The sequence below is a fragment of the Oncorhynchus kisutch genome, linkage group LG25 (assembly GCF_002021735.2).
Source record: "Oncorhynchus kisutch isolate 150728-3 linkage group LG25, Okis_V2, whole genome shotgun sequence".
Classification (NCBI taxonomy): Eukaryota; Metazoa; Chordata; class Actinopteri; order Salmoniformes; family Salmonidae; genus Oncorhynchus; species Oncorhynchus kisutch.
In genome coordinates this window covers 21,715,596-21,786,213 of record NC_034198.2, presented here as the reverse complement: position 1 = coordinate 21,786,213, position 70,618 = coordinate 21,715,596, and the positions used below count along the sequence as shown (strand labels likewise).

General features: G+C 42.9%; 6 protein-coding genes across 9 annotated transcripts in view; 4 read left to right on the top strand and 2 right to left on the bottom strand.

The window, feature by feature from the left end:
• The window catches only part of LOC109869883 (extracellular serine/threonine protein kinase FAM20C-like), a 74,960-nt gene extending 46,799 nt beyond the window's left edge, over positions 1-28,161 (top strand). Inside the window, exons 4-9 of the mRNA XM_020460166.2 lie at positions 16,213-16,305; positions 21,700-21,815; positions 22,011-22,191; positions 22,600-22,709; positions 23,030-23,171; positions 24,071-28,161. Of these exons, the coding sequence (XP_020315755.1) occupies positions 16,213-16,305; positions 21,700-21,815; positions 22,011-22,191; positions 22,600-22,709; positions 23,030-23,171; positions 24,071-24,335 (907 nt within the window). The 3' untranslated portion in view covers positions 24,336-28,161. The remainder of the gene's footprint in view (positions 1-16,212; positions 16,306-21,699; positions 21,816-22,010; positions 22,192-22,599; positions 22,710-23,029; positions 23,172-24,070) is intronic.
• Positions 28,162-30,091: 1,930 nt separating this feature from the next.
• On the top strand, positions 30,092-34,128 carry LOC109870535 (forkhead box protein L1). Its single transcript, XM_020461077.2, has 4 exons — positions 30,092-30,545; positions 31,560-31,661; positions 31,777-31,843; positions 32,298-34,128. Exons 1-4 carry the CDS (start codon positions 30,400-30,402, stop codon positions 32,772-32,774), a joined length of 792 nt encoding a protein of 263 aa, XP_020316666.1. The 5' UTR covers positions 30,092-30,399; the 3' UTR covers positions 32,775-34,128.
• A 5,315-nt stretch (positions 34,129-39,443) lies between these two features.
• Positions 39,444-59,836, bottom strand: tom1l2b (target of myb1 like 2 membrane trafficking protein b). Of its 4 annotated transcripts, XM_020460394.2 has the most exons (14): positions 59,643-59,836; positions 58,940-59,024; positions 58,073-58,301; positions 56,177-56,311; positions 55,881-56,078; positions 55,637-55,753; positions 55,195-55,328; positions 54,976-55,024; positions 52,815-52,986; positions 52,486-52,609; positions 52,231-52,309; positions 43,246-43,305; positions 42,761-42,797; positions 39,444-42,677 (listed from the first exon to the last, which is right to left on the bottom strand). In XM_020460394.2, the coding sequence occupies exons 1-14, from the start codon at positions 59,782-59,784 to the stop codon at positions 42,535-42,537; spliced, it is 1,704 nt and encodes a 567-aa protein (XP_020315983.2). In that variant the 5' UTR covers positions 59,785-59,836; the 3' UTR covers positions 39,444-42,534. The 4 variants fall into 4 exon arrangements, with proteins under 4 accessions (XP_020315983.2, XP_020315984.1, XP_020315985.1 ...); XM_020460395.2 differs by lacking the exon at positions 43,246-43,305 and having other exon boundaries at positions 59,643-59,759; XM_020460396.2 differs by lacking the exons at positions 39,444-42,677; positions 42,761-42,797; positions 43,246-43,305 and adding an exon at positions 51,370-51,694 and having other exon boundaries at positions 59,643-59,759.
• LOC109870071 (zinc finger BED domain-containing protein 1-like) lies at positions 47,962-50,947 on the top strand. The gene is made up of 2 exons (XM_020460393.2): positions 47,962-48,188; positions 48,341-50,947. The coding sequence occupies exons 1-2, from the start codon at positions 48,054-48,056 to the stop codon at positions 50,003-50,005; spliced, it is 1,800 nt and encodes a 599-aa protein (XP_020315982.1). The 5' UTR covers positions 47,962-48,053; the 3' UTR covers positions 50,006-50,947.
• Positions 59,837-61,905: 2,069 nt separating the features above from the next.
• On the bottom strand, positions 61,906-64,486 carry LOC109870073 (ATP synthase mitochondrial F1 complex assembly factor 2-like). The gene is made up of 8 exons (XM_020460397.2): positions 63,973-64,486; positions 63,789-63,833; positions 63,506-63,654; positions 63,229-63,326; positions 63,025-63,105; positions 62,747-62,859; positions 62,342-62,457; positions 61,906-62,224 (listed from the first exon to the last, which is right to left on the bottom strand). Exons 1-8 carry the CDS (start codon positions 64,091-64,093, stop codon positions 62,087-62,089), a joined length of 861 nt encoding a protein of 286 aa, XP_020315986.1. The 5' UTR covers positions 64,094-64,486; the 3' UTR covers positions 61,906-62,086.
• Positions 64,487-64,527: 41 nt separating this feature from the next.
• LOC109870074 (glucose-induced degradation protein 4 homolog) lies at positions 64,528-68,275 on the top strand. Its single transcript, XM_020460399.2, has 6 exons — positions 64,528-64,938; positions 65,287-65,346; positions 65,468-65,575; positions 66,098-66,199; positions 66,313-66,443; positions 66,822-68,275. The coding sequence occupies exons 1-6, from the start codon at positions 64,750-64,752 to the stop codon at positions 66,883-66,885; spliced, it is 654 nt and encodes a 217-aa protein (XP_020315988.1). The 5' UTR covers positions 64,528-64,749; the 3' UTR covers positions 66,886-68,275.
• The last annotated feature ends 2,343 nt before the right edge of the window (positions 68,276-70,618 follow it).

Below are 70,618 nucleotides of genomic sequence, written 5' to 3'. Positions count from 1 at the left end.
TAATTGCTGTAAAGGGAAACATTCATTTAACTTCTGGATTGTGTAGGCGATGGGTTTATGTGGTTAAGTTATGATTATTATCTTAGCTACGCCAGAAGAACATGCAACTACAAAGTAGTCTTTGCTGTTTATAGTTTGATGCAATAAGTATGCATAAGTAGCTGATTCTTCCCCTATACTTATTTATTGTTCATGCATCAACAAGTAAGTACATAAAATTATAACTTATATTTTATTATGCCAAAAGTAGCAGACTAAACTCCACTCCGTGGTGAAGGAAGTTTCTGATGAACTCCACCAATGGAGTGGAGCAGAGACCAGGCTTTGTGGACTATAGCCCCGACTACATCGATTCGCCCAAGATCAATACAATTCCAAACCATTTCAATTCTGAAATGCCTACCTTGTACCTATGTTTGGCCTCTTAGTTCTGTGCCTTTCTTTGTTTGTTTGAATCCATACATTTCAATAAATGCTGTTGCTCTAAGATGGCAACAGTGCAAATGCGCATGTGCTAATTGGATCTCAACAAGGAAATAGTCGGTGGTTGTACAGTATTTGATTAATATTTTATTGAAAAGGTATTGATTTCAGCAACAACAACAAAAAAGGCACACAACTACAGAGGACAAACCTAGGTACAAGGTTAGCATTTTAGAATGATCATTTTTTAAGTATTGACCTTGGGCTAATCAGTGTAGTCGACGCTAAATTCCACAAAGCCTGGTCTCTGCTCCAGTGGAGTTTAGTTCACTATGTCAAAAGTAGACTCGTCGGAGTAGAGAAAATTGATTTAGTAGGTAGATTTACGTTTAAACCAGCGTAGAGCCATGGCCCCTGTGTTATTGTACTGTAGGGTTGACAGTAGAACTAGCACTCTTCAAAGCTCTCAATCAGACAGAGGGCTCGTCTACTGATTAGGGAGGGAGGGCGGGCGGGCAGGCAGGAGGGATGGCGGGCAGGCAGGGAGGGAGACAGAGGGAGAGGTAGTGAGGAAAGTGAAGGCCTGGTCACTTGGTGGGTGTCCATTAAGAACAGATAATAGCCTATAGTTTCACAGAGATCCCTCTAACAACCTTTTGTCAGTGTAGAACCACTTTCTGAATGCTAGAGTTTCAAAAAGAGGGATTTAGCTAGTCTATGCAAAAAAGAGCACCAAGTAATTTGAGAGTGAATTCTTTTGAGAAGCGTATAGCCTACAACTATGTTTTAGATTTGCTATTGAATTTCGAAAAAGGACCATTCAAGATAATAAGATGGATTCTGATCATCAAGTGCTTGTTTTGGCAGCAATGCTCTTCAAAATGAATCACCTTCTGAATGAGCTCATGGGACAAAGACCAGAGACCATTCCATTCAACTTAACTTCCAAATGTGGTTTGGGTACATACTGTAGCTAATACAGTCAAGATAAACAACACCACCTTCAGAGGCATGGTCGGACCCCCCCAGAGAATTACTACAACCCAAACCTCAGAGGGCAATTCTAATTATAAACAACAATAGCAGTGGGGGTTGTCCTTATCCTGCATTGCAGTAACTGGGATAACAATAGTCAATTCCAATTATGTGAAAAGGGTGATTATGTTATTGTCACAGAAGCAAACTGAACATTTAAGTAGATGCATGGATGCTTGGTGATTGTTGACATCAATCTTGGAGCTCTGAACACAAGCATTTCACTGCGCCCGCTATAACATCTGCTAAATATGTGAATGACCAATACAATTTTATTTTATTTGAAAATCAACCTGATCTTCAGCAAGAAAAAATTAACCTTTGGCATTGTGATAGGTTGAAGCAGGTGTTATGGAAGTGTGGATCAATTAATCAATACAGTATAGAAGGTCTAACTAGAACAGCACCAGTAGCTATTCTACCTTCACTATTCTACATTAACTATTCTATGTTCACAATTCTACCATCGCAAATCTACCTTTGCTATTCTACCTTTCTCTATTTTACCTGTGCTATTCTACCTTTGCTATTCTATCTTTGCTATTCTACCTTTGCTATTCTACCTTTGCTATTCTACCTGTGCTATTCTACCTTTGCTATTCTACCTTAACTACCTTCACAAATCTACCTTTCGCTATTCTACCTTTCGCTATTTTACCTGTGCTATTCTACCTTTGCTATTCTACCTTTGGTATTCTTCATTTGCTATTCTACCTTTGGTATTCTTCATTTGCTATTCTACCTTTGGTATTCTTCATTTGCTATTCTACCTTCGCTCGCAATCTGATGTCAAGCTCCATGTTCAATACAATGGAGACTCAGTCACATTTGCTCCGCTGGGCTCTCCTTAAAAAAAAACTCTTTAGCTCTTGGAGACTAGAGTAGCTTGCAGGACATTATTTATTCGATATTCGAAGAGGGATGCATGCTCCTTTTTGCTGAATGTTAAATACATCAGCCAGAGAAAGAAGCGGTAGGTTAATAACATCAGGGGAGATATTATGAAAGGTATATGAGTCAGCCTACCGATTATACAAATAGGCTCTATTATATTTCAAAATTAAATTTGCTCGCCTATACTTGTAACTTTGTAGGTCACGTGCTGCACCAGAATCACATGTTCTCTTCTGCTTTACCATGGTTTGAACGATGTGCATAATTTCAGTCCATATAATACAGTATATTTTTATTTTATTTAACCTTTATTTAACACGGCAAGTCAGTTAAAGACACATTCTTATTTACAGTGACGGCCTACCACGGCCAAACCCTAACCCGGACGGTGCTGGGCCAATTGTGCACCGCCCTATGGGACTCCCAATCACGGCCGGTTGTGATACAGCCTGGAATCAAACCAGGGTCTGTAGTGATGCCTCTAACACTGATATGCAGTGCCTTAGACCACTGCGTCACAGTACAGTCATATAGTTCACACAAAGATTAGCCTACTGGAGCTAGATTAATTTATTCACCCAAGAGAGCACATAGCTAGCAACATCTATGGGCTTTCATGTTTTTCTGCCATGCGTAATGTGCAGTAGATAATCAAATAGGCTATGTATTGGATAACAGCAAAATAATGTGGCCTTTTTTAGGCTTTGGGTCATTAATGTATTTAATGTATGGCTCATCAGGCTCAGATAGCATCTGGTTTGAATGTTCATGCTGATCAAAGCTTCAATCAAATCCAGATATTTATATGCTTTACAATTCTTTTGAATGACACTTCCAGGAAATACTGGGTTACCATAGGAAAAGTGATTTATTCTCGGGATGTAACCTTTGTAAAATACCTGGAAAATATTCAACCTTAGCCAGCATCCCCGTGGAATGCTTTCGACACCTTGTAGAGTCCATGCCCTGACAAATTGAGGCTGTTTTGACAGCAAAGGGGGGGGGCAACTCAATATTAGGAAGTCGATGTTTAGTATACTCTGTGTATAGATGAAATCACTACTTTGAGTGTATTATTCCATATGGCTGAAATTCAATTAAAACCGATGTTTCACACCTTTATTAATTAAAAGCAGTCTTATCTCTTGAAAAATAAATGCCCTGTCATTGAGGATAACCTGGTTAAACCTGTCATTGAGGATAACCTGGTTAAACCTGTCATTGAGGATAACCTCGTTAAATAATGTATTGAACGTAGATAACTCTGCATCAGAATAGAGTTGAAGCCCAGGTGCTGTGGACTAGAAATCATCTCCCTGAAAACAGGCCGTAAAAGGATTATTATTCCCTGATGATGAGATGAAATAGAAACCTACAATTTAATACAACAGTCCTTTTTATTTGAAGGCAGTGGTACAACAATGTGTGGATTCCACACTTCACTCTGCGACATCATTTATTCACGCGCGTCATTCCTTAAAATGACAGGAATACCTACACCTTCATGTTTCACGCCTTTTATAATGAATTAGTTTTTTTTTTATGAGCACCTCATTCTGCATCCCCTGTGGGGTTAGTTATATAATATGCTTTAGGTGTTAGAACTAGCACCATCGAGCCCTCCATATCTCTTTACCAGCCCCACAGAGGAGCCTCATCTCTGGGCTGAGAGACACTCCACACTCTGCCTCTTTACGTCACAGGGTTGGATGTTATTAGCCTTTTTTTAAATGCTTAGTTGCGTTCTCAAGCCCAGTTTTTTTTTTATTAATCAAATACATTTGAATTAAATGGAAGCCCTTTATAATTTCCTGGCGGCTTTGATGATGAAGCACTGGAAATGGAGTGAGAGGAGTTATTATGAATTTCGGGGGAAATATTGCAGGCTTCAGTAAAAGTCTTATGTTGGACGGTTTGCTGATGTTGAGGTTTGAAATACACAGGACTGAAAGCTATAAATAATATGCAGTTATACTGTAGATGCCATCACTGAACAGGACAGCATAGACCGGAGCTCTGTCTGCATATTGAGAGAGAGAAGAGATGGCATGTATTCTAGTGCTGTTGCTGCTTATAGTGCATCTCTCAATTTGAGCCAATTAATCCTGCAGCACCAGGAAATGTGATTTCTATTTATTTATGTGGATTATAATGAATGGACATTTTTGTAGGAGTTGATACACTTTTCGTTAGGACAAATCAGGTCTCAGATTTCAAAGTGGAAATTACAAACTTGAGAAGTCTTTTTAAAACTAAAATACACAACAAGTTTAAATTTTCTGTGTTTTCAGGAAAGTTCTCAGCAATAAAATAGTGATCAAATGAAGACCCTACATCTGTAGATACTGTTGCCTCTTTAGGGAGATGGGAGGTGGGTGGCATGATGAGCTGCTATGCCAGTTCACTGTTGTCCCTGGCTGTGATGTGATTTGGGGATCTGAAAGGTTGAGGATGGAGATGGAGATTGAGGAAGGCTGTCAGCGGCAGCTCTAGTGAGCGGTAAATCTGTCCCAGATTATGTATCGATGATTGATCCCTCTTTATGGCCTGTTGATGTAGCTGCCTGCCTTGGTATTTACAGGATGTCATTACAACAGGGCCTGGTAGGGGAGGTAGAGGAGGATTGTAGTGAAGGATATTAGGATATGCCTGTCAGTTTATCTACTGTGTGTGTGTGTGTGTGTGTGTGTGTGTGTGTGTGTATGTGTGTGTGTGTGTGTGTGTGTGTGTAGGATTACAGATCTCATCCTGTATTGCTTTGCAGGTGCAGGATATGTCAGTCCCTTAGCTGTCTCTTGCTGTCATCTTGAAAGCCTCTCAATAACACAATAACACTGACATGCAGTTCTGAGTTCTCCTGTGTTCGCCTTGCAGAGGAAAAACACATTTCATGGTGTCTTGCCACACACATTTACCCTCTAATAACTGTTTCAAACAGGGATTTCCATGTAGGTCTTTTATATAAACGCAGGCCTTTTGAAATGGCTGCAATGTAGCTGACTGAATGTTTATTCTAAGGAGTTTGGTGGTTTAAAGGGAGGGATATTTCCATCTATTATCCCCCAAGCAAGGTCTAAGAATCTCCAATAGCCCCCAGACTAGTAGTTATTAGTTTTTAACCCGTTGTTTAAATTTGGGGCGGCAGGGTAGCCTAGTGGTTAGAGCGTTGGACTAGTAACCGGAAGGTTGTGAGTTCAAACCCCCGAGCTGACAAGGTACAAATCTGTCGTTCTGCCCCTGAACAGGCAGTTAACCCACTGTTCCCAGGCCGTCATTGAAAATAAGAATGTGTTCTTAACTGACTTGCCTGGTTAAATAAAGGTTAAAAAATAAAATAAAATAAAAAAAATTGCTTAGGAAGTAGACACACAAAAGCACTCCCTGGTGTTTTAGAAGGGAGCTGGGTCAAAAGGTAATGCAGAGAGCTGCCCTGTCAGTCTTCTCGTGTTGACTCTCCTGTCATCTCCAGTCTCTGTACTGTGTGAGAGTGAAACAAACATACCTCCGCTGGGCCTTGAGAAAACAGCTGTTTCCAAAGCCACAAGCCACGCTCTTCCTTTCAGCCTCTCTCCCTCTCCATACAGTACCCTCCACAGCCACACATAGCCTCTCCTCAGCCAGCCGCTTCCTTGTAGCCTCTTCCTCTCTCTTCAACCAGCCTCTTCCTTTCAGACTCTTCCTCTCTCCACAGCCAGTCTTCCTTTCAGCCTCTTCCTCTCTCTTCAACCAGCCTCTTCCTTTCAGCCTCTTCCCTCCCTCCACAGCCAGTCTTCCTTTCAGCCTCTTCCTCTCTCTTCAACCAGCCTCTTCCTTTCAGCATCTTCTTCTCTCCACAGCCAGTCTTCCTTTCAGCCTCTTCCTCTCTCCACAGCCAGTCTTCCTTTCAGCCTCTTCCTCTCTCTTCAACCAGCCTCTTCCTTTCAGCCTCTTCCCTCCCTCCACAGCCAGTCTTCCTTTCAGCCTCTTCCTCTCTCTTCAACCAGCCTCTTCCTTTCAGCCTCTTCCTCTCTCTTCAACCAGCCTCTTCCTTTCAGCCTCTTCCTCTCTCCTCAACCAGCCTCTTCCTTTCAGCCTCTTCCTCAACCAGCCTCTTCCTTTCAGCCTCTTCCCTCCCTCCACAGCCAGTCTTCCTTTCAGACTCTTCCTCTCTCTTCAACCAGCCTCTTCCTTTCAGCCTCTTCCTCTCTCCTCAACCAGCCTCTTCCTTTCAGCCTCTTCCTCTATCCTCAACCAGCCTCTTCCTTTCAGCCTCTTCCTCTCTCCTCAACCAGCCTCTTCCTTTCAGCCTCTTCTTCTCTCCTCAACCAGCCTCTTCCTTTCAGCCTCTTCCTCTCTCCTCAACCAGCCTCTTCCTTTCAGCCTCTTCCTCTCTCCACAGGCATTCTTCCTTTCAGCCTCTTCCTCTCTCCACAGCCAGACTTCCTTTCAGCCTCTTCTTCTCTCCTCAACCAGCCTCTTCCTTTCAGCCTCTTCTTCTCTCCAAAGCCAGTCTTCCTTTCAGCCTCTTCTTCTCTCCACAGCCAGTCTTCCTTTCAGCCTCTTCTTCTCTCCAAAGCCAGTCTTCCTTTCAGCCTCTTCGTCTCTCCACAGCCAGTCTTCCTTTCAGCCTCTTCTTCTCTCAACAGCCAGTCTTCCTTTCAGCCTCTTCTTCTCTCCTGTAACAATTGTCTTCGGGTGAAAGAGAGGAGGACCAAAATGCAGCGTGATGATTATCCATATTTAATAGTAAACTTAAACAATGAACAAAAACAACAAACCAACAAAAAATGAACAAAGATGAAACAGTCCCGTAACGTGAACACTGGAACACTGGAAACAGGAACAATCACCCACAAAATACCCACAGAATATGGCTGCCTAAATATGGTTCCCAATCAGAGACAACGATAGACAGCTGACTCTAATTGAGAACCAATCTAGGCAACCATAGACATACAAAAACACCTAGATAGGGTAACACCCCCATAAACATACAAAACCCCTAGATAAGACGAAAACACATACATCACCCATGTCACACCCTGACCTAACCAAAATAACAAAGAAAACAAAGAATACTAAGTTCAGGGTTTGACATCTCCACAGCCAGTCTTCCTTTCAGCCTCTTCCTCTTTCCACAGCCTTTAACCATTCTCCCTCTCAGCTGTGGGATCTGAGGCATCAGGGGGGAACTGAGGAGCGCTGGAGGGTCTTTACTGCTCTTAGAGAGACAGACACACACACACACATCTGGACCACTGTGTAGGAGTTGTTAAAAAAGGCCACGGGTGTGTGCTCTGGCTAACAGTCCCTCAGTGGAATTTTTACTGCCTAGCTGAGTACCTGTCCACACACTGCCTCTCCCTCACATAAACAAGACAGGGCAGACTGGAGCGCACTCAAGGCCACAGCCTCCTCCTCTTCTTCTCTTCTTCTCTTCACTACTCTACTCCTCTCATTCTGACCCAGTCAGTACATACACACACTGCTCGCTACGCCACCATTGTCTGTCTGAGCATTAAATCAGTATGAGACACACCAGCCCGCGGAGCAGGACACTATACAGTGGTCATGTACACTAGATAAACTCTCCCATTTCAACTCTGTTTTCAAATGTGGTTTTGGGGAAAGATCCACTTAGAAATGAGCGTTTCCAACGCAGCAGCATGATTATGTTTGCATTATATTTTTAGTCATTGCTCTCATAAAAACTATACGCTGCTTTTGTAGACAGATAAGTCACCATCAGCCATTAGGGAGGACCTTTCCAATGACCCTCCCTCAGATGTGTGTTGCCTTTCTCCTGTGATCAGCTCTGAGGTCAGGCCTGGCGCTCCAGTGGCCACCTCCTCACCTGTAGGCTCAAAGTCCCTGTGGTCTCTCTACTGTAGTGCTGTTTGTCTGTCCACAGTGGGCTCAATGTATGTCTGGTCATACAGCTCAACACCTCCCCCAAGAGCTAGAGAGGTTATAGAAATGTATTGTGTAGAACAGATGTGATTCTCTGACATATACAATAGGGACTTACTCTACGCATGCCATGTTCTATCTGCAGCATTGTGAATATGTAGCCTTACTAAACAGGCCCCAGAAGGACACCATGTTCTATCTGCAGCATTGTGAATATGTAGCCTTACTAAACAGGCCCCAGAAGGACACCATGTTCTATCTGCAGCATTGTGAATATGTAGCCTTACTAAACAGGCACCAGAAGGACACCATGTTCTATCTGCAGCATTGTGAATATGTAGCCTTACTAAACAGGCACCAGAAGGACACCATGTTCTATCTGCAGCATTGTGAATATGTAGCCTTACTAAAAAGGCCCCAGAAGGACACCATGTTCTATCTGCAGCATTGTGAATATGTAGCCTTACTAAAAAGGCCCCAGAAGGACACCATGTTCTATCTGCAGCATTGTGAATATGTAGCCTTACTAAACAGGCCCCAGAAGGACACCATGTTCTATCTGCAGCATTGTGAATATGTAGCCTTACTAAACAGGCCCCAGAAGGACACCATGTTCTATCTGCAGCATTGTGAATATGTAGCCTTACTAAACAGGCCCCAGAAGGACACCATGTTCTATCTGCAGCATTGTGAATATGTAGCCTTACTAAACAGGCACCAGAAGGACACCATGTTCTATCTGCAGCATTGTGAATATGTAGCCTTACTAAACAGGCACCAGAAGGACACCATGTTCTATCTGCAGCATTGTGAATATGTAGCCTTACTAAACAGGCACCAGAAGGACACCATGTTCTATCTGCAGCATTGTGAATATGTAGCCTTACTAAAAAGGCCCCAGAAGGACACCATGTTCTATCTGCAGCATTGTGAATATGTAGCCTTACTAAACAGGCCCCAGAAGGACACCATGTTCTATCTGCAGCATTGTGAATATGTAGCCTTACTAAACAGGCCCCAGAAGGACACCATGTTCTATCTGCAGCATTGTGAATATGTAGCCTTACTAAACAGGCCCCAGAAGGACACCATGTTCTATCTGCAGCATTGTGAATATGTAGCCTTACTAAACAGGCACCAGAAGGACACCATGTTCTATCTGCAGCATTGTGAATATGTAGCCTTACTAAACAGGCACCAGAAGGACACCATGTTCTATCTGCAGCATTGTGAATATGTAGCCTTACTAAACAGGCACCAGAAGGACACCATGTGTCCTGCAGTCAGCTCCTCATCTTGTGTGTCTGTTTGACAGATGATAGATGACACATAGTGGACTCAGCCTTTACATGCTCCTCTAGGGAGAAGTGATGCCCTTGTCCTTTTACTCTTTAAGTCCTTTACACAGTTGTTCTGCCACATCTCATCTACGGTTTACTGGAGCCCACAGTAAGTATACACTTATGGTTGCCAAAATGACTTTGGGACAATGTGACTTCTCTGCCACTTGTCTGTTCTTTGTTGTTCTGTCAGTGAGAGAGGTAAGGTATGAGATGTAGTGTAGTGTACAGTAATGGTTTTCCTGTTGCGTACTGCTACTATTCTCACACTCCAGTGTTTGCAGACAAGCTGCAGACCTATTGGCTGCTTTGTCCCCCCAAGCCGCCATGCTGCCAAGAAGCTGTCTAACCCTGGAGTGTAAACTATGTGTTTACCCCCTCCTTCAGGGTCATACACAACTGTGTGTGTGTGTGTGTGTGTGTGTGTGTGTGTGTGTGTGTGTGTGTGTGTGTGTGTGTGTGTGTGTGTGTGTGTGTGTGTGTGTGTGTGTGTGTGTGTGTGTGTGTGTGTGTGTGTGTGTGTGTGTGTGTGTGTGTGTGGCTCCAGCTGTACTGTATGTAAAGACAGAACTCAGCAGCAGAGTGACCAATAAACTTTGATTTGATTTGACAATCCCCTCCTCCCTCTCTCGTTCTCCCTCTCTCGTTCTCCCTCTCTCTCTATCTTTCTCTTCAGGCCGAGGTGTAATACCATGCTCCAGATGGATAGCTTTATTGGCATTTGAATTAGATGTGTATCATAGTAATTACCCTTCCTGCCTCTGGGCGAGCCACTCATTGACAAAACCGTGTCAACACCGGATCATCTCTGGCCCCGGAGTAGACAATAAGAGGGGAGGAACACACACTTACACACACATCATGCATGCACACTCACACACACACACGCATGGGCACATACACACAGTGTCAGGGGGGACACAGCAAGACAGGGTCTTACACAGCCACTGGACCATAAGTTCTGTTGTACAGAAATGGAATCTAAGCTTTTGTTCTGTCTCACACGGAAAATAATGTATTAGGAATGTGTGAGGTATGATTGTGGATTTCCAGGAGCCTGAATGACCTTGAATCACAAGACTGAATGTTTGCCTAAAGAAAAGGTGTTGAAGGCCAGTAGGCCTACTGTGCTCGTACAGTAACTTGTTTCTACTAATTCCTGAGATGTATTAGATATTCTGTAATGTAGTAAATCTATCATTAGGATCATAACCAAACACCCTACGTAGACCTAAACACAGTAGCTTTTTCACCGTTGCTATTCTCATCAGGCAAAAACAGTCTGTTTTCAATTTAACAGTCCCTGTAGAGTCTTCTTGGAAGGAGAAGATATCATCTGCAGGCTGACTGGCCTTTGAGGATCGAGGGAGAGAGATAGAGGGAGAGAGATCGAGGGAGAGAGATAGAGGGGGAGAGAAAGAGAGAGAACTGAGTAAAGAAGGGAGGAAGGAGGGGAAAGGAAGTGTTAGTAGAGAGTTAGGAATGCGTTGTGGAGTGTTCCAGGGTTCCTGGTGAGTTATTTAATGGTCGGTGCATATGTTAGCCTCACAGCTGGGGAGAAACAATCACACACAGCTGAGGGCTAGAGAGAGAGAGAGAGAGAGAGGGAGAGAGAGAGAGAGAGAGAGAGAGAGAGGAGAGAGAGAGAGAGAGAGAGAGAGAGAGGAGAGAGAGAGGGAGAGAGAGAGAGAGGAGAGAGAGAGAGGAGAGAGAGAGAGAGAGAGAGAGAGAGAGAGAGGAGAGAGAGAGAGGAGAGAGAGAGGGAGAGAGAGAGAGAGAGAGAGAGAGGAGAGAGAGAGAGAGAGAGGGAGAGAGAGAGAGAGAGAGAGAGAGAGAGAGAGACAAAGAGAAGTGCTTGAGGGAGGAAGAGAGAGAGCAGAGCGCCAAGATAAGAATCTGTTTCCAATCCTCCTCTCCTCAGCTGATGAGATACGGCCTGCAGAGTAGGTATGGATGTGGAGGGGGCTGCAGAGTAGGTATGGATGTGGAGGGGGCTGCGGAGTAGGTATGGATGTGGAGGGGGCTGCAGAGTAGGTATGGATGTGGAGGGGGCTGCAGAGTAGGTATGGATGTGGAGGGGCCTGCAGAGTAGGTATGGATGTGGAGGGGGCTGCAGAGTAGGTATGGATGTGGAGGGGGCTGCAGAGTAGGTATGGATGTGGAGGGGGCTGCAGAGTAGGTATGGATGTGGAGGGGGCTGCAGAGTAGGTATGGATGTGGAGGGGGCTGCAGAGTAGGTATGGATGTGGAGGGGGCTGCAGAGTAGGTATGGATGTGGAGGGGGCTGCAGAGTAGGTATGGATGTGGAGGGGGCTGCAGAGTAGGTATGGATGTGGAGGGGGCTGCAGAGTAGGTATGGATGTGGAGGGGGCTGCAGAGTAGGTATGGATGTGGAGGGGCCTGCAGAGTAGGTATGGATGTGGAGGGGGCTGCAGAGTAGGTATGGATGTGGAGGGGGCTGCAGAGTAGGTATGGATGTGGAGGGGGCTGCAGAGTAGGTATGGATGTGGAGGGGGCTGCAGAGTAGGTATGGATGTGGAGGGGGCTGCAGAGTAGGTATGGATGTGGAGGGGGCTGCAGAGTAGGTATGGATGTGGAGGGGGCTGCAGAGTAGGTATGGATGTGGAGGGGGCTGCAGAGTAGGTATGGATGTGGAGGGGGCTGCAGAGTAGGTATGGATGTGGAGGGGCCTGCAGAGTAGGTATGGATGTGGAGGGGGCTGCAGAGTAGGTATGGATGTGGAGGGGGCTGCAGAGTAGGTATGGATGTGGAGGGGCCTGCAGAGTAGGTATGGATGTGGAGGGGGCTGCAGAGTAGGTATGGATGTGGAGGGGCCTGCAGAGTAGGTATGGATGTGGAGGGGGCTGCAGAGTAGGTATGGATGTGGAGGGGCTGCAGAGTAGGTATGGATGTGGAGGGGGCTGCAGAGTAGGTATGGATGTGGAGGGGGCTGCAGAGTAGGTATGGATGTGGAGGGGCCTGCAGAGTAGGTATGGATGTGGAGGGGGCTGCAGAGTAGGTATGGATGTGGAGGGGCTGCAGAGTAGGTATGGATGTGGAGGGGCCTGCAGAGTAGGTATGGATGTGGAGGGGGCTGCAGAGTAGGTATGGATGTGGAGGGGCCTGCAGAGTAGGTATGGATGTGGAGGGGGCTGCAGAGTAGGTATGGATGTGGAGGGGGCTGCAGAGTAGGTATGGATGTGGAGGGGGCCTGCAGAGTAGGTATGGATGTGGAGGGGGCTGCAGAGTAGGTATGGATGTGGAGGGGGCTGCAGAGTAGGTATGGATGTGGAGGGGGCTGCAGAGTAGGTATGGATGTGGAGGGGGCTGCAGAGTAGGTATGGATGTGGAGGGGGCTGCAGAGTAGGTATGGATGTGGAGGGGGCTGCAGAGTAGGTATGGATGTGGAGGGGGCTGCAGAGTAGGTATGGATGTGGAGGGGGCTGCAGAGTAGGTATGGATGTGGAGGGGGCTGCAGAGTAGGTATGGATGTGGAGGGGGCTGCAGAGTAGGTATGGATGTGGAGGGGGCTGCAGAGTAGGTATGGATGTGGAGGGGGCTGCAGAGTAGGTATGGATGTGGAGGGGGCTGCAGAGTAGGTATGGATGTGGAGGGGGCTGCAGAGTAGGTATGGATGTGGAGGGGGCTGCAGAGTAGGTATGGATGTGGAGGGGGCTGCAGAGTAGGTATGGATGTGGAGGGGGCTGCAGAGTAGGTATGGATGTGGAGGGGGCTGCAGAGTAGGTATGGATGTGGAGGGGGCTGCAGAGTAGGTATGGATGTGGAGGGGGCTGCAGAGTAGGTATGGATGTGGAGGGGGCTGCAGAGTAGGTATGGATGTGGAGGGGGCTGCAGAGTAGGTATGGATGTGGAGGGGGCTGCAGAGTAGGTATGGATGTGGAGGGAGTAGGTATGGATGGGAGGGGGCTGCAGAGTAGGTATGGATGTGGAGGGGCTGCAGAGTAGGTATGGATGTGGAGGGGGCCTGCAGAGTAGGTATGGATGTGGAGGGGGCTGCAGAGTAGGTATGGATGTGGAGGGGGCTGCAGAGTAGGTATGGATGTGGAGGGGGCTGCAGAGTAGGTATGGATGTGGAGGGGGCTGCAGAGTAGGTATGGATGTGGAGGGGGCTGCAGAGTAGGTATGGGATGTGGAGGGGCTGCAGAGTAGGTATGGATGTGGAGGGGCCTGCAGAGTAGGTATGGATGTGGAGGGGGCTGCAGAGTAGGTATGGATGTGGAGGGGGCTGCAGAGTAGGTATGGATGTGGAGGGGGCTGCAGAGTAGGTATGGATGTGGAGGGGCCTGCAGAGTAGGTATGGATGTGGAGGGGGCTGCAGAGTAGGTATGGATGTGGAGGGGGCTGCAGAGTAGGTATGGATGTGGAGGGGGCTGCAGAGTAGGTATGGATGTGGAGGGGGCTGCAGAGTAGGTATGGATGTGGAGGGGGCTGCAGAGTAGGTATGGATGTGGAGGGGGCTGCAGAGTAGGTATGGATGTGGAGGGGGCTGCAGAGTAGGTATGGATGTGGAGGGGCCTGCAGAGTAGGTATGGATGTGGAGGGGGCTGCAGAGTAGGTATGGATGTGGAGGGGCTGCAGAGTAGGTATGGATGTGGAGGGGGCCTGCAGAGTAGGTATGGATGTGGAGGGGCTGCAGAGTAGGTATGGATGTGGAGGGGGCTGCAGAGTAGGTATGGATGTGGAGGGGCCTGCAGAGTAGGTATGGATGTGGAGGGGCTGCAGAGTAGGTATGGATGTGGAGGGGGCTGCAGAGTAGGTATGGATGTGGAGGGGTCTGCAGAGTAGGTATGGATGTGGAGGGGCTGCAGAGTAGGTATGGATGTGGAGGGGGCTGCAGAGTAGGTATGGATGTGGAGGGGGCTGCAGAGTAGGTATGGATGTGGAGGGGGCTGCAGAGTAGGTATGGATGTGGAGGGGGCTGCAGAGTAGGTATGGATGTGGAGGGGGCTGCAGAGTAGGTATGGATGTGGAGGGGGCTGCAGAGTAGGTATGGATGTGGAGGGGGCTGCAGAGTAGGTATGGATGTGGAGGGGCCTGCAGAGTAGGTATGGATGTGGAGGGGGCTGCAGAGTAGGTATGGATGTGGAGGGGCTGCAGAGTAGGTATGGATGTGGAGGGGCCTGCAGAGTAGGTATGGATGTGGAGGGGGCTGCAGAGTAGGTATGGATGTGGAGGGGCCTGCAGAGTAGGTATGGATGTGGAGGGGGCTGCAGAGTAGGTATGGATGTGGAGGGGCCTGCAGAGTAGGTATGGATGTGGAGGGGGCTGCAGAGTAGGTATGGATGTGGAGGGGGCTGCAGAGTAGGTATGGATGTGGAGGGGCCTGCAGAGTAGGTATGGATGTGGAGGGGGCTGCAGAGTAGGTATGGATGTGGAGGGGGCTGCAGAGTAGGTATGGATGTGGAGGGGGCTGCAGAGTAGGTATGGATGTGGAGGGGCCTGCAGAGTAGGTATGGATGTGGAGGGGGCTGCAGAGTAGGTATGGATGTGGAGGGGGCTGCAGAGTAGGTATGGATGTGGAGGGGGCTGCAGACCCATTTCTCCTGAAATGACTTTCTCTGTATTTTGTTTTGTTCTTCTGAAGCTTATGTAAAACAACAGAGGCACGTCATTGATTTTACAGTGATGGAAAAGTCCCATCTCAGCTACATTCCTTCTATTAGTCAGCAAAATACCCTGATTACACTTAGATGTTGTATGTCTTGTGGTATGTTTTCTCCATGAGTGCCTGAGTTCATGGACTGCAGTTCAACTTGCTACCGTGTCTGTTCTGAAAAACATCACTTCTGAGTCAGCTCGTTGACAATCTACAGGTAACAAAGTGTCTGCTTGTATTTCGTCACCTTCAATGCCTTTGACTCCCTTGCACCTCGGTCGGTCCGGTCTGTTGGGCCCTGTGAGAGGGTTAAGCAGTCAGAATGTGTGTGGAATCCCGGGAGGATCATGGGACTCCAGAAATAGTTAAAGTACAGTAGTGAATTCTGTAACCTTGAGTCTCTCCAGTCACCATCACGAAGCCACAATACGATCCACACAGCTTCAATTGTGGCTTTAGAGCTCCAGAGAGGGGCCTTGGTATTGTGGCAGGCAGTGTGTCTTTGTTCAGTATAGGAGTTGGCTGAAGTTGGCCTCTTGACACTGATCTGAGGTCACCCTTACAGAAAAAACACATGAATTTCACATGTGATCTCATGTGACGTTAATATGATGACATGTGACAACATGTAAAAGCAACTTGTGATAGATAACATGAAACTACAAATGTGAAAACATGATCTCATCTGAATTTTTCTTTACAACAGGGATGCAAAATGTCAACTAAACTAAAACTACATGAGACAACATGTGAGATAGAAATAAAACATCCCAAGAACATCATTGCCATTTCAGAAAAAAATATTTTTGGAACACTTCACATGTGAAATCATGTGATTTTTCTGTAAGAACAGTTGTTGTCATCTTCCTCCTAAGCCTTAAGACTTGGCTTTTTTGGGAGGAGAAGCTGATCCTAGATCTGTGCCTAAGGACAACGTCTACCCAGAGCTTGTTTTCTTGTAAGGGGCTAAGAGAATGATGTTATAACCCCTGACCTCTGCCCTTTCCCCTGCAGGCAGACCCGGGAGCAGGAGACGCCCCCTGACTTCTTCTACTTCTCGGACTTTGAGAGACACAATGCTGAAATCGCTGCCTTTCATCTGGACAGGTAAATCACACACACACACACACCTGTACCTGACACCAAAGAATCCACAGGGTGTGCGCGTGTGTGTGTGTCAGTGCGTGCGTGCATGCACTGTTTTTATCAAGTGCCTGTTTCTATCTCTGTGTTTGTGTAGGTGTCTGTCTGGCCCCGTTTATACCTGGTACTAACATGCACCCGTGTCCATGTCTTGTCCACATTCTGAATGTGCCCACATTTTTGGACAGGTGTAGATGATTCAAATATGCATTGTGATCTGATTGTGATCAGATCTTCCTGGCCACCTCCGGATGTAGTAAGGCACGCATTGTGTTTGGATATCTTACATGTTTAGACAGATCTGGACAGTGAAATCATCATTATCCCACCATCTAAAATCATTGACTTATGACATCAATATGTGTCTTAAAATACATAAAGAATATCTGTCAAAAGATGTGCACACAGGGTAGGTCCATTCAATCTGGTCACAATGTGGACCCAGTGGACGGATAAGAGACACATTTTAATACCATGTGTAAAATGCACGTCTGAAAATGTGGGCGCAGTCAGTATGTGGACAAGATCAGGAAAAAGGATGCATGTTAGCAGCAGGTATAAACATGCATCATGTCTGTATATCTGAGGAACAGTTTGTTAGCAGGCAGACTTCTGTGTGTTCCTCTATTAAGCTCGGAACATCAGGAGGCACATGAGTCATACTCACTGAGTTGCTGAGCACTGCCTTCCTGTTGTTATAGGCTGCATCCCTGACACCCTATTTCATACATAGTGCACTACTTCTGACCAGAACCCTATGGCGAACTATGTAGAAAATAGGGTGCCATTTGGGATGTGGCCTATAACAGCAGGAAGGCCATAGGGCTCCGGTCAAAAGTAGTGCACTATTTAGAGAATGGGATGCTTTTTGGGACTCAGGCAGCATACTACCCTGCATCCCACCTTGCAGCCTCTGAAGCTAAGCAGGGTTGGTCCTGGTCGGTCTCTGGATGGTAGACCAGATGCTGCTGGAGTGTCCTGACTCTGTGGTCACTAAAGATCCCATGGAACTTATTGTGGGGGTGTTAACCCCGGTGTCCTGGCTAAATTCACAAACTGGCCCTTATACCATCAGTCACCTAATCATCCCCAGCTTCCAATTGTCTCATTCATCCCCCCTCCTCTCCCCTGTAACTATTCCCCAGGTCGTTACTGTAAATGAGAATGTGTTCTCAGTCAACTGACCTGGTAAAAGCACACATTTGATTTAACAATGACTGCTGCCAGCCTAGCAAACCCAAGCAGCTCTGTCTGCCTGTCTGTCTGCTTTGGAACACCACTGGCTTTACAAGGTTAAGACTTTATGACCTGCCTGTTGACAACGCATTAATGATCATAGGAAAATCTCCTGGTTGTAAGAGAGGTAAACAAATGGGTATTACTGTGTAATAATACTGCCATAGTTGCGATCCGTATTATAATAATACTGCCATGGTTACACTCTGTATTATAATAATGCTGCCATGGTTACACTCTGTATTATAATAATGCTGCCATGGTTACGATCAGTATTCTAATAATATTGCCATGGTTACACGCCGTATTATAATAATACTGCCATGATAGTTTAGCTTCATATTCTAATAATACTGCCATGATGGTTGTACTCCGTATTATAATAATACTGCCTTGATGGTTACACTCCATATTATAATAATACTGCCATGATGGTTGTACTCCATATTATATTAATACTGCCATGATGGTTGTACTCCATATTATAATAATACTGCCATGATGGTTGTACTCCATATTATAATAATACTGCCATGATGGTTGTACTCCATATTATAATAATACTGCCATGATGGTTAATCTCCATATTATAATAATACTGCCATGAGGGTTGTACTCCATATTATAATAATACTGCCATGATGGTTGTACTCCATATTATAATAATACTGCCATGATGGTTAATCTCCATATTATAATAATACTGCCATGATGGTTAATCTCCATATTATAATAATACTGCCATGATGGTTAATCTCCATATTATAATAATACTGCCATGATGGTTAATCTCCGTATTATAATAATACTGCCATGATGGTTGCACTCCATATTATAATAATACTGCCATGATGGTGACACTCCATATTATAATAATACTGCCATGATGGTTGTACTCCATATTATAATAATACTGCCATGATGGTTACACTCCATATTATAATAATACTGCCATGATGGTTGCACTCCATATTATAATAATACTGCCAAGATGGTTAATCTCTGTATTATAATAATACTGCCATGATGGTTAATCTCCATATTATAATAATACTGCCAAGATGGTTCATCTCTGTATTATAATAATACTGCCATGATGGTTAATCTCCATATTATAATAATACTGCCATGATGGTTGCACTCCATATTATAATAATACTGCCATGATGGTTACACTCCATATTATAATAATACTGCCATGATGGTTGCACTCCATATTATAATAATACTGCCAAGATGGTTAATCTCTGTATTATAATAATACTGCCATGATGGTTAATCTCTGTATTATAATAATACTGCCATGATGGTTCATCTCCGTATTATAATAATACTGCCATGATGGTTCATCTCCATATTATAATAGTACTGCCATGATGGTTCATCTCCATATTATAATAATACTGCCATGATGGTTCATCTCTGTATTATAATAATACTGCCATGATGGTTCATCTCTGTATTATAATAATACTGCCAAGATGGTTAATCTCTGTATTATAATAATACTGCCATGATGGTTAATCTCTGTATTATAATAATACTGCCATGATGGTTAAGCTCCGGTGTCCATAGCCACATGGCGGTTTCCTTTCAGTTCATTCATGCTATATCCTTTGTAGTCACCTGCCGCAGGTCTTTTCACACAGCAAGGCTCTGCTTTGTCTGGCTCTTGTATGTTCAGACACAACAGATGTAGTCTACACAGCTGTGGTGTGAAGATGGTGATGATAATGTACTTGTTATCTCTTAGGCTTTCACATCTGTGGAATTAAATGTTGTCCCTGACACAACCAGGTCCATTCAAGTGGCACTAGAAATGCATGCACGCACGCAGGCACGCACGGACGGATGCACACACACAGAGTACATAGAGTATAAAGCTGGATAAAGCTGTGTCTGCCTGGAGGCACAATATCAGCATTCAGCAGCAGCAATAGCAGACAGTCTGCCACACATCTGGTACGGCACTAGACCCAGTTGGCACACACATACACACACACACTCAGGCATGCATTGTGGGTAAGGGGGAGAGGAAACCAAAGGCATGAAAAGCCCTGCTTCCTTTCTAAATATAAGGCAGGCAGGGACTAGGGTTAGCCAAAAGCAGCCGTTTAGTTTTTCACATTTGGTTTCTGGTCTAAATGAAAGCTTCAGCGTTGTCGTTGGGTACAGGCTGGCTACCGATGCTGAGGCTGTTTTGTCTGCTGTCCCAGGAGGCCGCAGCTACACTCAGACACACACACACATACAGTAACGCACACACACACATGCACACACTTTCCATTTGGGCTTTTAAGCCGGGCTCTACGCTCCATTAATTATCTGATTGGATTAAAAGGGGGAAATGCTGTCTTAAATTTGGTCTCGGCTCCCTTTGAAATGATGTGGGATGGAGGGAAGGGGAGGAGGAGGAAGAAGAGGGAGGAAGGAGGGATAAGAGCAGTGAGTGACGAGGGGGGAAATTGAATCCAGCACTTCTTCCTTGTTTGCATGGCAGATCCCCCATAGGGCTGTGCGGTGTGGTATGGCACAGTAACATCTGACAGCCAGAGGGAAGGAAACATGTCTCTCACACACACACACACACACTTGCATGCACATACAAACCACACACAGTCTCTCTTCTTACACATGCTCTCTGTCACGCTCTGCAACATGACGGGGCAATTTGTTCGTTGCAGTGCTTTTGCTCTTTCTCTTCCCCCACTCTCTTTCACCTCCCTCTCTCTATCTCTCTCCATCACTCTCTTTCACCTCCCTCTCTCTATCTCTCTCCATCACTCTCTTTCACCTCCCTCTCTCTCTATCTCTCCATCACTCTCTTTCACCTCCCTCTCTCTATCTCTCTCCATCACTCTCTTTCACCTCCCTCTCTCTATCTCTCTCCATCACTCTCTTTCACCTCCCTCTCTCTATCTCTCTCCATCACTCTCTTTCACCTCCCTCTCCATCACTCTCTTTCACCTCCCTCTCTCTATCTCTCTCCATCACTCTCTTTCACCTCCCTCTCTCTATCTCTCTCCATCACTCTCTTTTTCTTTCTCTCTCTTTCTTTCTTTCTCTCTTTGTCTCTCTTTCTTTCTCTTTCTCTCTCTTTCTCTCTTTCTTTCTCTCTCTTTCTTTCTCTTTTTCTTTCTCTCTCTTTCTCTTTTTCTCTCTTTCTCTCTTTTCCTCTCTCTCTTTCTCTCTCTCTCTCTCTCTTTCTTTCTCTTTCTCCCTCTTTCTCTCTTTTCCTCTCTCTCTTTCTCTCTCTCTTCCTCTCTTTCTCTCTCTTCCTCTCTTTCTCTCTCTTTCTCTCTCTTTTTCTCTCTTTCCTCTCTTTTCCTCTCTTTCTCTCTCTTTCTCTCTTTCTCTCTCTCTTTCTCTCTCTTTCTCTTTCTCCCTCTTTCTCTCTCTTTCTCTTTCTCTCTTTCTCTTTCTCTCTCTCTCTGAATGAGTGTGTAGCATGCATAGAGACATGACAGCACTCAGAAAGACAGAGGGAGGGAGGAGGTTCACATTAGAAGATTCCATCTCCACATGTCCCTGGAGTGGTCTCATACGCGCTGAGAATACTGTATACGGCGAGCACATGCATAGTTCATGCATACACACATTCACGGCACGTACACACACATACACATCTGCGCCAACACACTGAAATATTCTGTGCACATACACACACATACCTGGGCGCACACACAGGTGTTCTCTACACACCTGTCTTCCTCCCACTTGGCAGTAGAGTAGAATAGAGACATAACATGTAGCAGAACTACACATGGTGTAGAGGAAGACATTAAGACCAAGCATGGTTGATTAGATTATTATCATTGCTGATTTAGACTACTACAGTTACTGTATTTGGCTGTTGAAGTGAAATCATTTAGATATTTTTGTGATGGCCGCCCTAGGCTGTTTACTGAAGCAGTTGGAAGAGGTGTCACAGCTCCCTCTGGTGGTTAAAAATAAACGACAGTGCACTTTACACGAAGAAGGATAGTAGAATTATGGTACCATAGCATGTGGACCTTAAGTATCATGGCATTTCTCATTGGTTGAATTAGTGAGAGAGTGATTGATAATTTCAGGATCTAAAAAGACAAATCTAAATATCTTCCTCTCTTTGTCCTTTTGCAGAATCCTGGACTTCCGTCGTGTCCCTCCTGTAGCAGGCAGATTGCTGAATATGACTAAAGAGATCAAAGATATGACCAGGGACAAGAAGCTGTGGAAAACCTTCTTCATATCACCAGGTACTAAACCTAGGACAGTTGTCTGAGATTCAAACACAGCCGTCTTGAGCAATGAAGCTGGCAAAGGAAGCTTATGCTGCGTTGAGATCATGTCAGCTACATTTCAGTTTATGAACAGTAGATGGTGCTATTGACGACCAAATTATCAAATCAATATCACCAACAAATCCGTTCATATAATCTCTCATTTCCCAGCCAACAACATCTGTTTCTATGGGGAGTGTTCGTACTACTGCTCTACGGAGCATGCTCTGTGCGGTAAGCCGGACCAGATCGAGGGTTCCCTGGCCGCCTTCCTCCCAGACCTGGCCTTGGCAAAACGTAAGACCTGGAGAAACCCCTGGAGACGATCCTACCACAAACGCAAGAAAGCCGAGTAAGAAACCAATGCATATGTAGAAAGCATAACATAATAAAATACAAGAAAAGCATATACTTTAAGAGTGTGAAAAGCATATACTTTAAGAGTGTGAAAAGCATATACTTTAAGAGTGTGAAAAGCATATACTTTAAGAGTGTGAAAAGCATATACTTTAAGAGTGTGAAAAGCATATACTTTAAGAGTGTGAAAAGCATATACTTTAAGAGTGTGAAAAGCATATACTTTAAGAGTGTGAAAAGCATATACTTTAAGAGTGTGAAAAGCATATACTTTAAGAGTGTGAAAAGCACGGAGAAGTATAGGTGAAAAGACAAGTTACTGTAGTTCCAATAAAATGCAAGTAGAAAGAAGTGAGAACCCAACAGGTTTCTAATGGCGACCTCTCTGTGTCTGTTTCTGTAGGTGGGAGGTGGACCCTGACTACTGTGAAGAGGTGAAACAGACTCCGCCCTATGACAGCGGCACCCGTCTGCTGGACATCATGGACATGACCATCTTTGACTTCCTCATGGGTGAGACCACACCTCCTAAAACACACACACTCAGAGTACAGCGACATCCCACTGGGCACAGACGTCAGTTCAGCTAACGTGAATTCAACGTGAAATCAACCAAAAAACATCATCATGTCATTGGATTTAGGTTAAAAGTTGGGTGAAAGAAGAAACTCCAATACGTTGACGACTTTTTTCAAATCCGATCAGTTTTCCATGTTGATTTAACATCATCATATCGATTTTTGGGGGGGTTGAAATTAAAGTGGAAACAGCGTTGATTCAACCAGTTTTTGCCCAGTGAGATGGCTCCATTATAAAATGGCGTCTCTCCTCAGGCAACATGGATCGTCATCACTATGAGACGTTTGAGAAGTTTGGCAATGAGAGCTTCATAATCCACCTGGACAACGGGAGAGGGTTTGGAAAGCATTCACATGATGAGGTGTCTATCCTGGTGCCTTTAAGCCAATGTTGCAGGTCAGTAACTTCATGAATCTTTTCTACATCAAGAGCATTTACTTGTGACTGGTGAACCTCAACACACTTAACCTGACTTTTCACTTATCAGGAGTTGAAATAGAGGTTAAAAACCTTTTTCAAGTAATCAGCTGGGTGGGACTTCCTATGGGTTAAGGAAGGATCACATAATTCCATCCAGGTCATCAGGAGGGCTCAGCCAATGAATTATACACATGAGCAAACATTCCATAACTGTAGGTGTCAGTAAAAAGCCAATCTTGGCTTCGTACTTGTTCAAACAACACACTTTAGGTGGCAGTATGCACCCTTTCAGTTTGTTTGCTAACTCATAGAAGTAGTAGAAGAAGAAAATGAACTACTTTAAAATGCCTGTGTGCTCACAGACACCATAATGGGACATTATGAAGAAGACCTTACTAATATTGAGTTGCAACCCTTGTTCTTGACTCAAACCGGTGCGCCTGGCATCTACTAACATACCCCGTTCAAAGGCACTTCAATATGTTGTCTTTCCCATTCACCCTCTGAATGGCACACATACACAATCCATGTCTCAATTGTCTTAAGGCTTAAAAATCCTTCTTTAACCCATCACCTCCACTTCATCTACACTGACTGAAGTGGATTTAACAGGTGACATGAATAATGGATCATAGCTTTCACCTGGATTCACCTGGTCAGTCTGTCTTGGAAAGAGCAGGTGTCCTTAATGTTTTGTACGCTCAGTGTATATAAAGATGATATCTCTATCATTCTCTATGGGAGTTAATGACTTTATATGAAGTTACAATCATACAGTGTTAAGGAACGTCTTCCATTCCCTCCTGACCCCTCCTGTTCCCTCCTGACCCCTCCTGACCCCTCCTGTCCCCTCCTGACCCCTCCTGTCTCTCCAGAGTGAGGAAGTCGACCCACCTGCGTCTGCAGCTGCTGGCCAAGGAGGAGTACCAGCTGAGTGATCTGATGTCTGAGTCTCTGCTGAGGGACAAACTGATCCCCATCCTCATCCAGCCTCACCTGGAGGCGATGGACAGACGCCTACGCCACACACTCAACGTCCTGGCAGACTGCATCGAGAAGGAGGGCTATAGTAATGTTGTGGAGGATGACCTGGCGAGTGAGAGGAGGGCTCAGATGCACACATCACCCAGGGGGAGGTAGCTGGGAGGCCTGAACTGTTCTGGAATGGACCAGACTGGATTGGACCGGATCAAACCGTATGGAACTAGAGTCGATCAGACTGAACTGGATTGAACTGGATTGGACTGGACCAGATTAAACCGGACTGAACCGGTTTTGACCCCCATCCCCATAGGCCCCTTAAATAACAGTGTACACCTCCCAACCAATCGATCATCTCCCACCACAGCACCACAGATCATGAAAGTCTTGCGAGAGCCGCTTGTCTTGTTCAGGAGACATTTTTGAATTCAGTGAATTCCAAGACTGGTATTATTCCTTCTGCTGTCAACTGAATATTGTGTTTCTACACATTGTTGGGACCTGTCGCTGGTGTGCAAACGATATGCGTATTGGAGATCGATTCTGTGTCTTAATGAACAATTTATTGCAAAATGTTTTATAACTTCTGTTGCTCTTTTACATTGTATTTTGTATTAATTTAAGAGATATTTCATTGGAGGGTTTACTGCAAAATGTGTCTTCTGCTTTTCATCTTTCAAATGCTTCCTATCCCGAGAGTATTTATTGAATTTCATATTAATTGTTTGAAATAAATGAGACCCAAATCGTTTTTCTATCAATAGGACTGGGTGCTCGAGTCAATCTGTATCGCTGAAACTCTCGAGTGGTGCAGCGGTCTAAGGCACTGCATCTCAGAGCTAGAGGCATCACTACAGACTCTGGTTTGATTCCAGGCTGTATCACAACCGGCCGTGATTGGGAGTCCCATAGGGCGGCGCACAATTGGCCCAGTGTCGTCCGGGTTTGGCCGGGGTAGGCTGTCATTGTAAATAAGGATTTTTTCTTAACTTGCCTAGTTAAATAATGGTTAAATCAATACATGCTTTAGAAATATAAAGTTTATGTCCTATTGAGCTGACATTTGCAGCGTTTACCATGAATGCAGTTTCTGCTAATGTGGGAACATGGCCTTTAAATTTCAAGCACACTGGAACGCTGAACTTCCACTATACAGATCTAATACAGCCCTGAGTGGTCAGGAGACCAAGAGGGAGTGAGAGAGACTACAGATGTGCAGTCCTTAGTTGGTCAAGTAGAGGGCAGCTCTAGTGCATGTACAATAGTGGTCTGCAGGTCAGCTGTTTGTTCACCCGCACCTGCCCACAATTGCTAATAACCCATCTGCAACCGCCCAACTATGCTGTAGGCTACGGTCAGAGATGGCAGAACGATTTTTTGACAGGGGTGCAGTTTTTGTTTTATAGCAAATATGTTTCTGCTTATAATTACCGACATTTCGGTAGGCTATTTGTTAGTGAACTTGTCTATAATAAGACTATATACATGCTGCTTCTCTTTTGTCATTATATGTTGACCTAGAAGACTAAAATAAACCCTTGCTCACCAGAATAATTTCATAAATTGATAGAAGCATTCATTCTATCTATTGTAGTTGACATCAGTAAACTTTTCTTTGTCGTCTCTATTTCTTTCCCGAAGCAAAGACGTTTAGGGACTGGGGAGAAAATGCAATAACAAAGAATGAACAGGAAAGATTTTCTGTGTAAAATGTCCAAATTATATCAGTTTGACCATTTGTAAGGAAATAGAAAGCTGTAAAAATGACCCAAGATGTTTCTGATAAGATTTCAGGTCGGCTTGGATACATACTTTATGTGGTTTCACAGGAGGCTGCTGAGGGGAGAAGGGTGTATGATAACACTGTGAATGGCAATTTAGGTGCCACCAACCTCCTGTGGTTGAAATACTAGGCCTATTAGCTTTTAGGATGCTAATAAAAATAGCACCTCTACAGAAGGTCTGCAGATTCGGATTCTCTCAAGATGCTCTAAGAAATCAATCATATTTCTCCACCCCTGTTTCCGAGTCAAAATGTAGGATACATTTCAATTTGGTGTGTTATTTTACTGCAATAAATGCTTCATTCTGCAAGAGTTAATATTAAGGTTATTATGTGTACGGTTGTAGACCTACAGTCAGAGTCCAGATTTCAGTTTCCATTTAACCCATCTGAACAGGCTACAGTTGAATTGACTTGTCCTGGTCTTGTGACTGTTGAATTTGTATGCACGCCTTGAGTGGGCTCCCGGGTGGCACAGCGGTCTAATGCACTGCATCTCAGTAGTAGAGGCGTCACTACAGACCCGTGTTTGATTCCAGGCTGTATCACAACCAGCCGTGATTGGGCAACGCACAATTGGCCCAGCGTCAGCTGGGGTGTTCTTTACTGACTTGCCTAGTTAAATAAAGGTGAAGTAAAATGTAAAGAATCATCACACATAACATAGCCGGCACACTCCTTTACCACTTAAACAACTCTCCATTTTGCAGCTTTTATTTTATTAAATTAAACTCCGACATTATTATTTTTGCCTCAGTGGATCGACTAACTTTTTCTGGCCGTTCCCAAAAGCATTTGGCTATTGGCTTGTAGGCTATTTGGTGGGCATACAGTTAGGCTCTAAAGCTTACGCAATACGCACTAATGCCAGATAGCCTAAAAAGAATGAATGTAAAACCTCAATGTAGCCGGTAGATATACATTGCACAAGAATGATACATTTATGGATCTTTGTATGCATTGTTTCCTCATTATTCAACCTGCTCGCCACCCACCCCTCCTTCATCCACACAATAGGATGACCCTCAAACCCGCTCGCTCCGCAGATACTTTTGTGTATATATATATATAGTGTATGTGGACACCCCTTCAAATGAATGCGTTCATCTATTTCAGCCAATATCAAGCACACCGCCATGCAATCTCCATAGACAAACACTGACAGTAGAATGGCCTTACTGAAGAGCTCAGTGACTTTCAATGTTGCACCGTCATAAGATGCCACCTTTCCAACAAGTCAGTTTGTCAAATTTCTGTCCTGCTAGAGCTGCCCCGGTCAATTGTAAGTGATGTTATTGTGAAGTGGAAATGTCTAGGAGCAACAAAGGCTCAGCCACGAAGTGGCAGGCTTCACCATCTGGCAGTCCGACTGACTAATCTAGGTTTGGCAGATGCCAAGAGAACGCTACTTGCCCCAATGCATAGTGCTAACTGGGGCTGTTTTTCATGGTTCGGGCTAGGCCCCTTAGTTCCAGTGAATGGAAATCTTAACGCTACAGCATACGATGACATCGTAGACGATTGCTTCCAATTTAGGGGCAACAGTTTGGGAAAGGCCCTTTCGGGTTTGAATGACAAGAATGAATCAGATTCAAAGTGATTCACACTACAGAATATCCTCCATTGTACTTTTCTCTTATTTTTTCTTTGGCCCATAGATTATTTTTATTTGAGGATGAATTTAAGATGAAAGTTTAGTGAGTCCTCAATTTTGGTACTAAGAAGCCAAATGTGACACCAAGACTTTTGTAGGATGAATATTCCTTTAGGGTGTGATTGTATGTATGATGTCCAGATGTTAATGTTGTCTACAGATATGCAGGATGTACATTTCTTAACTTTCCAACTGCAGATCTGCTTTGCTGGAGAAAACATTTCAGTTACTGTTACTGAAAGTTCATATATATATACAGTAGATAAACCTAGTGCCTGTGCAATGATAGAAATACTTGAATGTTTGGGATCATGACTGAAAGGGTATTTATGGGAAATATTATTTCCTGGTCAGAAGCTATATACAGTATACGTGTTTCCATACGTCTGTCTGTGTTGATACTTTATGTATAGACGGAGGTATGGACACCATTAGAGGCTGTGGTTCTGACTGCAGCTAAAAATGCTTATTTTTCATCTGTTCATTGTTTCTGTGGAGTTTTGTTTGCAACATCGTAACGGTGCAATAAAACAAAATGTGCATTTAAACGTGTCTTTTAACTTTATTAGTTATACCTGAAACATAGAATAGGTACATTGAAAAATAACGATGAGACGAGACGGGGGCAAACAAATTGGATTTGATTCTGATCCTTGTAGACAGCACAGACACAGGAGTCATTGGCTCTTACAGAAACGGAATATCTCCGCTGTATTTGTCTGTCTGTTCAGACTACAGAGCCTGGTCAGTAACTATGTCTATAGGCCTACTACAGTACTAATGCAGATGGCCCTCAGCGCCCCAACATGAACATGTTTACAGTTTGGTCTTTTTGTTTTGATAACCTTTCCCTAGCCCCTCACAGCCCCTGGAATGCCTCCACTATGGTTTATAAATGCATCCAAAGGATTGCTCATGAATGGAGGAAGCCCAGTCTGAGTGTATGCCCCAAATGGCACCCTATTCCCTTTATAGCGCACTTATTTGGACCAGAACCCTATTGGCCCTGGTTAAAAGCAGTGCACTATAAAGGGGATATGGTGCTATTTGGGATGCGTTCTGAGACAAACATCTAAGGGACAGGGACCACAGGCCTAACTAGGGTAATCATCCCCACCGCAGACAGGCGGCAGAGGAAACATCGTCATGGGAATGAGCCAGGGATCTGACCAACAGGACACCTTATCTGATCCTGATCCCACTCATTTACCCCTGCACTGCCCGGATGAAGGGACCGTAGAATAGAATTGCTAAAGCCAATAGACTGGGCATAGTTCTGGAATCTGGTTCTAATTCTATGATAGAATGACTCTCCTTGTTTGATCACGTGGGTAGTCAACCCAGGCCCTGGATTTGCTCCTGAAAATGGTGGTGCAATTGATTTGACTGCATCACTAATGACAGGGAATTAGTGTACTGGCATTTTAGAATAGATCTTGGGTTTTGGCAATTATAGTAACTGGCTAATCACTTTATTTGCTAAATAATGTTGAGGGAGACCAACCAGGGTCACAAGGTCACAGCAGTCAACGACATACAGAGAGGATATGCCATGGCTCCAAATGTAAAGACAATATATTTGATAAAGATGTGGACTGGACACTTCATTGTTTCAAGTGGATTGACACCTGATTAAACACACCACATTTGCTGGTATGGGCCTACCTAGGCTGCCAGCAATTAGGGTATAGATGTGCATTTTCCAAATAAAACAAAATAGCTCAAATAATTTTGTTTCAAAATGTGCCCAATTCCATGATCTAAGAATAGCCGTACTTTATTTGGACATGGACATCTAAAATGTTCACTCTTATTTGCCACTTTAAAATTGACTGGAGTGTTGACCCTTTCTTTGCCCCATTAGTATCGAAGGAGTAAACACAAAATTGCATTTTTAAACTGTTCTGGTCGCATCGATAGAAGAACACAAAGGGTCTCTACAACAATTAATCTACTGGATCACAGCAGGCCACACACGGAGGCCTCGCGCCCGCGGGCTGTTTTCTCCGGTCTCCGTCGCCTGCCGGGAGAGACCAAAATGCCCCGTTAGGAGCCCTTCAGAACACACATCCCCTCTTTTAGTCACGGAAACACAATTTATGGCTATTATACAGCATTATAGATTGCATCTACAAAACTATCCTTGTTGACTAAAACGTCTGTGACACAAGGAACCCCCCCCACCCCAAAAAAAACTGGTTGCGGAAAAAAATCGGACAAGCACAACATACCCCAAAACAACACACACTCTTTAAAGAGTTAGACGAAAGAAAAAAAATAGAAAGAGAGAGATGGAGATGTAAGGAGGTTGTTTGTTAGTATTGGATTAGTTGTTTAAATCATGTTGGGTAGATTAGACTATAAAAAGAAACAAAACAAAACATAAAGTCAACAATCGAAATAGTCTATAGACCACCCAGATTCAAGCGAGACAGAGATTAGTCTAGCTACCAGTTGATCACGCCCCGGGTTCAGACGTTCAAGTGGACAAGCTGCGTGCGTTGGGCTGGCCAAGTCATTTGGTGCATGGCATGTCTTATCGGCGCTAGCCTAGCCTACCTGGGGACCAACCCAACAGTGAGGCAGTCGATGAGGAGGAGAGTGGGGGTTCCAAGAGATCTATTCATCACCAAGGGGGAAGGTGTACTTCATTCAGTATGCCACCACTATGAGTAGAGTATGTTAGAGTAGAAGAACATTGACATTCTCTGTAAAGAAAACAACTGCTTGGTACTATTGGTCTACATTTGGAGGGTGGTAAAAACTGCAATTTATTTGTTAATTAGATGAAGCAGTCCTATAATAGCCAGTGTGGAAGTGTAGACATGTTTGATAACTCGCAGTATCCATATAACTGCTTCAACTATGATGGAGATGGATACCCTTCCTGCAGCACGGATGAAGACAAGAAGATGTGTCGACCCGCTTACAGGTAGAATGGTTATGATTAATATAATGGAATGGAAGCATTATTCATGATCTAAGATATTATGTCTTTAAGATATTACATTATGTTTAGTTAGTTCTACTGAAAAAAATACAAAACAAATTCATATGATTTTTGTATTTTATAGACCATAATATAAATCACAAATGAATGCAATGCAAGCCATTTAAAATCTAAAACCTAAATACCAAATGTTGTTGTGTTATTTTAATCAGATGATTGTGGAATCTCAACACTATCCAAATTAAATTAGTATCATAATTAAGATTATTAGACCACTTTCCCTGAATGTAACTTTAATCAATCTTATCGAGATATTATTGGGCAGGGTTGGGTAGGTTATTTTCTAAGTGTAATATTTTAAGGTTACTAGTTGCCTGTCCAAAATTGTAATCAGTAAAATAACTTTTGGATTACCAAAACTCAGTGATGTAATCTGATTACTTTTAGTTGATTTATTTATTAAGGCAAATCAGTTAAGAACAAATTCTTATTTACAATGACAGCCTACACCAGCCAAACCCAGGCCAATTGTACGCCGACCTATGGGACTCCCAATCACAGCTGGATGTGATACAGCCTGGATTTGTACCAGGTATTATAGTAATGCCTCTTGCACCGCTGTGCCACTTAGGAGCCCAAAATAGCCTGATCAGGTGGAACAAAGCTAAACATATGCCTTCTTTCAATGCTGAATTGAATGTCATTGAGAAAACAGAAAGGTTTCATAATGTATTTTTTTTGCCAACATCCTTTCTGAATTTAAATGTAATCCAAGAAGTAATCATCTAGTTTTTCAAACGTATCTGTAATCTGATTATAATATTTTTGCTAGTAATGTAACTGATTGCAGTTTTTTGTCATCAGATTACATGTAAATGATAACATGTAATAATTTACTCCCCAACCCTGTTCTTGGGAATATCATTGTGAACACCAAGAAATATGAATTCAAATAAATCTTTGTACATTGTAACTCTGTCTGCCCTCTCTCTTCAGTTACATAGCGTTGATAGCCATGGCCATCCAGCAGAGTCCAGAGCACCGGGTCACCTTGTCAGGGATCTATGAGTTCATAATGAAACGCTTTCCATACTACAGGTAAGGAGCTTCACATGTCTATTCAACGGTCATTTTCCTTAAAAAGTGTCTGGATAACTTGCACAAATTCAGTTTGACAGAGTAGTGTATGTACTGTTTCCTTTATCCATTACAGGTCTAACCAGAGAGCATGGCAAAACTCCATACGACACAACCTCTCTCTCAACAGCTGCTTCATTAAGGTAAAGGACTTTTTAACATATGTTGTGTGATGATAGTTGATGACTTCATCAAGAATCATTATCAAACGGAGTAAGATACACATTTTATTACTTTCTTGGAAATAACTTTAACTTTATATCAGTCAGAAGAAAACGAGTAAGACGATAATATTTCATCCTCGTTGATTAAATATTGTATGAAACGTTTAAAATATATTACAATAATAAGGTCACAAAGGAGACAGGGAACAGTCATACACGTTTACATGCACATTTACAAATGTACTGTATGAATGGTAAGCGAATGCGTCTTTTGCACACAGTAGCCTATAAGCAAAAAGGTTACCAGACAAAACACTTTTCAATACAGTACTGTATGTTGCATTCACATTTGAGCGTGATCATAAATAGGCTATTATGGGTTTATTTCTACTTTCTTATTTGCGTTTCTTTTTTAAACATCTATATTTTTTAGGTTCCCCGTACGGAGGGAAACGAGAAGGGAAAAGGAAACTACTGGACATTCGCCACTGGCTGTGAGTCCATGCTTGACCTCTTCGAGAACGGCAACTTTCGGCGTCGCCGGCGCCGACGCAACATGAAAATGGGTTTCAGAGAGCCTGGGGAGCCTTTCCTCCCAGTAGACAATAACAAGAACAATAACATCAACAACCAACACGGCGGCTCCACCCGGCGGTCCGATCCTAACCCTAACCCCAAACCAGACTCCTTCTGCCCCATCAGCCCTGACCACAGACCAGGTCACCACACCCCCCTCAACCCAAACCAGCAGGATAAACCAGAACCGGAGATTAAATTCAGTATTGACTACATCCTCTCCACTCCCAACCCCCCTCTGCCAGGCTTCAGACCTCCACGTAGTGGTACAACAGTGGCCCCCATACACGCTCTGGAGCCCCAACACCTGAACCTGCACTTCTGGACCATGTGAGTGTCATAGCCTTGCCTATAAAGAGAGATACTTCATCTGAAAGACTGGATGGTTTTTCCTCCATATCTGAATTAGGAAATTAAACGATCCAAAGACTGCTTCCTTGTGCAAGGGGAGATTTGATTGACTTGTCCTGTAAATAAAGAATATAGAGAGGTCCAGTATTGTGCAATGGATCCTAGCTGATTATACTAAATGTACATCACTCTACACTCAAATGAAGCTTGTACAGTGTTCATAGTCTAGTCCCAAGGCATAAAGGCTTACATAAAGCTGTATTCATAAAGAAGGATGTTCTGTTATGAGGGTCTGTGAAAATACGTTTTCACCTATATTATATCGTTACTATTTTAAGGACAGAAATAAATAAACTGAGTATGCTGACTGTATGAGAAAGCTGATAAAACTGAAGGCAGGGTGACCTATGACTTCATCATCATCATAACCAGTATCAATATTAAAAGATAACAATCTCAACAATTGTTTTGGTTGGTGAAAGTGTCAAAGCAATGAACAAGGTGAAGTGTACATGTCACAAGCTGGTGCTCAGCCCCGTCAATCCTTATTGTTGTGATTTAAGGCAATTATCATGGGGTTAATCAACCCAGGCCCTCTCCAAACCTCCTAATCTTTCCCCATGACCTTTTCAATTCCCCTGAGACTGACACATTCCACATTTCATCCAGACACATTAGAATACATTATATACATATATTGTATGAAGGAGACTAAAACATGGGGTCTACACCGCTAACATTTATTTCCCTGTTAGGAGAAGGGATATCAATCATAGCAGGGTTTCTCTTGCTTGTTTGAAGGGACAATTTTCAATTTAACCTTTATATTATGCCGTGACTGCATCAGGAGGGGTTTCAACAGAACACAACAACACACTTAACATGAGTGGCATTTAATATAGCATTACACTTGCAAGGTGAGACCGAGATGTGACCCTAGTCAAATATAAGAAGGGGGCCGTGCTGCCGTAACAACACTGCCACAACTCACACCCGCCCGGCCTGACGCAATTATAATTACACACACTGGTGTATGCTTCCTTTCAAATCCTGTGATCGATCAGTGATATTAACATTCATACCTGCTTGGCCCTCCAGCCAACGTCTAGCACCACCACTGTTATGGATCAGTAGGTTTCCATTAACTAAGCTGTTGATGTAAGGTGGCGCTGTGGATGTATTTGGGTAAATTAACTTAGCATAAAGTGCTGCAAGGCTGGCTCTGCTTCTGCGTCGGGTTTGTATTGAGACACCAAAGAGAAAATACACATACAGGAGAGAAGTACTGTTATTGTGTCCTAGAATGGCCTCTATTAAATGACCGTTCCAAATTCCAAGTATTTGTGTCATGTTGTTTGATTTATTTTTATTGGGAAATGGTCTTCACAAAATATTTTGCATGTATCTTGAGGCTATCAATATTTTAATTGAACCTTTATGTCTTATTGAGCTAAAAACCTCTATGAGAGGGAAATTTGGTCTGGGAAAAATAATATGGAAATGTTTATAATTTTCTGTATGAGCTCACTTCTAGTTGTGGCTATTGTGTACACTCTTAGAAAAAAAGGTGCTAATCAAAACAGGTTCTTTGGCTGTCCCGATAGGAGAAACCTTTGAAGAGCCCATTTTTGGTTCTAGGTAGAGCCCTTTGGTTCCACATGGAACCCTTTTGAAGGTTCTGCGTGGAACCTGAAAGAGTTCTACCTGGAACCAAAAAGGGTTCTCCTATGGGGACAGCCTCAAAACCCTTTTGGAACCATTTTATCTAAGAGTGTAGGTAGGTAATGTTGAAATGTGTAGCTCAGGGCAGAATGAGTGAAATGGGGAGGAGGAAATTGGGAAAGCAATGATCTGCAACGTTAATAACATCTCAATCATAAACACAAATAGGTCATTTAATCTACGGCATGTGCTTTATAATTGGATTTTCATTCTTGGGAGTAATTTTGATTATGAATTTAATTATAAATATTTGTGTGCTGTTGTTGGTGTTTTAAAACCACAACAACAACATAGTATATGTTTATATACGAGGGAGGCTGTGTAATTTCACCTTACTTGACTAACAACCATGATTTCCTTGAGCTGTGGTAGGCGGGGACTGGAGTGGCGAATGTACAGTTTGTTATATGGGACATGCTCATGTACCAGAGGCCTACAATGGAAAGCAGATTGCTGGGTAATGATATCAGGCTTCTAGCTAATGAAGAGTGTTGAAATAGCCCGAGGAGACAGAAAAAGGGCTAACACGTACACACCGATGGCGTTTGCCCTTTGAAGCCATTTGAATCCCCATGTACAAATCAAAAGGGCCAGAGGTAGATTCGGCAGGGTGGAATATTCCACAGTTCTGAAATGGCTTTTTAAATGTGTTGCGAATGAGAATATCAACACTGGATGTCAAATCAATGTCAGTTTAGACGTGTTTACAGTTAGATTCTATTTACTGTAGATCTTCCAGGCCCCTGTTTGGCCCCTGCTACTGGAGACCTGTGTAGGATGTCCCTGTTAGGAACACCCAAAACTAGGGTATAAAAAACAACTAGAAGGGTGTAAGAAATGAACCAGGATATAGAAGAAATATGGAAAATAGGCCTTATTTTACACCACGACAACTCTTTTTTGATCATTTGTATGGTAACGATAGCCTTTTAGTGATAGCTTTTTCAGTGGCACTTGGCTTCAGTGAATCTGAAATAAAATAGTGAGTTGTTTGTTACTATGTAATTACTGTAGCTTGCCATTTCTGAGTAAATTCCAAGTAAAAATCGAACTGTAAAATAAAGTGTAAAAGCCCTCATTTCCATTTGAACCTGCCTCATTTCATACATCCTCCAGTTACATGCCTGCTTGTCCAAGTCAGGAAGCCTTGCAGCTTTAAGTTATAGTTGAAGTCGGAAGTTTACATACACTTAGGTTGGAGTCATTAAAACTTGTTTTTCAACCACTTAACAAATTTCTTGTTAACAAACTATAGTTTTGACAAGTCGATTAAGACATCTACTTTGTGCATGACACAAGTAATATTTCCAACAATTGTTTACAGACAGATTATTTCACTTATAATTCACTGTATCACAGCTTGGAAAATTCCAGAAAATGATGTCATGGCTTTAGAAGCTTCCGTTAGGCTAATTGACATAATTTGAGTCAATTGGAGGTGTACCTGTGGATATATTTCAAGGCCTACATTCAAACTCAGTGCCTCCTTGCTTGACATCATGGGAAAATCAAAAGAAATCAGTCAAGATCTCAGAATAAAATTGTAGACCTACACAAGTCTGGTTCATTCTTGGGAGCAATTTCCAAATGCCTGAAGGTACCACGTTCATCTGTATAAACATTAGTACGGAAGTATAAACACCATGGGACCACGCAGCAGTTCTACCGCTCAGGAAGGAGACGTGTTCTGTCTCCAAGAGAGGAAAGTACTTTGGCGCGAAAAGTGCAAATCAATCCCAGAACAACAGCAAAGGAACTTGTGAAGATGCTGGAGGAAACAGGTACAAAAGTATCTATATCCACAGTAAAACGAGTCCTATATCGACATAACCTGAAAGGATGATCAGCAAGGAAGAAGCCACTGCTCAAAAACCGCCATAAAAAAGCCAGACTACGGTTTGCAACTGCACGTGGGGACAAAGATCATACTTTTTGGAGAAATGTCCTCTGGTCTGATGAAACAAAAATAGATCTGTTTGGCCATAATGACCATCGTTATGTTTGGAGAAAAAAGGGGGATGCTTGCAAGCAGAAGAACACCATCCCATCCGTGAAGCACGGGGGTGACAGCATTATGTTGTGTGGGTGATTTGCTGCAGGAGGGACTGGTGCACTTCACAAAATAGATGGCATCATTTGGCTGGAAAATTATGTGGATATATTGAAGCAACATCTCAAAAGACATCAGTCTTTTGTTAAAGTTAAAGTTTGGTCACAAATGGGTCTTCCAAAAGGACAATGACCCCAAACATACTTCCAAAGTTGTGGCAAAACAAAGTCAAGTTATTGGAGTGGCCATCACAAAGCCCTGACCTCAATCCTATAGAAAATTTGTGGGCAGAACTGAAAAAGCGTGTGCGAGCAAGGAGGCCTACAACCTAATTCACCCAACTTATTGCGGGAAGCTTTTGGAAGGCTACCGAAAATGTTTGACCCAAGTTAAACAATTTAAAGGCAATGCTATCAAATACTAATTGAGTGTATGTAAACTTCTAACCCATTGGGAATGTGATGAAAGAAATAAAAGCCTAAATAAATCACTCTCTACTATTATTCTGACATTTCATATTCTTAAAATAAAGTGGTGATCCTAACTGACCTAAGACAGGGAAATTTTACAAGGATTAAATGTCAGGAAAATTGTGAAAAACTGAGTTTAAATATATTGGGCTAAGGTGTGTGTAAACTTACGACTTCAACTGTACGTCCCAAATGTCACCCTATTCCCACTGTTGTTTTTACCAGGACCCATAGGGCTCTGTTAAAAATGTATGCACAAATAGGGAATAGGGTGCCATTTGGGACTCAACCTCAGACAGAACAGAACATCTTGTCCAATTCAACGTTTGATGAATCAATCTGAGACATCCACTTGTTGTTGCAGAGTCAAAGTTATGTGAACCAACTTCAAGAACGTTATCTGTAACCACATCTAGGGGTAAACAGCAGGCTGCTTCAAAAAGCTCCTGGATCTCACAGACACGCCAACTAGCATATTCACATCATATTGTCCCATATTTCAGAGTTCACACTTCACAGCAGTTGTGCTTTGGGTGAAAATAAAAGGATTCATATGCATTTACCATGAAAGGATAGATGAGAAGACTGACATCATGTCCATAGATGACATGATAGAGAGCAGGATATTCAACAGTTTCAGAATGTCAGACATTGACTTTATTTCATTCTTGCTCGCAATTGTAAAGACTGAATTACACAGCGTGTCATCACGACACAGCTCTGTGTTGCATGGAAGGAGCATTGCACACCATGTACACACACATGCAATGCAACTACAATGCATTGCAGCCCTGGTCAACACACACACACACACACATCAGTTTTTTTCTGCTTTGCTATGAGTGAATGGGCTGATTGATGTTAGTTGGTCCCAGTCCCGGTCCTTTCCAGCGCTGCTTGCACATGGCCATTGGCCTCAAACCCAGTTTGGCCAGCAGGGGCTGCTCACAACCTAGAATGGGAACTGTTGTCATGTTTCCATTGAAACTGAAGGGAGAGAGTAGAGAAGCATACTTTATGCACCGCAATCAGTGGGTTCTACCACAGATGAAAGGTTATCAGTATCTTTGGTACTACTACCTACTGCAAAGATCCATTGTCCCGGTACCCCTGTATATAGCAGGGGTACCGGGACAATTAATTTTATTATTGTTGCTCCTTAATTATGTTTTTTTTCTATTCATCATTTTAATTGTATTTATTCCTTTTTTTTGTATTCGGCACATGTGACAAATACAAGTTGATTTGATTTGAGCAGTACATTGAAAAGGGGAGGGAAAAGGGGAGGGGCAAGAGACAATTGAGGTTGATAGAGGCTGGCTGACTGTAGGCCCACTTGTTTTTCATTCATGTTGTTGGTGTAAGTAGGCTTATGCTGTGCTCAGACTGCTCCCACTACACACATACTTTAATCAAGAGCTCCTTGGTTTTAATAATTGAATTGATTAAGAAATCTCTGTATTTATTTCAATCAGTGAGCGTGCAGAGGCAGCTCTCCTCTCTCAGATGTCCCATTATCACCATCACATTACTGGACAATACTCAAGTATTCAATGCAGTACTCAATCTCTTGTGGCATTATCACATGTGGTTCTTAGGTTAAGAATTCATAATGGTTTTGATTCCTCTAGTTATTATAATGAAAGTGTTTTGGTGGGATCGTTCAAATCATACACGTTTTCCAAAATTACAGTGCATAGCGTAGCCTTAAAATAAGGATTGTTTTACAAGATTGAGATATTTCATATTAGATTGGCTATTCACTGAATTAACACACTCTGCAAAAGACATGCATATTGCCACAAGAACAACATCCATCCATCGCAACATGATATAGATTCATACAATGCAAATAATATTAAGATTTACCTTCTAAAGTGAAATCCACACGGTTATGGAACAGAATAGAACTTGTGGACACATGTCCTCACATGAAGTCAGCAATCATGTGTAAAACATGAGTTGTACAATATAGCACACCCCTCTTTTTGACCGGGCAAATACAGCAGGCAGAGTGGAGCAGAATGTGAAGAGCCAGCCATGTTCTAGGATGAGGCGATCCTAAACGACCAATGGGAGAGCCCCTAGACGACTGTCAGTTAGGGCCTGCCCCCCCAAGGAAGGAATGGGGCTGAGAAAGAAAAACGGCCAAGGGGTGAGGATTGGAGGGGATACAGTGGTTCCACAGCAAGATGAATGGTCAGGGGTTACTATAGGCCAACTTACACTAGTGTACTGTCTGTGAGGCACAAGCCATGGCAACGATTCCTTCTGCTCCACAGAACTGCACAGTAATGTACTAGGATTTAAATCGTGCACCGCACAAATGTGTCAGACGAGGTGACAGACTTGAATCAACATAAAACTATAGTATGAAAAAAAAACAACTATGAAATAAAGTTGGCGCATATCACATACTACTATAGTTTTTTTTATTGGAGTTCAACACATGCATGAGTCAAACAATATAGAGCTAGATAAAGTCAGGAAACAGCAGCCAGCACACACAAACATATACATCCCTTTGTTTTACCATACACACATATTCTTTCTAAGAGCAGGCTTTGAGGTGACCACCTGGCAAGCTAATATTTATATTTGCCTTAATTATACAAGATCATGTATAGAACCATAGTTCCACTGAGCAAGCCAGACCAATATCAAGCTATACATTTTATACTATGCATATTGGATTGCACACACAGCAATATATTTTTACTCCTCCAATACATCAAATGTACAGGGCTACTGTCTCAGCGTAGGGCAACAGTTGTATACACACACTTAAAGTATTCCATTCAGAGAGATGGGAAAACCTTTTAATAATGTGCAATGTCAACATTTCTATCAAACAGTCTTTCGTTTAGCAATGTATTGCTTGTTCATCAAACCATGGAGAAAAAAAATTACTCAATAGGGTTCTTTGCTTACAGTTACAAACAAACCAATCACAGAGTGGACACTTGTCATAAATAGTGACATTAAAAGTTACTGTAGAGTGAAATTCACCTGGAAACATTTACATAATCATTGAATCAGCATAAGAAATTATCAAACTCCATAAAACAGCAACAAAACATGTTTAACACACAATTAACATGAAAAACCCTAATCTCTCCCGTGAAGAAGTCATTCTACTTTTGTACAATAAAACAATTTCAAAAACAGAGATCAGAAAAAAAATCATAAATAAATTATTCCTACACTTGTCAATATTTTGCAACATTTTCCATTGATTTCAGATATGTTAAGTATACCAACCCGCTCAACTAGATATTTTAACAATAAAATAAGGGTAGAATAAGGTCGTGAGTGACTATCAAGTGTTACATTGTTTTAAATTCATGGAGATTGTATGAAACAGCACGTGTATTATCATCATCAAGAAAGAGAATACAGATCTCGGTTTGCAATACTCAATGTTCTTGCTCATACTAGTAAGTAGTGTTACCGTTTCTGAAAACATGAATGCCACTTTTTCTAAATGGCGAGTCTCTCACTCAGCCTATCCCTCTTTTCAGCACCGTCACCGTTTTGATCAGCGGATTAGCCCACTGAGCTAACTGGCTAGCATCGGAGTGACGTGCCAGAACAGCTAGCAAGCCAACGAGAGACAATAACAGGACATGGTACATAAGAGTCCAGGTGATTAAGCAATAAAATAAACAATCTTTGACGCTCCAACCAGAGACCAAACAGATCCCCTTTCCTATATTTCCTTCATGATTTTCATAACCATCCCTTCTATAGGTTCATTTTACCACATCCACTTTGTAAAACCTTGGACCATAAATTATGTTATTATTCAATACCAGACATACAATGTTCAGTCTGTTCAGGTTGTAGTGAAGACTACTAAAACAGGGCTTTAACAAGAAACGGTTATCTTTCTCAGACTGACTGATACAGTGTTACGCCTGACTGAATCTTACAGTATGATACGGTAGTGCATTCACTATGGATGTGATGCAATCATGCTTAGGCCACATGACGACATCTAGACGATGCTTCCCCATCAGCACTGTACCGGTCCTTCAGCATATGGATACACAGAAAATCATTGTCAGGTAAATGGTACTACTTATTTGTTAAGATAAACATAACACCTCATTTAACATAACAGTGCATTTTCTTAAGTGACGTTCATTATTTAGTTGTCTCACTTTAAAAATAAACATCAAATGGAAATTCATAATCTGAAAATAAATCAGAAATCGTATTTAAATCTCCAAAGTAACATTCCAGATAATCTTCTAGAATTCTAAACTGGTAAAATAGATCAATCTCTAAAGGCGTAGATAAGATGATAGCATCAATCCCTAGAAATACTTCATCCCTTGAAAGCAAAATGCCCTGTAGTGTAATTCTGTAGTGGACAAATCACATTTCCACTTCCCTTTTCTATTGAAGGCTGTGAAATGTTATATCCAGGCAGACCTACTGTAACAGGCTCCAATGCCCTCATAACAGATCTCCCGTCATCCACCATGTCTTTCCCTTATTCTGTTTGATTGGATATACACACAGCGATTCTACATGTCATTATGTTAGTTATACAACAAAGCCACACTCAAAACCATGAAGTTAAATTGATGAAATAAGACAACCAGACAGAAAATATCGACTAGGAATTAAACGCATAGTAAAAACATACAATGATCCAGCATATTTCCCATTAATATATCTCATCAGATTTTAAAGCTACCTTCCCCCATCTGACCTACAATAAAAAAGGTTAACAATAATTGTACCTAGTTTTCATTGAATTCCCTTTGACGACCCTTCAAGGGATTGAAGGGTGGATGGATCTGATAATGCATGCAGTAGATTAGGGGACGACAGGATAGGGATGGCTTCTTGCTGCCATAACGGAGCAGAATATGGGTAGTACTGTAGGTTGGGTATGTCTCATATTACCCTTCAGAAGAAGACCAGCCCCGGGACAGGGTGAGCTGCTGGTTTATAAAAACGGCCGTTGTTGTTGATACTCCACAGTTCTTCAGAGGCTGGATACTGTTCCAAACCATCAACTGTTAGATAAGGAATGTTGATTATGGAATAACGAGGCGGTCTTCTCCCGAATTAAGCTGGTCTCTTTCTGAAAGAGGGGGGGGGATATCAAAATCGGGGGTTCCCTTTGTAGTGTAGTAAATCAATGCATTGCTGGGTAGTAGAGGGTTAGTTTTGAAGGTAGAGAGAACCAGAGGGAGAGGATGAGAAAGTGTGTGTGCTTGTCACAGATAAAAGTCTGGGGACTGAGGTCGCTGGCCAGGTCAGAAGTTAAGGTTAAAAGGTCTACTAAGCGAGGGGTTTTCAAACCTCTCCTCTGGGACCCACAGTCGTTCCATGCGTTTGAACTATTCAAGAGCTAACACACCTGATTCAACTTGTCAACTAACTATCAAGCCCTTGAATAGGTGAATCAACTCAGCTAGTTCAGGGCTAAAACTAAATTGTGAAACGTCTGGGAGTCCCCGAGGAGAGGTTTGAAAACCACTGTACTAAGCGAACAGGGCGTCATCTGGTCTTTCAGCCTTCTTCTTGAGTGTGCCTGTAGTTGCACCAGGGTCACCACTAGGGGGTGAGGGGAGGCTGGGCACCGTCTCTGCTGCCTTCGCCCGCTCCTCCAGAAACTTGTCAAACTCTAGAAGTGGAGGAAGAGAGGGATCAGAGGAGAAGAGGTAAGCATATTACACATGCTAGCCAGAGGTGAATCATGTGTCCTACCTTCACTGGTCACCCCCTCTTCTCCCTCATCTCCTTGCTGTTGAGGAAGTGAAAAAAAGTTACACATTTGTCCCTCACTGACCAAAGTGTGGAAACTATTTTAAGGACAATCCGAACTTACACAACCACCCTCACCACAAATCCATTTACGTTAGAGAAGTTCAATAAATACAAAGTATTACCACATTCTTACATCAAATGAATTTAGAAAAAACAACCATGCACCAAAGAGGACAGAAACCCTTCAATACTGAACTCATTTGTTCAAGCCAAGACACACTGGTAGTATTGAAGTCTACACAGGAAGCTACAATGGATCAGACACGTGATTGGTCAAGGATGAGGAAATGTGTTGAAGGACAAAGAAAGTGGAATGTGTTACAATTAGATTTCTGAAGAACAAGCAGTCCAAAAGTTGAGGGATGCAACAGGAATAAAAAGGAGAAGAGAAAAGAAAAGGCAGAATAAAATCATGATGGTCTCACCAAGTCGGTACACAGCCACTCCTCTATGTCATCCATGACAGAGGATTGGCCAACGGGAATCTACAGGGCAACATCATGGACAAACGGTGCAAAAATAAATAAAAAATCCCAAAGAAAATGAAACAAATGGTAGAGAAAACACAAAAAGAAAATCAACTTAAATATAATTGAAATGATGCAAAACCAAATACTAGAAACTCAAAAAACAAACAAAAATGCTAACAAACCACTGCATTTGATAAAATGAGACAAAGACCTCTGCCATTGATCAATGACATGAAGAAGTACCAATGGCACACATGAAACAGAGAGCCATGTGAAGGCTTTGCAATGCCATGCAGTGACAGTGAATATGAACATCTTGAAGGCTGTATGAAACTATGTGGGTGTGGGATGGACATGCACTAGATGAGACTAGTCTGAGTTAGTGTAAGCTTTGGAAGATTGGTTATAGGAGGCCAACAGCACGCACACACACACCACGGCCAAGCATTGTGGAAAATAATGTATTGCCCATAGGGCTGACCCCATTTAGTCGACTGGTCGATTGTTTGGTGGATAGGCTGTTGGCCAAAAGAGATTTTGTTGTTGATCGATCGCAAATTGATATTTTTTTTTTTAGGGCACACGAGAAACCTGTGATTCATGCCTGTCTCAGTGAGTGGACTAATCCATTGTGCAGGCCGCGGGGATGGCACAATCCATCACTAAGGCTGATTATACAGCATACTCATTAGACAGGTGCACCTTGTGCTGGGGACAATAAAAGGCCACTCTAAAATGTGCAGTTTTGTCACAACACAATGCCCCAGATATAGCTCAAGTTGAGGGAGCGTGCAATCGGCATGCTGACTGCAGGAATGTCCACCAGAGCTGTTGCAAGAGAATTTAATGTTCATGTTTACCATAAGCCGCCTCCAACGTCATTTTAGAGAATTTGGCAGTGCATTCAACCGGCCTCACAAATGCAGACCACGTGTAACCACGCCAGTCCAGGACCTCCACATCCGGCTTCTTCACCTGCGGGATCATCTGAGACCAGCGACCCAGACAGCTGATGAAACTGTGGGCTTGTAAACCAAAAGGATTTCTGCACAAACTGTCAGAAACCTTTAAGAGAAGCTTGTCTGTATGCTTGCCTTCCTCACCAGGGTCTTGATCCGACTGCAGTTTGGAGACGTAACCGACTTCAGTGGGCAAATGCTCATCTTCGATGGCCACTGGCATGCTGGAGAAGTGTGCTCTTCACAGATGAATCCTGGTTTCAACTGTACTGGGCAGACAGCGTGTATGGCGTCGTGTGGCCGAGCGGTTTGCCGATGTCACAGTTGTGAACAGTGCCCGATGGTGGCCCTGGGGTTATGGTATTTGCAGGCATAAGCTACGAACAACAAACAAAATGACATTTTAAATTGATAGCAATTCAAATATAAAGTGGGTATCGTCAGACGGGGCCACAGTGTCTCCCGACCCCTCCTGTCTCAGCCTCCAGTATTTATGCTGCAATAGTTTGTGTGTCGGGGGGGGGGGGGGGGGGGGGGGGGGCTAGGGTCAGTCTTATATCTGGAGTATTTCTCCTGTCTTATCCAGTGTGAATTCTCTCGCTCTCTAGCAGGAGCAGTAGAGATACTCTGAATGATCAGCTATGAAAAGCCAACTGACATTTACTCCTGAGGTGCTGACCTGCTGCACCCTCTACAACTACTGTGATTATTATTATTTGACCCTGCTGGTCATCTATCAACATTTGAACATCTTGGCCACGTTCTGTTATAATCTCCACCCGGCACAGCCAGAAGACTGGCCACCCCTCATAGCCTGGTTCCTCTCTAGGTTTCGTCCTAGGTTCTGGCCTTTCTAGGGAGTTTTTCCTAGTCACCGTGCTTCTATACCTGCATTGCTTCCTGTTTGGGGTTTTAGGCTGGGTTTCTGTAGAGCACTTTGTGACATCAGCTGATGTAAGAAGGGCTTTATAAAAAAAAATAGATACTGTGACAAGATCCTGAGGCCCATTATCGTGCCATTCATCCACTGCTATCACGTTTCAGCACGATAATGCATAGCACAATGTCGTAAGGATCTGTACACAATTCCTGGAAGCTGAAAAGGTCCCAGTTCTTCCATGGCCTGCATACTCAGACAGGTTTGGGATGCTCTGGATCAACAGCGTGTTCCAGTTCCCGCCAATATCCAGAAACTTCGCACAGCCATTGAAGAGGAGGGGGACAACATTCCACAGGCCACAATTAACAGCCTTATCAACTCTATGCGAAGGAGACGTGTCACACTGAATAAGGCAAATGGTCACACCAGATACTGACTGGTTTTCTGATCCATGTCCCTACCTTTTTTACAAGGCATCTGTGACCAACAGATGCATCTTCCTATTCCCAGTCATGTGAAATCCATGACTTATTTAAAATGACCAATTTCCTTCATATAACCCAGTAAAATCTAAAATCTTTTACATTGTTTCATGTTGTTTATTAAGTGTAGCTTGTTATCTTGATGTAGGCCTATTTATCATTGTAAATTAAAAAGTCATGTTCCAAATACATTTGTAGATAAGAGCAATGGAAGGGTGGATTAATTTTCTGCTCCATCTGTCAGAAAAGGGAGTAGGTGTACTAGTTATATAGGGCAGGTTGTAGGATGACATTATGAAAATATTCTCTAGTTTTAGTCCCTAGAGAGGAAAACTATGAAGCCAGAGAGATAATATCCAGGCCTTAATTGTAATAACATGAAACCTGTTTCTTTGAGAGCTGTGAAGACATGTCTGCAGATGAATTTATTAAAGATTCCCATTAGCTGCTGCTAAGGTCGCAGCTGCTCTTCCTGGGGTCCAGCAACATTAAGGCAGTTATATACAATAAAATAATTACATGTAACACATTTCACAACACATTAGGGGTGTTCCCTCAGGCCACTACTCTTATCACATATCTACAATGAATCCCAAGAGACTGCTTGCACATCCTTGTATGCCATTATGTGTATTTATGTAAGCAAAATGCTGTATACAATACAAAACATACTACAGCTTCAGCAGGCCAATCCTTCTCCTAGAGGTATGCAGGCTTCTGTCCCAGCCCAGCACTAACACACCTGATTTAACTTATCAAATCTAAAGGAGTTGATAATCATGTGCATTATTGCTGGGCTGGAATAGAAGTCTACACACCCAGTAGATCAGGGAGTGGAGCAAGGTTGGCCTCCCTCGCATATGGACTTTTTTTGTTCACCAAGTAATTATGCTTTCATAATAGCCTACTTACTAAGATGTCTAAAATGTACAAACACGTTAAATTGTACATTTTGATTCATTGAAGTGAAGTGTTTCATCTTGTTTTAATTGTTAACTTAAAATATTATTCAAGATGAACTAGTGTTAATGTTCATTCATCACAGATCACAATTCTGCAAAAACAATTCTCTAATTTGTCTGTGTTGCTTCCTCAAATGAACATTACCTTTGTGTCCAGTTGTGAGCTCTCCAAATCGGTTTTATTTGATTATCACCATCTCAGGATATCAGCCATGTGAACCCATTGTGCAGCTTATCATAATTTCATGCCTCACCAATGCAGCCGTAGGCCTACAGTATGATGACATAACTGGCCTAACAGATATGTGCAATCAATATGCCCATTGTCATTGTACATCTGAAGCAGAGAACAGCTAAACTCAGTTTCCATATTGATGAGATCGATAATGCATGAGGCTAAGCATGCATGATCATAATTTCCTACATGATGATTATGACAAAATTGTCTAGTGCAAGTACAACCCTTGCATTCTAGGTACAGTACATTTTTTTAAAAGCTGGCTATTTTTAGGCTAATTAAAAACGTCGAAAAATAAAGATGTTGCGTGAGGAGATTTGTAATTCTACCCCGTTTACTTGCCGAGAATGATTTTAGAACAGAGACAAAAATCTGAATATGAAGAATGGCATGGAGGATTGCAGATGATGTTGATCAAATAAAAATTTTTATTTGCCACATGCACCAAATACAACAGGTGTTCAACTTACAGTGAAATGCTTACTTACATGGTGGGTCAAGAGATTTGCAAAGCTAAAATTTCCTTTACCCAAATGACCCATTCATGTGAAAGGTAGGCCTATTTATTTTACAGGAAGTAAGCTATAATTATCAATGTCATTAGACAATGAAAGAGCCATAAGATAATGAGAATCATAATGTTATGATACCATAACCCAATTAGTAGGATATTACATGGGAAATGCAAGCTTTGTAAATTATACACTTATAATTTGTGTTACTGGTGATTTCTATCCTTTGGTGGGAAATCTCACAATTTGTTGACTTTGATCATAGTTTTGATGTCTAGGTTGCTTGATGTTCATAGCTAGCTAGCAGCACAAGCAAACATTGATGTGCAAATCTCTTCACCCAGCATCAACAGCAAAAATCTCTGCAATCCTCCATGCAATTGACATTAAGATTTTATCTCTGTATTCTAGCAAAGCAAAATCATATAGAATTGGAAAACCCGACACAGCACTGATTTATGGAACAGGTGGAACTGTTCCATAAAAGGACGATTTTCAAGCAAACATCTGCCCCTCACCTGATTGGTTAACAGCAGCGGTGGTCGCGTGTAATTTGCATAAAGTAGAACTGAACTTTATCGCGCCCCTCGCCTTCCCACAATTCCCTGTGCTGCGCTCCCGTTGAAAATGAATGGGGGCGGCACTTTGTCTCTGGCCAATTTGGAAGCAGTGTAAACCCTACCAGTACATACCGTAGCTTCTTCATACGCTTATTAGGCCAAATTAAGACATGTCGAAAAGGTCTGTAGTATGGCAGCATTTCATTGTAGTAATGGATGATGCCAAAAAAGTGGAATGCAAACTCTGCAAACAGCGGTTTGCTTACCATAGTTCGACAACGAATATGACATATCACTTGAAAACAGTAAGTTAGCATACTTTGTTTTTCTAGTTGCATGCTAAAACAGTGACAGGGTTTATATGCATGTGAACATCTCCAAATAATGTAATAACAATGGTATACATAATTAATTCAAATGTAAGCCTACTTAAATTTTAAACTTCGTGTATTTATAGGCGCATCCCCAGTACAGCACGAGCGCCTCCACTGCTAGCTCAGGTTTAACCCAAACCACCTTGGACCAGAATTCCCCAATCTCAGAAAAAAGAAAGAGAGAGATAACTGAGGGTATCGTGGACTTCATTGCCTTGGACATGAGGCCCGTTAACCTGATAGAAGGCGTGGGATTTAAGGATATGATGAAAATCTTGGAGCCTGGTTACACTGTTCCCAAGAGAGAGACTGTTATGCAAGCTCTGACAGCGAAATATGAGACCACAAAAGAGAAGGTTTTGGAGTCTATCAAAAACAGCCAGGCAGTAAGTTTTACAACCGACATGTGGACCTCACTGAGGATGGAGTCATACATGACCGTAACTGCCCATTTCATTACGGAGGCCTGGGGACTGCAGTGTCTTGTGCTGGAGACAAAGCAAATGGAGGAGAATCACACCGCCGCCACCATTGCGCAGAGACTTGGAGAAGTGGCCGACAAATACGAAATCCCAGGATGTAAAAGGGTCGCTGTGGTACACGACAACGCCGCAAATATGATTTTGTGTGCAGATATACTGGGGCGGGAGGAGAAATGGGCAGGTGTTAAAGGAATCAGATGTGCTGGACACACCTTACAGCTGTGCATCAACGCCACTCTCAATCAAGACCACATCTGTCGCACTGTGGTTGCAGCCAGACTCCTTGTGGCTCATTTTAAGAAGCGAACAAAAGCCAGAAAGGGACTAAAGGAGAAACAAAAAGAACAAAAGGTGGTTGAACATGTCCTGATCCAAGACGTTTCCATGCGGTGGAATTCTTCTCAGACCATGTTAGCGCGTCTGATAGAACAGAGATGGCCTGTAACAGCAGTGCTCTCCGACCCCAACTACACTGGAGAAAATGAACGCAACCTTGATCTCACCCCAGCGCAATGGAACATGGCAGAGGACATTTCAAATGTGCTGAAGCCCATTGTCACCCTGACTGAGCTGCAGTCCGAGGAGGAAAATGCATCCTTATCTGCAACCATACCCATGCTGGCCAACCTCAAACGCCGTCACTTGGCACCAGTGGAGGACGACAGCCCCACCACTAAGAGTCTTAAAACAAGGCTGGTGGAGGAATCTGACAACAGATGGCAGCTCAAAGACCGACTATTTGAGAGTAGCATATACGTCCAGGCAGCAGTCGTAGACCCCCGCTTCAAGCTGCTTTCGTTCCTTGACGATGCAAAACGGGACGTAGCCTACATCAACGTGTCCCAGCTGGCCGACCGGTTGAGCGCTGAGGGAGACCGAGACAGCTCTACACCCACGGATAAAGAGGTACCCGCACCAAAAAGAAAAAAAACAGATAAGGAGCGGGAGATTGATATGCTAATGTGTGGAGATGAGCGAGAGAAAGAGTTTCCGGGGGATAGCAAAAAAGAAGTTAAGTATTATCTCCAAGATAGAACGAAAGTCGACGCTGGACCACTAGCTTGGTGGGGGAAAAATGAGGACAGGTATCCGAGGCTGGCCAGAGCAGCGAAATACCTCCTCTCGATTCCGGCGACCTCTACTCCATCAGAGCGGATATTTTCCAAGGCAGGGTTTATATTCAATAAAACGAGGAGCTGCCTTCTGCCCGAAAATGTTGACAAGCTGGTGTTCCTGTCGCATAACTTGAAAAGATTGGGGAAGTAGGCTATTAAACGGCAGCCCAGGTCTATGTGAGTAAGTAGGCTAGTCCGATACAGTTGACAGATGGAGAAGATGAAACTATTATGCTAAATGTTTGGAATAGCCCATGCTTATTTTTGTAGCCTATGCAAGCCATTTTATATGTTCAGCATTAGAGTTTAAGCTGATGTTGATACCATTTGGGGCTACACCTTGCTCTTTATTTTGTTATTCATGTATTTAATTCATAATTAAACATTTACTGTTTAATGTTCAACTCTGTTGATTGAATACTAGGCCTACTGGCTGTAACTGCTGCTTTTCATTATTTTAATTAAGCACAATTTAAAATAGTTCAATTTGTTATGTTCTTAATTGGATATTTCCATTTTGCAATATCATATTTGAGAGAGTCCGTGATAAGCTTAGCTTTATTTAAGCTAGGCTACTGTAGGTATAATTCAGATTGTTAAGTACCATGATAAAGACATTAGAAAGTTGTTATCTGGTTGTGGTAAAAACAATAAGGCCCCTGTGGTGTTTAAGCAGAGGTCCAGAGAGACAAATTAAATGCTAATTTCTAGTGTCTTGAGAAATAGACATGGGCAAATTTACAAGGCTTTAGATGGGCCTTGCAGAGTTGCATCTACTATGTATGGTACAGTCCAATCTGTTTCAGGGCCATGGCCATTCATACTGTACTGCACACCAGTGTGACATAATATACACACATATATTCAATTAAACAACCATTTTGTACTCCCTCTGCTACTGTGAGGAATTTCCTAGTAGATTTCTCACTTCCCATGTCAGGTTGTTACTACTGCTGCTCTACATACTGTATGGTTTGAAACTAAAACATATTTCCAACTTAGTAACCAGCAAAGTGCACAGTTAAACTGAGTTACATATAAACAAAAAAAGTAGGTATGAAAGGTCAAACAAAAGTTAATCAAGCTACACTCTACAAAATAATCACAAAATATGGCTGCCTCTCTCCTGCATGATATGAACACATGAAATACACCCTCTAGACCATGGATGGGTAACATATGGGGGGGGGGGGGGAAATCACAAAAATCTGGACTCAACATGAGAGGCTGAAGTAGCTCTCTGGTTTGTGTAGACATCCATACCCACACCTGGAGTCAGAGCTGGCCCAAGCCTTCTGGGGGCCCTAGCCACCTTGGTAATTCAACCATGATTAGTAGTAAGTTTAGGTAGCTGGCTAGACAATTTTACCAATAAAAAATCATTATAAATGTAGCTCATATGGGCTAATTGAGTGACTGACAAAGAGGAAAAACTACTGATGCCCAACCACATTTCAAAATTGCACTTTGTGTATTCTATTACTACAACTCTCAAAAGTAAGTTTAGCCCCCGACTGAGTTATTAAAATGTTTATTTGACTTGCTTCTAACATTAGGGGGGCATGTCCCCCTCTAAAGTTCTAAGGAAAGGGGAATGGAACAATAATCAAATCAACATCAAATGGCATTCTCTCATCCGGCAGCCTTTTCCTGACATGGCAAAATTGTCCGTAGCACAGTTCCCCACTCCTCTGCCACAGGTGTGTGGAACTGGCTCATTAGGAGTGCTGTTGTGGGACGCGGCCGATGCAGTGGCCCTCCAAGGTGCTGAACTGAATCTTCAGTGAGCTTTCTCTCCAGCGTTGGCTAGCGGTAGCTCTCCACAGTTCTGAAAGATAATCTTCAGTGCGCCGTTGAATTGGGTCGGGAACAGGTTCTTGATATCTGACTCCCTCTTTCGTCATTTGTGTCTTAATTATTTCAACAGTGCGCTTAAAGCATCAGAGAAGCTTAGTGCATATAGTTTGTTTTCTTAAAACACATAGGGTGTGTATGTATGGGAAAAATGCATATTTAAATAGTTCCACCAATCGATTGAACGGCCGACTAAGATTATTTATTATTTTACATCGGGGAGAGCTTTAAACAGTGTAACAGCACATTGAATGTAAAAGTTAAACGTCATCCTTAGTGATGTTAGGGACGGCAGGTAGCCTAGTGGTTAGAGCATTGGGCCAGTAACCGAAAGGTTGCTACATCGAACCCCCGAGCTGACACGGACCAAATATGTCATTCAGCTCCTGAACAAGGCAGTTAGCTCACTGTTCCTAGGCCGTCATTGTAAATAAGAATTTGTTCTAAACTGACTTGCCTAGTTAAATATTATTATTTTTAAGTAGTGCAATTCTCAAAAGGTTGGTCAACCAGAGTACTCACCCCTCCTGCAGGCTGCCGCCTGACTTCCAGAAGAGGCAGCCCAATCCCACATACAGCATTAAGGTCCTCTAGAGGAGCTCTGCCAGGAGAGAGTTAGTGTTTAACACAACAGACAAACACAACATTCAGATAGAAATGTAGTGTGTAGAACATATCAGTCATGTAGAATAGAGAATTGTGTATGCTCGATCCATTACAAGCCTAGGAGGTAAGGGCTAGTCTCTGAACGGGATACCAAGTGCGATGTGTTCTTACGTCACAAGTGTTTCGGTGGTCAGAGGCAGAGCTCCCGTCCTGGTCTGGGCGAACATGTCAAAGTCATCCTGAGGCTTACAGCTGGGCAGAGAGCTCAGAGTGCTGCTCACACTGTCACCCACATCTGAGTCACAACAAAAGGACATCAGTTATATTGTTCAGACATAATAAAATATGAATTGCATGTTTTAAGAACATGTTATATTGCTGAAGGACCTGGTAAACAGTTCAAAGAGAACAAATGAATCAGCACTCTTACAGTAGATTTGTCTTTTACTAAATAGACTTGGATGGGGTGTATGTACAGTAACAGTGTCCAGGGAACATACCAAGGCCGGCTAGCCGAGAGGCCAGGGAGGCAGGTGAGGAAGGCCGTGCAGCGGGGGTGGTGTAGAAAGGGGGCAGGCTGGACGGGGGAGTGGTGGTGACCATGTTGCTGACGACAGCAGGAGAGCCAGGGCCCAGGTCTATCAGGTTGTCCTCTGTAGCCTCACTGAGGACCTGCAAACAAAGGGGAATGTGTGAGAGAGTGCACGTGAGAGAGTCAAATCAAAATCACATTTTATTAATTACGTGCCAAATAAAAACAGGTGTAGACCTTAGTGAAATGCTTACTTACGAGCCTCTAACCAAAAATGCAGTTTAAAAAAAATACAGATAAAAATAAGAGATAAAACTAACAAAAGTAATTAAAGAGCAGCAGTAAAATAACAACAGTGAGACTATATACAGGGGGGTTCTGATACAGATTCAATGTGCAGGGGCACCGGTTATTGGAGGTAGTATGTACATGTAGGTAGAGTTATTAAAGTGACTATGCATAGATGACAACAGAGTAACGGTGGTGTAAAGAGGGGGGGGGGGGGGGGGTAGCCATTTGACTAGATGTTCAGGAGTCTTATGGCTTGGGGTAGAATATGTTTAGAAGCCTCTTGGACCTAGACTTGGCACTCCATGCGGTAGCAGAGAAAACAGTCTGACTAGGGTGGTTGGAGTCTGACAATTTTTAGGGCCTTCCTCTGACACCGCCTGGTATAGAGGTCCTGGATGGCAGGAAGCTTGACCCCAGTGATGTACTGGGCCGTTCACACTACCCTCTGTAGTGCCTTGTGGTTGGGGGCCGAGCAGTTGCCATACCAAGCAGTGATGCAACCACCATGCTCTCAATGGTGCAGCTAGAGAACCTTTTGAGGATCTGAGGACCCATGTCAAATCTTTTCAGTCTCGAGGGGGAATAGGTTGTCGTGCCCTCTTCATGACTGTTTTGGTGTGCTTGGAAACGTTGAAGAAAATGAAAGACCACTTTTAGGAGCCCACTCCAAACCGACTGCCAATTACATTTCCCATTAGTCACTACAACAAACAAAGCGATGAACTAGTCGCGAAGGGGGACTACACAAAAAGGGCCCGACACCTGGCATTAGTTTTGTTCATCAATTTGACCAACAAAATGATTAGTTAGAACAGAAAGGTTCAGGCAAATAAAGCACATACGAATGTGAGAGGTCAGGGAAAATCTTAGGTTAGCTGGAGAAAAGCATGAATATGCCCATGAATGAGGAACAGTTGTAGTTTGTGGGAGTTTTGGTTAAGGGGGTAGGTACTCAGCCAGAAACAGTTAGTAAGAGAAATGCAATAAGATTTGATTGTGGTGAAGAATGAGCTGTTGTGTGCCTCTATGATTTTTCATTCATTTGTGCGCAGCGCCTAGTTACCACAGCAATGAACTTTGCACTGGGTGTTGTTTTTTCTTTTGCCTGTGTAAGAGAACCTTGAGAAAGATGGGTGGTTGTGGGGTAAGGGGGCATCTTTAGACATTCGGTAGATGTTGCCCCTTAGGCACAGATCTACGATCAGTTTACCCTCCCTGCATCCCAACTTTAACCATACAGGGAGGAAAAATCAAAACTGGTCTTAGATCAACGTCTAGCGGCAACTTCATTATACTCCTAGTTTTAGACCGTCTCTGGGTCAGTTACTGAGGGGGCTGTGCAGTTAAAACATGCCATATGGAGCAGATGGGAGCAGGGTCAATATCATTCATTGATGTTTTAACAGTGTCACTTGGTGTCCAAATACATGTGACATACTAATTTTTGGGGTGACTTTCATACTTGCCCGTGTTAACTATCCATAAAGAAAAAAAATACCATTAACATGCCTGGGCAACACGCCACGGTCAGTGTGGGCATGATATTAATGGTACGGACAGCGACAGATGATCTAACATGCCTTAGCCTACATCTCTAGACAGAACAGTCAGTCTTTTAGTCAGACTCAACGACGTTACAGAATGACAAAACATTTGTATGAAACAGGCATGCTATGGAAGACAAAATATCAAGCAGAGATAGGAATAACATGATGCAAAGTATCAAATAGGAATAACATTATGCATTTGCATGCGCCAACCATGTACAAATAAGGAAGTGATGTCCTAGTTTGTGTTTGTGGGGGGGTTACTGCCTATGGCCGTCACTGCTAACTCACCCCATTGTTGATACCCTGAGATGCTCTGCCTGACCGGAACCTCTCGTACCTGAGAGAAAAATGAAAATAACCTATCAAAATAACTGGTCCACGCTTGTTCATAACGACTGCGTTACATGAAGTCATCCATGCCTCTCATAGGAGAAAGGTGTTATTTGAGACAAATGTTAGCCATCGCTCAGTGATGAGAGAGGTTAGTGTGTGTGTGAGCTAGCCTACCTGTCGTAGCGTAGGAAGATGTTGTTGAGGTCGTCGTTGACGTGCAGTAGTTCCTCTGTGACCTCCTCGTTAGACACGCAGGAGATGAGCTCCACTATCCTCTGCTGCATGGCCCGGCATGTCCGGTTCAGCTCCTTACAAACAGCACACAGGTTTACACACAGCAGCGTTACCCAGTCTGACATTAACTGTATAAAGGGCTAGACCCAGGATTGTCAGAGATCTGAAAGGATCTGATGGCATTAGTGCTTTCATGGTGCACCAACTGCAGAAAAAGGAAACTACCAGTACAAACATTGAAAGCGCGCTCTCTAGTGGCCTGTGTGAATACCCTTTTCAGTCAATCATCTTTTCTGTTTGTCAAGAAACCAGACCCTATAAATGAACTAATACCAGGGTCGAAGCTGACGTCATACAGTCAGAAAGGGGGTTGGAGTCTAACCTGCAGGAGCTCGTGGTCCGAGGGGTCCTCCTGTCCAGGAACCATCTCTGTCAGCATCTCTGACATCACCTTGGTGTTGCCACGCACAATGTCCAGTTCACTGCGCAGCCGGCAAATCTGGACAGCAGAGGGAATAACATGCCAACTCCTCTCAGATCCATCTCCTTGAACCTTAGAATGCAAGCTATCCAGAAGATCTTAAAAGCCTTTTCACAACTGTAATGGCTATTCACTGACTCAGTACCTGGTCAGGTGAGGGGTTGATAGACCCAGAGGCACCGAGGTTGGGGACCTGAGGGGCGGAATAGGTAGGAGGGACAGATGCTGCAAAGGGTGGGGCGGAGACAGCATGGGGAGGAGGCTGCTGGTGGGGAATAGGCTGGGCTGGGGGAGGGGCGGTGGCCTTCAGTGTGGCTTGGTTCACCTCAGAGCCAGTCGACAGCTTTAAATTAGAAAAAAAATGTACAACAAAATAGCAGATGGATTCTCATACTCGATATAGATTAAGGAAATGCATGCAAATGGATGTGACAGTCCTACTCGTTGAGGAGTGTGGATTGGAGACAGGGTCTCCAGGTCAGACATGGGGAACTCAATGCCTTTCCTCTTCAGCTCCTCATAGATATGGACCACACCCGTCAGGTCTGGACTACTCCTGAACGCGTCAGCCCACGCCTGGGAGACGGGTTGAATGAGAAAGATAAACGTTATCTTAACCGTGTCATGTCTGTCAGTGCTTTATTCAGGTAGCCCTTTACACTCGTACCCAAAAAAATGACAGATTTGGACACTGATAAACACCTTAATTGGAACACAGTGGCTGCACAGTAAAATGCTATGCATGATGTCAGCGCTCTGGCGCTGCGCTTCACAGGGAAAGGCTGTAAATTAAAGACTATGTATTTTGAAAGAGACATTGAGGATTATACTAAATACTGCTTTGATGTCATAAAATCAAGCAAAACACCCATGAGTCCAAATGTGCACTCCACATTTCCATATTATAAAACTCATGTCATAGTGTCAACGTTTATGATCACTATGTTTGATGTAGTTACAAGACATGGTGTCACCCTGGGTTGTTCTGAACAGAATTAGTCTGTCTATTGTGAAGACAATTTGCTGCGGTGCACGCACCTCAATGCACTCATGACTCATTTCAATGCGCAGTAAAATAATGATCTGTTTCCTGAATTGCATTGTGAAAGCCTAACACCGTAATATTGTATAACTTAACTAGTCGTCATGTTAGCAATAGAACAAGCTTTCAAATGCTGCTCACTTGACCCAGATTTACAATGGACTGTTTTTTGGGATTGGATAAACAATTGTGTGATGGCGGGGATGCAGAGTTGTGTTCCAAACAAAACTGCAAGTGCGCTTGCTCTATTTCCTCAAGTGCACAAGTTTTCTTTGAGTCATAAGTGCATTTAAATGACTTTGGAACTGTGCACACTTGAGGTGAGGTGTGTGGCCAATTGGAGACACCAGTTAGTCCGCTCACTCAGACCGTTGTCATTTAGTTGTCTTATGTTGCACCTATACATCATTTTCCTGGAATATTATTATGTTACTGAATGTATCCTGAGTATTTTCAGATTTTGATGTCAACAAATGATGCGAAAAGTACAGTAATGTAAAATTAAAATTAAAATCAACCCTTTGGTTTCAGTCTTGTGTCAGGTGAACTGTTGTCCTCCTCTTTGGTCTAATAAGCTAATAATAACTATTACTTTTCAATTGATACCATGATTATGCATATGTTTTTCATTTTTCTAGAAGAAACATTTTAATTTAGCCCTATTCATACATGTGTAGTGAATATACTGGTCAAAGTATTTAGGTCAAGGGTGTCACAAATGACATTTACACTACCACAAAAGCTCTTGTTGGCTGAGCAAGGAAGCATGTGAATATCTATGGTGTATCATTACACATTCATCCTTGTGAGAAAACAGTGCCGCGTTTGTAATAACACTTGCATGTGGTCTGGTGAAAACCATTAAAGTTCCATCAACAGCCGCCATCTTAGTGGGAAACTAGAGGCCACCGGAGGCAATCGGACAGGGTTACCTGTTACCATGGTACCATGGACAGGGTTACCATGGTAACCAGAGAACACCTGGCTGCAGGTAGCACAACACCCGAGGCCCTGCCTGAAGAACACTGGATCCCCCAGGGCTGCAGCCACAGGCAACCAACACCTTTCTCTCCTCAACTAGCTCATACAGAGCAGTACAATATACTCTGAAAGCACTTCCATCTATTTGCTCAAGGACAAACTATCATTATCTCTTAACACAACTGTCAGAATACTTTAAAAATGTGGTTTACCAATAAAAGCTTATTCTATTAGCTTTATCACCAAAGTTGTCACAAATTAATAAAAACATGTCATACATAAACTCTCTCACCCATAAGTGTGTGATCCCTTACCTGGATCAAGGCGAGCACTTTGTCTTGTACGATAGTGGGAGGGTTGTTTTTAGGGGAGATGATTTTTACAAGCACGCCATCTATGAAGTCTCTGCTGGTGACGAGGGCATGAAAACGATGCCCGCAGTTCTTCACACATGTCTCCAGGACGGTGAGTGCCAGCATCACCTCCCTGTAGTTCTTGTTCCCGTTCAGCCTCTTCTTCATTGCCCTGATGGCATCCTTGGGCCTGCAGCATCAACACACCGCAAAGAGCAGAGAACAGGGTGAGATTGGGAGAAGACTGACACATGATAAATACAACATGATAACTACAACATACCATCTACTACAGCGTAGTAACTGCACCACCAAGCATCATTTCGCCATTTTGACTGAAATAATGTTATTAATACTTTAAAGGATTTATGTAACAGGCAATGCTTTACTAAAAATGGTCTAGGCTACACTATAATGCAGATACATCATTAACAGTGGTAGGTGTGGCCTTCCTGATACAGAGGGCTTTAAGAAACTGATGTCATATTATGAGAAACTGGGAGTAGGGGTAAATCCACCTTCCCTAATTTACCACCCACTTATCAAACAGAAAATGGACTTCAACACTTTTACATCAAGTTTAATGGACCAGATAGCTATCCAAGCACTAGATAGTAGGCCAGCACTTGGACCAAATCCATGCTTCTGATAAGAGGCAAGGCAAACAGCGAGAGACCTTCACAGAGAAAGTGTGGCCATATTCAGATGTAGTTAAGTCACTAGGGACAAATTATCAAGTCCATGTCACAAAGCTCCAGAATAGGTCTAACGTGTGTTTTTTAATTCACATAATTCATTAGCCTAGTTAGAATGCGCTTTTCTACTCACCCATCCTCGGTTTCATTGATGATGTCACATATTTCCATATTGAGGGCCCAGTCCTCATTCTGAAGGGAGCCATCAGTGGCTCTCTCTAAAGACAGGACATTAAATTCCGCCTCATCAGAGCAGTAGAAAATTGTAATTTGAAAACAATATCCTTTTCATGATTAGCATGTGTGATCATTGCAACTTGTTAGCTAACTAATTAGCTCAGTTACAGCAACGCTATACTAATTTAGCTAGCTAAGTAACTTAAGTTAGTTACCCAGTCATGTGCCTTGGGTTATCGAGAGCTAGCTAGCTAATTTAGCAGTAGTCCAGCTGTCAAATACGTGACATATGGTTCATTCGAATAGCTAGTCAGCCAAACAGTTATCGCGACCAGATACAGACAGTAACGTTAGTTAAGTAGCGAGTGTAAATGAATAAAGTGCAACAAACGGAATATGCCCAACCACGACCTAGCAGGATTACCACGAACTATTGCTTATGCTTACATTGGTGAATATATAACTAGTTAACAACATATCTTTTGCCAATTATCTGAAGCTAACCAGCTTGGAAATAACCAAAATGAATGCTAGTCAACTGGTTAGCTTCGCTGAGTAAGAATCAAATGTCATGACGATTCAAAAATGTGAAACACGATTATCTACAGATTCCTTTCAATCACAGTTTGTTAAAAAAAAAAAAAAAATGTTTTACTTACCAATACAATGTCCCACCGGAGTACTGTATGGATTTCCCAAAAGGAACTCCATCTTGATCGACAACAAACAATGTGTACGATTCACTTCATGGAAAGATACAGTAAGCCTCGCCCCATCAAGCAATTGCATTGGCAGAGACATCCAGTACGTCAATCTGATTGGGCAGCATAAACGTCGATCATTACATTGCAGACCATTGTAAATAATGACAACCATCACTGCATTCATGAATCTAACAGGACAACATGAAGAAAACCTAGATAAAAATATTTTTATGGTGAAAAAATGTTTGTGACTTATTTCCAATATGGTTATGTAAACATTAGATTTTACAATATGTGCACACAATCCAAAGTATGTTTACATAGAAAACTTATCTTGTCCACAAGCGATTTTACATTAGGATTTCAAAATGTTTGCTTTAAAAATAACAGAACAGTGTTTCTGAACATCTTTATTCTAATGCATTTAGGGTTTGATTCAAAGTGGTTTGACAAAAAAGCTGGTGATGTGTGTAACAGCTGTGTATGTAACAATAAACATGTTTTAGTCAGTTTGACCCAATGATAAATTACATTTTTACTGAAGCAACAGAAAAACTAAGTCAGCTTTGCTACAAGCTACTAAGCATAATACACTGAGAGTGAGAGAGACATCTGGGCTGAGACAGGGGGAACAAGGAATTAACATTCCTCCCCTGAAGGAACAACACTCACTGTTTCCATAGAAACATGCAATGTTCCCAAAAGTCACTGATGACTGAGAAACTGATTCAAAACACAAACTGTAGAAGAGATGGCCATCATCATACTTGGCTGCTTTACTGAAATTAAATTGCACATCTTTCTCTTTCTATAAAAGCCAACTGACATTTACTCCTGAGGTGCTGACCTGTTGCACCCTCTATAATCACTGATTATTTGACCCTGCTGGTCATCTATGAACGTTTGAACATCTTGAAGAACAATCTGGCCTTAAAGGCCATGTACTCATTATTCGTGTGCAATGAATAATGTGGAAATTTAGCAAGTTGAGGAGACTAAACTGCTTGGAGTAACACTGGATTGTAAACTCTCATTGTACAAACTTATTGACACAATAGTAGCTAAGATGGGGAGATATCTGTCCATAATAAAGCACGACTCTGCCTTCTTAAAAGGCAGGTCCGACAGGCCCTAGTTTTGTCACACCTGGACTACTGTCCAGTCATGTGGTCAGATGCCACAGAGGGACTTAGCAAAACTACAATTGGCTAATAATAGGGCAGAACAGCTTGCCCTTAAATGTACACAGAGCTAACATTAATAATATGCATGTCAATCTCAAAGTAGAGGAGAGATTGGTTTCATCCCTACTTGTATTTGTGAGAAGTATTGACATGTTGAATGCACCGAGCTGTCTGTTTAAAACTACTAGCACACAGCTCGGACACCCATGTATACTCCACAAAACATTCCACCAGAGGTCTCTTCACAATCCCCAAGTCCAGAACAGACTATGGGAGGTGCACAGTACTGCATGGAGCCACGGAACTATGTTCCACATCAATTAACTATGCAAGCAGTAAAATCTGATTTAAATAACAAATTTAAATTAATCTTATGGAACAGTGAGGAGATACACATACAAACTTGATTTTTTTGTGTTGTAGACATATTTATGTATATTTTACCTTTATTTAACTAGGCAAGTAAGTTAAGAACAACATCTTATTTTCAATGACAGCCTAGGAACAGTGGGTTAACTAGCACAACAGATTTTTACCTTGTAAAACCTTGCAACCTTCTGTTTACTAGTCCAACGCTCTAACCACTAGGCTACCTGCCATTACAGGTAGCCTAGGTAGATAGCCTATATGGTAGAAGAGTAGTGGCACACTTAATGTGTTGTGAAATAACTGCCTTAATTTTGCTGCGTCTCGTGCATGTATTTTTATCTTGTGAACATGCGTCTGGTGATAGAAATCTGAATGCACTACAATTGCTTTGAAAAGTTTGTAATTATACTTTCCTCATTCCTACCGCACGGACAACCGCTAAAGTACATTCAAATATTATATTATTAAATATTCTGGCTTGTAGAGGTCATGAGAAGTAACTTTCCTGATTCAAACGCAAATTTTTGCCCGATGTAGAATTCAATGCAATTGAACGTCAGGTTTCCAGGCAACTACATTTCTAGCTCTTTGGGGTTTTAGGCTGGGTTTCTGTATAAGCATTTTGTGACACTGCTGATGTAAAAGGGCTTCATAAATACATTTGATTGATTGACATAGAATATTCTGTGTTTTTATTCCGCAAAGGACAACAACCAGAGATAAACACAAGTCTGAAGGAGTTGGGATTTCTTCCCAGTCAGAGGCCAGTACACTGCTTCGGTTGCCTTTGCTCTTAAGAGTCCTGTCGGAGTTTGTGTTGACTCAGGGAAGCACTGAATGTCCTCCTTAGTCTTGCATGAGTTTGCGTTTGACCGTTGAACTTTCAGAAGAGAAATGTACAAACAGAGCCCCTGCTGCTGTACGTGACCTCAGCTCATACAGGTCAACATCATGAGCCCACTCTACATTTCCCCAATGCCCGATCTATAGAGAGGGAAAAGAGACAGAGGAAAATAAATAATTAGTAAGAGAGAAAGAGATTGAATACATATCCACAACGCTTTTCTCTGTATATGCATTGTTTCTGTGGCGAGTTCCTACCTGGAACTCCTCCTCTAGTCGTGACAGCAGCACGGCCTGCTCCACTGTTATGTGTTTGTCTATTAAAGCAAAGGCAAGCACCACTGACTTCAGCTGGGTGATCACATACTCCAGACCTACACACATAGGAGGTCACACAAAGAATATTAGTAGTCTTGTACAGCCTATTTCACTGAGACTGAGACAATATTATGTGATCATAAACACCGGTCCTACTTCTGAGTGCAAAGCAAGAGGCTCTACCTGAAGTGGCCCAACAAACTGAAAATAGAGACAATTATCTCTCCATTTTCAGTCCATTGGTCTAGGCAAGAGGCGGATTCCTTTTTAGCACCCACATACAGTAAAGAATTTGCACATGTGCACGGGACGGGAGTACCTCTAATGACTCTTAGATGTTTTTACCTGTCAGGGACCAGAAGTTATAGGAACCCAGGTGCTGGCGGAAAGTATCCATTGTCGCCTGTGGGATCTCTGGCCCCAGTATACTGGTGGAGGAGCCAATGACTACGTTGTACCTGAAACAGAAAAACATTCATTCAAGTATTTGCAAGACAATGCTACAAATCTCTGTTTCCCTCCTTTGCTGAAGATGACATGCAAATACGTATACATGTCCAGTGAACTTTTTGTAAGGTAACTCACAGAAAATTAGTCAATGATCATGTTAAAGTGAAACCAACCGGTCTTCAATCCAGTTCAACACAGGGTCCCATTCATTATTCTGAAGCTCAACTAGTGATGGAGGCTCCTCAACTCTGTAACTGCAAGGAGACAACATACTCACAGTTTCAATCTCTGTGCAATTATACACATGAATGATCTGTAGAAATAATTTCGGATGGAGGGAACCTAAACCCTCATGCTACTACAAATATCTCGTGTACCAGATAGTGTCAGTCTCCAAATACTTGAGGGCAGCAGTGATCATTTGGTCCTTGCTGCGGAACGTAGGGTTATCTAGGGCCGTGTTGCAGAGAGTGGTCTGGAGGAGAGAGAACAAATCTCAAATTGCACCCTTTTCCCACATATAGAGCATTAGTTTGAATCCAGGCCCAAGTCAAAAGCTCTCGTGAAAGTAGTGCCCTGTATGGGGTACAGTGACCATTTCAGATACAGCCAACATGAAGCATTGAACAAAAGTACTGAGGTAAAAGGTCATACCATATGCATGCTGTAGAACTTGAGAATGTCTTTCTGAGTATCCCATTCATTCGCCACGGCAATGGCTAAGGCTTCGTTGGGGGCTGTGAACAGCTTTCCTCCTGGTGTTTTCAGTTTCCGCCGGTCCAGGTTGATCTCAAACATGCCACCTGCAGACCAAAAATCAAGGTAAAAAAAAATAAAAAAATAAGTGAGTTCTTGAATTCTTAGCACTCAGACTTCTTATTTAAATAATTTCAAGAGAGAAAGACCCTCACTCTCCAAGTTCCGCTACAATACTCACCCTCTCCATGGGATATGCTAACATCCTCATAGAATTTCTTTCTTTCTGTTGAGAGCGAAACAAAGTAAACATGACAAGAAATGTGCAACCTCCGTGGTGCACATAGCCACGATCACTGTAAACCAGCAAGCTCGAGAGCCTTTTGTTGATATTTGATGAAACAAGTGGCTGGTGCATCTCTTACCTGTGATAATTGAGTAGGATTTCACAGAGAGCAGCTTAAACATTTGACCTCTTGGGCAGACAGTGGGGGGAGAGAAAGCATGCCCCAGACAATTGTGAAATCTCACAAGATTCCTCAGCATCGTGTCAGTGACAGAGATGTTTTAACAAACAAGTTTCCCCAATTGAAGTGGGGTTCAAACCTACAGCTGATTTGGCTAGCTGAACTAACAACGTTAGCTAACAGGAATTATGAATGCCGGATAGTATCGCTTTTCAAAATGCAGGACACACTACTGTTGCTATAAGAAACGACTGACGAAGAGTAGTTGAAGGTTGACTGATCTAAAACGAATAATTTGGAGAAATACGATCGTATTTGCACAACTCTCACTGCATCGCATGTGTGACCTTTCGTGTTTCACAGATTTCCCAGATACATGGGAAATGTAGTTCCATTCTTGTTATACAATCAAACAGAATGGAAGAGTGCCAGAGCGAAAAGGACTACATCCTCAAAAGTCATTGATAGCGTTGCGATAAATAAGCCAATGAGCAGCGCGCTTTTAGATGAGTGCATCCCTTGGCTAATGAGAGAAGAGAATGCTGCTGTTTTATGACGCCCGCGACGAAGTCCATTTACTTTTCTGGAGCTTGGTGTGAGTGACTGAAGTATTACATTTGAAGGGATTTGGATGTAGGTGAGCCGCCTCATTCGTGCTCTCTGTACCATCTTCCCACATCTATCGCCCGGACGGCCACTGACTGCGGTCGGTGTCCTCCCCGCGGTACCAGAACCATGCCTGTCCCCGCTGGATACATCAGTAACACCCCCATGGCCTTCAAGTCCTCGGCCTCGCTTATCCCACCTCCCTTGATCAACACCCACCAGCCCGGTGTTATCGCCTCGCTTCTCTACAGTGGCTCCAAGTTCCGAGGACATCAGAAGAGCAAAGGCAACTCCTACGATGTCGAGGTTGTTTTGCAGGTCCGTTAGATTTATGAAACTTTCATTTGCCAGTCAGTTGACGACTAATTGTGCTGACAAAAATGTCAAAACACGTAATGATTGCCAGCTTCCAGGAGTGTTCATAATCACCGGCCATGAAACCTAGATGTTAGCATTAATTGAATTTACATTCTAGTGACGGTAGGTGAGCTGGCATTAGTAGTGAACATGTTATTACCAGAATGTGATTCAGCTGTGTTCAGATGCATCGTTGGCTCACATCATGACACCATTGGAAAGAAGTTACACAATGAATGATCCTTCATTCCACTATCTAGCAAGTGAACATTTACATACCGTTTTCAAGTCTTGTGTTGTTTCTTTCAGCATGTGACCATGGAAGACTCATACTTGTGTGGGTACTTGAAGATCAAAGGGTTGACAGAGGTGAGAATGATTTACCTGATACTGAAAAGAGGTTGAATACAGGTTTATTCTAACCCTTTTATTTTAATCATGGTTTTGATTCCCAGCATAACGTTTCTCTTTCTGTTTTCTTCTTCTGTAGGAATACCCCACTCTGACTACGTTCTTTGCAGGGGAGATCATCAGTAGGAAGCGTCCGTTTCTAACCAGGAAGTGGGATGCAGATGAGGATGTGGATCGCAAGCACTGGGTAAATCGAATATGCGATCATTCATTTAATTTAGCCTAATTTAATTTAATAGTCTGATTCCACCCATGTTGATCTGCTTTAGACCTCCGTGTCAAATGAAGTAGGAGATAATCTTTCCTGGTGAGAATGTGAGGGTGTCATCCCCCTCATTAATGTTTTTTGGTTGCTGTTTAATCTCTCGTGGACAGACTATGTAAAATAAATAGTATTGTGACGTCTGTCAAAATTCCCTGGGATGCAACGGCTAACAGGCTAGTTTTGGTGTTCCGCCACTGGTTATTTGGTCGTATCAGGATTTGGTGAATGTGGTGCTTAAAGTGGGGGCAGTGATTTCAAGCAATGAGGGGATTCGATTAAGCTATCCCAGGTGGGTTGACTTTGCACCGGGTGAAAAGTGATTGAATTTGTTTGGAACCTGGGGGGGGTCTGATAACGGTAGATTTGTCAAGCAAGAACAATAGTTATGATTGTTAAACGTATTGTATTGTTCCAGCGATTAACGATTTTATATTTGGGCTCCAGGGCAAATTCCAGGCCTTCTACCAGTATGCAAAGACGTTCAACTCGGATGAGTTTGACTATGAAGAGCTGAAGAAGTCTGACTACATCTTCATGAGGTGGAAGGTAAAGCTCCATTACCAAGGAAAAGCTGAATCATGGATATGAGGTTTGGCAACATTTCCTGTAAAAATACTGTTGTTATAATGATGTACTAACTGTTGTATTCTCTTCCACAGGAGCAGTTCCTGGTCCCTGATCACACCATTAAAGACATCAGCGGTGCTTCCTTCGCTGGTTTCTACTACATCTGCTTCCAAAAGTCCACAGCCACCATAGAGGGATACTACTATCACAGGAGCTCAGAATGGTAACAGGAGACTAAATACTAACTGGGTCATTGATTAACATGTGATAAAACTGTTTCAGATGTAGCCACCAGGCCTTGTGAACTTAGAACATATGCATCTGTGCATCATCAGTTCTTATGTGTTTCTTTTATTTTTTTATTAATATTTTATTTGCTCAGGTTATCAGCGTCAGGATGCAGTTCATGCCCTAATTCTGTGGGGTGTGAACTTATTTTTTAAATATTTTTTTCAACTAATCAAAAATAAATTGAATAACTGCTCTCTGTACAATAAGAGTTGAGGGCTTGGGATTGATTTGATTTGGGACTGGCCAATGCATCTCTCCTCTCCTGACTTTCTGCACTAAATAGCACTGTCTGACTCCCTCTCCGTCACAGGTACCAGTCTCTGAACCTCACCCATGTTCTGGAACACAGTGCAGCCATCTATGAGTTTCGGTGACCCAGGCATTGTGGCTTTGTTGGCTCAGAAAGACTTTAAGGCCTGCAGAAGCTACATGAAGGAGGCATGAAGACTGAGAAGGACTGGGGAAGGATGGGTGGAAGGGAGACATGAAAACGGTGTTGTTACTCCTACCAAGTGGATGTGCTTTTCTGTCTGAGGAAGAAAAGGAAATGGAATGATGGATTTATTGATGGACAGATGGAAGCAGGTCTGTTGGACTGGAACTTTCACGGAGGAAGGTATGGATGGATGGAAGAGACAGAGGGAAAGGACTGCTCTGCCCCAGCCAGGGCAGGCAGGAGCTTCAGTCCTGTGGGATTGGGGCAGAGAGCCATAGCAGTGTGATGCTTTATCATTTCTTAATTTGTTTTAACGTCTGATTTTAAAAGCTTGTTGACTTTCACTCTGCTGCGTCAAGGTCCAGTCATGAGTTATGAAAATGGAGACTTCAGTACTACAACACTTGTCTTTGGACACTTTATAAATAAAGCTGGGGTTTTCCTCTTGCAACTGGGGATTTGTCTGCTTTTATCCAATTCTCATCTGCGCTTAACAGATATTGGACAAAGATTCTTCTGCTCTACTCTATCAAACGCTGGATCTCTTTTGAAGCTAAATGTCAGCGTGTGGAATAATGTTCTGATGAACTACACTCTTTTGGATTGAAGCTTTAAAGACTTCATAGCTCATTGAATGGCAGTGGTATTGTTCTATTCTCAATCTAGGCTAACTCTTCTGATTGCCTGCAAAGAGATTTTGCAAGTTACCTCTTCAGCTACTCGTTGTAAATGTTCAGACGACAGAGTAATGACTGTCTGGAGGTCCGTGCTCTGTGGAAAAGACAAGTGACATTTGTGAGTGCTTGTGGTTCTTGTATCGTGGGTTTAATTTGCACACGTTGGGTTTAACTCCAATACCACACTTCTAATCCAATATACATGTGTAATGTAACACACAGGTCATGGTTGGATTTAAGATGGAATCATATGTTACTAGGCCCATGCAGGCAGCAGCATTTTACTTTTCACTCGCATTCATTAAAACAGAAATAATTTTGTCACCAACTTCTGTTTTCCTTGGGTGTCCATGCCCCTTCATTGTTAACTATGCAGCATTATGCAACAGCATCATTCTTGACTTCAACCATACATCTCCAAGTTTCAAAAAACAGATGTATTCTATAAAATAGTATTCAAAATGTCTTATCGTTAAAAGGAAATCTTTTGTCTAATTGCCCTTTTCAAGCACTACCCTTCCACATTTGCACCTGTCCATGCAATTGTGCCATCTTTTTAAACTGTAGCAAAATGTATTATACCTGTGTGTGTGTGTGAGTATGGACCGAAAGCAGATTGGTGTGAAGAATGGAGTAAATCGTATCAAAACACCCCTTATTATGTTTTTTTCTTTTAAGACTATTGTATGAACTGTACTTCACTGACATACTAGCAATGGGTCCTGTTATTTATATTACTCCACAAAAACACACAATGAACTAAATATTATTCTAGCTGGACAAATACACAGTATGTCAAATATTAAGAACCTCTGCTCTTTCCATGACAGACTGACCAGGTGAATCAAGGTTAAAGCTATGATCCCTTATTGATGTCACTTGCTACATCCACTTCAATCAGTGTAGATGAAGGGGAGGAGACAGGTTAAATAATTACTGTTGGTGTATGTGTGCCATTCAGAGGGTGAATGGGCAAGACACAAGTTTTAAGTGCCTTTGAACGGAGGTATGGTAGTAAGTGCCAGGTAAACCGGTTTGAGTGTATCAAGAACAGCAATGCTGGGTTCTTCATGCTCATCAGTTTCCCTTGTGTATCAAGAATGGTCCACCAACCAAATGACATCCAGCCAACTTGACACAGCTGTGGGAAGCATTGGAGTCAACATGGGTTGACTCCAATGCTTCCCACACTTTCTAGACTCCATACCTGGACGAATTGAGGCATTTCTGAGGCAACTCAATATTAGGAAGGTGTTTCTAATGTTTGGTATACTCTATTCTGAGCTACCTCAAGGTCAAGAATGCACAGCTGGATAAAGTGTGGCAGTTTTGGCTCCCTAGCTGTTCCCACCTATCTAATACTACCCTCTAGTGGTGATACCAGTTTGATACACATTGTTGTTGGGTCTATGCTATCTGGAATGCTTGGGACGTCTATACCCCCCATTGAAGTAGACATTTAAAATGGTACGGGTTAAGGTTTAGTGTAGGGACGTCCCAGGGATGCCAGATAGCACTGGCCAGGGTTGCTGTCAATAGTTTACAACACAGTATTCAGGGTCATAATGAAAGAAAGGATTCCAAAGGCAAAAAAACATTCCTTACCCCAGGACAATAAAGTAAAGGAGCACTCTGTTTCTGCATAGATCTGTTAATTTATTGACAGGGCAAACAAGCAGGCGTACGTTTTGGCATCATTGCCTTCATCAGAGCCTTGGGGGTCAGTGAAACTAACAAGTAACCATTTCCGATGCGTGACTCAGATTCTGTCTTTCTTAGATTAGTTAACCATAAAGTACACTGCTTCATAGATATCCCCTCCTTTGCTGTGCTGTGATGAAAAGGATCGCTGCAGGGAACTGAGTTTCCTGAGGTCCCACACGGAGATGGAGGGACCGGGCGAGGAAGAGGACGGACGGGGGGAAGAGGCATAGATACGGTATATAGTAAACAAAAATTCAAACGCAACATGTAATGTTTTGATCCCATGTTTCATGAGCTGAAATAAAAGATTCCAGAAATATTCCATATGCACAAAATGCTTATTTTTCTCAAATTCTGTGCACAAATTTGCTTACATCCCTGTTAGTGAGCATTTCTCCTTTGGCAAGATATTTGGCAATTGGCATGCTGAATGCAGGAACGTCCACCCGAGCTGTTGCCAGAGAACTGAATGTTGTCATTTTCCTCCAACGTTGTTTAAGAGAATTTAGCAGTACATCCAAACGGCCTCACAACCGCAAACCACTCCAGCCCTGGACATCCATATCCGGCTTCTTCACTTGTGGGATCATCCGAGACCATCCACCCAGACAGTAGATGAAACTGAGGAGTATTTCTGTGTGTAATGAAGCCCTTGTGTGGAAAAACTCATTCTGATTGCCTGGGCATGACTCTCCAGTGCATGGCTCACAAGTGGGTAGGCCTATGCCCTCCCAGGCCCACCCATGGCTGCGCCCCTGCCTAGTCATGTGAAATCCATGGATTTGGGCCCAATTAATTAATTTAAATTGACTGATTTTCTTACATGAACTGTAACAGTAAAATGGTTGAAATTGTTGTATGTTGCGTCTACATTTTTGTTCAGTATTGAAAGAGGTGCAAACCTGTAACCCAGGCCCGAGTACTTTCTCATTTGGGTTGAATACAGGAGAGAAATGCATGTTACGTGCCTGAAGATTGCGAGAAATTGACAGATAGTGAACTTGAAATCGATCCTGACAAGTGAGGAAAAAGAACCTGTGTCATGAGGTGAAGGCTTCCGAGGTCTGACTTAGTGAGTATGAGTCCCCAGACAGATGCCAGTCTGTGCACTGTGCACCTGCCAACATTCCTTCAATTCGCAAGTATCTGAAACTTTCACCAGAGAAAGAATCTGAGTGAAACAGCGCCCCTCCACCTTACTACATGTAGCCCATGTATCTGATGCTGTCTGGGCAAAAAGAGTAGGACATGCCATACTCTTTTTGGCCAGACAGCATCAGATCCATGGGC

Bases quoted from the DNA above. Each gene is read 5' to 3' on its own strand.
- LOC109870535 (XM_020461077.2), top strand. From the start codon at position 30,400: ATGAAGCAGTCCTATAATAGCCAGTGTGGAAGTGTAGACATGTTTGAT. The intron at 30,546-31,559 runs GTAGAATGGTTA...CTCTCTCTTCAG, and splicing joins ATGTGTCGACCCGCTTACAG to TTACATAGCGTTGATAGCCA. The intron at 31,662-31,776 runs GTAAGGAGCTTC...TATCCATTACAG, and splicing joins AAACGCTTTCCATACTACAG to GTCTAACCAGAGAGCATGGC.
- LOC109870071 (XM_020460393.2), top strand. From the start codon at position 48,054: ATGTCGAAAAGGTCTGTAGTATGGCAGCATTTCATTGTAGTAATGGAT. The intron at 48,189-48,340 runs GTAAGTTAGCAT...GTGTATTTATAG, and splicing joins TGACATATCACTTGAAAACA to GCGCATCCCCAGTACAGCAC.
- tom1l2b (XM_020460394.2), bottom strand. From the start codon at position 59,784: ATGTCTCTGCCAATGCAATTGCTTGATGGGGCGAGGCTTACTGTATCT. The intron at 55,754-55,880 runs GTACTGAGTCAG...TCTGCTGTCCAG, and splicing joins TCAACCCCTCACCTGACCAG to ATTTGCCGGCTGCGCAGTGA. The intron at 42,678-42,760 runs GTAGGACACATG...CTCCACTTCTAG, and splicing joins AGAGGGGGTGACCAGTGAAG to AGTTTGACAAGTTTCTGGAG.
- LOC109870073 (XM_020460397.2), bottom strand. From the start codon at position 64,093: ATGCTGAGGAATCTTGTGAGATTTCACAATTGTCTGGGGCATGCTTTC. The intron at 63,327-63,505 runs GTATGACCTTTT...TCTCTCCTCCAG, and splicing joins AGTTCTACAGCATGCATATG to ACCACTCTCTGCAACACGGC. The intron at 62,225-62,341 runs GTAGGAACTCGC...CCCTCTCTATAG, and splicing joins GACTAGAGGAGGAGTTCCAG to ATCGGGCATTGGGGAAATGT.
- LOC109870074 (XM_020460399.2), top strand. From the start codon at position 64,750: ATGCCTGTCCCCGCTGGATACATCAGTAACACCCCCATGGCCTTCAAG. The intron at 64,939-65,286 runs GTCCGTTAGATT...TGTTTCTTTCAG, and splicing joins ATGTCGAGGTTGTTTTGCAG to CATGTGACCATGGAAGACTC. The intron at 65,576-66,097 runs GTAAATCGAATA...TTTGGGCTCCAG, and splicing joins ATGTGGATCGCAAGCACTGG to GGCAAATTCCAGGCCTTCTA.